General features: G+C 41.0%; 1 protein-coding gene across 1 annotated transcript; it reads right to left on the reverse strand.

Moving 5' to 3' along the window:
• Positions 1 to 1,822: 1,822 nt before the first annotated feature.
• Positions 1,823 to 44,606, reverse strand: LOC308102683 (uncharacterized protein C14orf132; the record flags this gene model as incomplete). Its single annotated transcript, XM_080452513.1, has 2 exons — positions 1,823 to 2,053; positions 44,580 to 44,606. 2 exons carry the CDS (start codon positions 44,604 to 44,606, stop codon positions 1,823 to 1,825), a joined length of 258 nt encoding a protein of 85 aa, XP_080308639.1.
• Positions 44,607 to 72,089: the final 27,483 nt, after the last annotated feature.

Genomic DNA, 72,089 nt, shown 5'->3' on the forward strand with positions numbered 1-72,089 from the left:
ATTAGATTCTGAGATATCTTGTGTGCAAGTGGACATTTTGGCCTAATGGTGCTAGTGTAAAGACCATGGGGTCACCAACATCTGTAGGGTTCATTCTCCGGGTAACATAAAGGTGCGCAGGAAAGTCCATGGCAATACAGATGGTCGTTTTAAAGATTGTTTGGGACAAAAGTGTTGGACAGACAAACCAACTGAGCAACATTGCCATCCTTAAGCCCTGGCGCTGGTGGGGATAAACTCTTTCATTGTGGTGGATTGGATTTGCAAAACTGTCCATCTCTGCAATGGCGAGGTGATTTCCAAACTGTCAAAGGGCAACCACTTTTATGTCATACAAATAGAAGTATTGTTGTTATAACATAAACTAAATTCAAATAGATTCTGACCACAGAAAGGACCGTGTTATGTAGGATTTACACACTGTAAAAGACTCCGAGGGATGTGTGGAACGTTTAGGTAGGTCATTGAAGAAATCCCCACATTTGGAAGCAGATAAACACACATATTTGTATGTACAATTGGACGTTTTCAATATTCCAACTGTATTACCACAAGAACATTTTTGTGCATTTACTCCATATTTTTAGCCTCTTCCATGAGTCATTGTCAGAATTGGTTTATTATGTCTCATCGGAGACACCAACAGTGGCTTGTGGACTAGCCAAAAATGTCATGGTGGGAATTGTAGGGCAGGTTTCCATCATGCCGATCCTCTCTCAGCCACCTTAGGTTAGGTGTTCTTCAGTCTTGAATCACAAATTAATTCCCTGTCAGCGTGTCTTTCAGCAAAGCGTCCTTGAGCATGACACAGAACTCTTACTCAAAAATTTGCAACTCATTTGGAACAGAGTCAGCTAAATATGCAAATGTCAGATACTTAGTGTCCTGCAAAACAACCCAGTCCTTATGGTTGTCTCTCAGAAGGTGAAGGTGTACACTGTGATTTAAGTACAGCGACAGACTTCCCATATCAATCACTTTAATTTGCCCCGGTTAATAGCTGATTCTGAAAACATCAACTGCAAAGACATTTGTGTCAGGCAAAACATCCCTGTACATTATGGTTTATACACAGAGTTGATCGAACAAGACACTGGACTCAGCTAATAAGTGTACCAACACATAAATGCAGAGCAATAGACCTGTGTCCTGCACAAGGTCCCCGTTCTCATAGTCCCCCTCCAAAGTTAACATAGTGAACCCTAGCATCCCTATTCTGGGTCGAACATTCAGCGAAAATAGCCAATATACAAGCTGAAAGCGACACGCCGTGAGCTTGTATGCTCTCGGCTATTTTCGGCGAAGAAATTTAGTCCTGGGGGACCCCAGTCAACTAAGTATTTACAGTAGGGTCTATGCGATTAACAAATAAATAAATAAATAAATAAGAACCCCCCCCGCATAAAATAACAAAAAAATACATTTTAGTTAACAAAAATAAAAGCAAGACTTTGCAAAACTAACTGAAACTTTATTGTGTGATTACAACCTAAATAAAACGAAAATCTAATATCCTTAAAGGGATAGTTCACCCCAAAATGACTTTTTTCCTATCAATTAGTCACCCCATGGAAGCTTGAATTCATGGATATTTAGCTTTTGTCGCATTCCTAAGTCAATAATTTGATGACCGTCAGCGGTTCCGCTGACGGTCATCAAACAGCTGCCTAACGGCCCGCTGGTCAACAAATCATTGGCTTAGGAATGCGACAAAAACAAAAAAATATCCATGAATTCAAGTCTCCATGGGGTGACTAATCGATAGAAAAATAGTAATTTTTTGGGTGAACTATCCCTTTAATGCCATGCCGACGACCAGCCCTCAGAATGTGAATGCATACACCACGCCCACAACCACTATGTTGCCGATGGTGGCGGTGATGGCGATCCAAAGCCAGATGGCGTCTCGAGACATGGGCTGGGGCTCCTCCTGCTGGCCGTGAATGGCCATGGACGCGGCGTGCACGCTGGCCGAGGAGTTGAACAGGGAGTGGTCGGTGCTGTAGTCATCGTTGGGGGACGAGTCCATGAAGGCCCCCGTCATCACCGGAATCTGAGGAGAGACCATGACAGTGACTACTACAGACTTGTACAAGTGAAAACATTTTCTTAACCACTTAAAGGAGTAGTTCACCCAAAAAATTACTTATTTTCTATCAATTACACACCCCATGAAGCCTTGAATTCAATGTGATTTAAAAAAAAATAAAAAATTCTGAGACAATAATTTGATGACCGGGTGTATTTCCGGTAGGAGACTCAAAGAGACTCCTTTGAGTCTCCTACCAGATACATTAGCATCTTTCCGCCTTTATCAAATTATTCGCTTAGGAATGGGTCAAAAACAAAATCAATGCTTCATTGATAGAAAATGTGGGTGAACTACTCCCTTAAGCCCTAATATACTTTGTACAATAAGTATAAAAAATACCAGCAACAAGTTCACAACGCATCACGTTTTTCGATGCGTTGATCCCAGGGGGTCAGGCCTATACATGTAGCTTTGTCGGTCCCCTTTTGCTATCGTTTTCGTCCATATATGGACGAAAAAGTTTTCTTACATGTCCCTCTTTTTGATTGGCCAAGCTTAGCGTGACGTAGTTTAGAAACCATTCAGATTTCCGGCCATTCAGATTTCAACCACTAGGGGTCTGGCAGTACCAGGCAGGTCCCCTGGTTCCCTTGTTTTTGGGCGGTGAAACCGCCCCTATAAGTGAGATTTGGAAAAATGTACAAATATCTTGGGCAGTGAAACCGGCCCTAAAAGTGAGGTTTGGAAATTTGTACAATTATCCTGCGCTGTGATTGGCCAATCACAATCTATTCAGGACTGTGATTGGCCAGTGTCACATGACACATGTGCATAGCCCTATATAAGCAACCATAACTTAAAAAAAACAAAATTATTGTTTTTTTTAAGTTATGGTTTTGTCCATCATAAAGTGTGTTTTACAAAAGATAAATGTATTTATCTTTTGTACATGATTGATCGACTCCATTCAGTATTGTGATTAGCTAGCAAGACACATGCTGACACTAAGTGGCTCTTTCAGATCAAAGCATATTGGTTGACTCCATTCAGTATTGTGGTTAGCTAGGAAGACACCGCCCACTTCACACAGGGTGTGATTTTTTTTTACCATGAATGGACTTCATGGATTACATGCATGTCCTTACATTACAGAAAATATTAACAAAATGCAAAAACCAATCAAAAATGAGTAGACAGTGAAAATGACCCCAGAAGTGTTTTAAAGTTAAAATTCCCCTTTAAAGGAGTTAATTTCTAATTATTGATTTTAACTTGTGATATCGTCAAACATATAACATGTCCACATTTCCCAATAGAAATGCATTACTTATTTAATTCAGTCTGACTAGAGGCAGAGATTAAACATATCCCCACCAGCGATAACAAATGAATGACCTTATAAAACAATAGTTTCGGTCCTTACTTTACGAGCATGAGCTGAGCATGTGTCAGTTTTACTGCACCAAAGAAATTGTTTCAAAATGTCAGATTTTTTTTCTGATTACACTTTAGGCAAGATATAGGCCATGCAGTTGTTAAATATTGATACATTTTACATTTACATGTTTTCTATATTCATTGTTCATAACCTTTCATGCTTTTTCAAAGCAACTTCCTTGTTTGTGCATGCAGTTGGGGATTACTCTTCTTGTAGAAATGATTCTTGTAGTGACATTGTTATTATTATTTTTTTTTATTTTTTATTGAGATTATGTCTATGATTTTGTTTTTACAGTTTTATGCGGATATGTCTATAAAACGGTACATCGGGGGGATATGTTTTATGCCTGCTTCTGGTTAGACTGAATTAAATTCATGCATTTCATTTTGGGAAATGTAGATATGTCTGATATGATTGATATTTATGTTTGATAATAATATCACAATTTAACAATTTAATAAAACAAAAACAGTTTTTTTAAACCACATTAACACTGGCATCCCTATTTTGGGCAATTTGTTTAAAAAGAAAGTCTAAATTGATCAAAAATAAATATGAAATGCAAAAACGGTGATCTACAAGCTCAGAATTCAGCTATTTTCGCTATTTGAACAAGGCAAAGCGACAGCACATCAACAAAACAGTGAGCTAAAAGCTGACTGTTTTGCTAATATGTGAAAATAGAAGCTCCAGCTGACCTCATTAAGGAAAGTGTTGAGAACAGCATCAGAATTTCACACCTCACAAACAGTCAATAAAACCAGGAAGAGGAAGATTAACCTCATTATGCGATATCATTGGAACTAAAAACACAATTGTAAAAATGGACGTTAACAAAGGACATTAATAACCTTTTTTATTTTAAAGATCCTCTTTAAAAGTTATGAAAATCGATTCCAATGCCATGGCACCTCAGTCTCACTTCATTCTTCATTCATTCATTCTTCTTCTTGTTTTTTACTTTGTAAAATATCAATAATGAATTTGATTAGGAGGCATGCATGACTCTGTGGGCTGTTGCGCTGAAGAACAGTGTGTGAATTATGTTTGAACCAAACCCCAGTCTACTTCATTACCCAGTAATAGATTGCTCCAAGTGGGAAACATTAGAATGAAATGAACAGCGCAGACATCAAGGTCTTTCATTAACCATATGGGAAATGTAGATATGTCTGATATGATTGATATTTATGTTTGATAATAATATCACAATTTAACAATTTAATAAAACAAAAACAGTTTTTTTTTAAACCACATTAACACTGGCATCCCTATTTTGGGCAATTTGTTTAAAAAGAAAGTCTAAATTGATCAAAAATAAATATGAAATGCAAAAACAGTGATCTACAAGCTCAGAATTCAGCTATTTTCGCTATTTGAACAAGGCAAAGCGACAGCACATCAACAAAACAGTGAGCTAAAAGCTGACTGTTTTGCTAATATGTGAAAATAGAAGCTCCAGCTGACCTCATTAAGGAAAGTGTTGAGAACAGCATCAGAATTTCACACCTCACAAACAGTCAATAAAACCAGGAAGAGGAAGATTAACCTCATTATGCGATATCATTGGAACTAAAAACACAATTGTAAAAATGGACGTTAACAAAGGACATTAATAACCTTTTTTATTTTAAAGATCCTCTTTAAAAGTTATGAAAATCGATTCCAATGCCATGGCACCTCAGTCTCACTTCATTCTTCATTCATTCATTCTTCTTCTTGTTTTTTACTTTGTAAAATATCAATAATGAATTTGATTAGGAGGCATGCATGACTCTGTGGGCTGTTGCGCTGAAGAACAGTGTGTGAATTATGTTTGAACCAAACCCCAGTCTACTTCATTACCCAGTAATAGATTGCTCCAAGTGGGAAACATTAGAATGAAATGAACAGCGCAGACATCAAGGTCTTTCATTAACCATTAAATGAACCAAACAATCTCAGTCGATCCATAATGCAAACCACACACATTGGTTACAGACATGATAGAGAATAAACTAGTGCCGTGGCTTTCAAAGTGAGTGCCACTGGGGGGGGGGGGGGTTGTGTGTGTGTGTGTGTGTGTGGGGGGGGGGGGTCGAGCAATTGGAAAGGGAGGACAATCATTATTTCAATTCAAATTCAATTCATAAGATCTACAAGCTCACAAATGTTGTGCATTGTGAGCTTGTAGCTATTTTCACTATTTAAATTGTTTTTAGGCCATTTTGAGGTAGGGGGGGCTGCCATTAAAACTTTTTAATTGCATTTGAAGACAGGTTTGCAGGATTTTTTTTCTTTCAGGGCCTTGGCTTGTAAAACGTTGGGAACACCCGGCCAATTATATCACAGCATGCCGTGCACACAGAACACAGTACACACACAGCACACAGTGTGCAGGGGGACTTTTGCTATGCAGGTCAGATGAGACGTTTTGTCTTTGATAAGGAATCATTCATGAGTAACCTCTATTTGTTGAAAATACTTTCCATCAAACTGCGTTCGCTTGGCTGTTTATTGCATAATACAGCGCGCGAGCGCACACACACACACACACACACACACGCACACACGCACACACACGCATGCACGCACTCATACAGGAGAACAGGACCTCCTTTGCGACCTCCTGTTGCAATGCTAAATGGATCATGTAATATGCCTGTATAGGGGCTTGTTTCTGTTGCTGACATGTTTACCATACAGACTTACATTTTACCGTTAAATGTAGGTTAAATCACTGGTTCTCAAAGTGAGGTTTAGGGAAACTCCAGGGGCTCATGGGGGTTTTGAAAATGGGAGATCTACAAGCTCACAACATGTCACAATGCAATGTGTTGTGAGCTTGTAGATCAGCTATTTAAATAAAATAAAAGATTAAAAGGCACAATCTTTTCGGATGGAGGTCTGCAGCCAAATATGTATGAATTTTGGGGTCATTGACATAACAATGTCTGAGAACCACGGGGTTAAATGGAGTATACCGTATGGCGACAGCCCTATGAAGCGAAGGGGAAACAAACATTCCCTTCTGAACGAGAGATGGGGACGTGCATTCACGCTCAATCGCTCGCGCTACAGTTTCACTCCGGCTGGCCATTAAAAGCGCTGTGTTCTGTCCTGGGTAATAGAGGTGTCTGTCATGGCCAATAACAGCTTTCTGAAATGGCTTTTCTAGGCAGAACAAATGGATCTCACATATTGGCTCCCCCAGTGGGGCAAACCCCGGCAAAGTCACAGCTGAGCCAATAATTAAGTGGCATCAACAAGATCGCAAGGCCGATGGGTGGGGAGGATGTTTGTGTGTGTGTGTGTGTGTGTGTGTGTGTGTGTGGGGGGGGGGGGGGAAGTTCGACACAAATCTGGATAGACGACCTGAATTTATTAACTCTATTTCGTAAATTTTCTGTCCTTTTCTGTCCCTTTAACCAACTCTCCACTTCATCACTGTCAGCCGACTGACTATGCAAATGTAGTGGTAAATAGCTTGTTAGGGTGAACCGGTGGCTGTCTGATACATTAGTTTATTGGACGAGACATGATCCTAAATTAAAAAGTTGTCCTCGCCACATTCCTGTAAAAGCCTGATTGTTTCCACCATATGTGCAGTGTTATGACACCTATTGTGCCGGTCTTGCAACGATCCCTTCTCTTAATTAAGTCCTCGGTTAAAGCTGCAATCCGTAATGTTTTAGGTCCATTGCCTGTCCCATCGGAGAGAGGTACTGTAATCGTGTACCTGATTGGCCCGGAAGTACATTTAGATCGGTGGTATTATATACAGAGTTACAATGACTTTGCACAATGCAGCTCTGTAAAAATCCTGATTTGACCTGTATCATGCTGAGTGTGACCCTCGCCATGCCTCAGTTGTCTCACAGCTTAAAGCAGCTTTTCTGAGGTATAGGTTTCACAAGTGAAATCAAGGAACCGTATAAAACACACACACACACACATGCACACGCACACACACACACGCACACGCACACGCACACGCACACGCACACGCACACGCACAGTATAAACCCCAAGGGTTCAAAATCCATCTTCAACGGATTCGTATGGTCACTAAAGGACCAGGTACTCCCGATATCTTCTCTCTTTTATTACAGGCTTACAATGTCCCCCATGTCTACATATCAGTGTCTTCTAGCCCTCGCAGTCTGATGCACATGGGGACCGAGAGCACTTTACAGAGCAGCTGTCACAATGGGTGAGCGTCTGTATGTTGCTGTCGGCTGTTGCCTCCGCTAAGCCTGCAGTTGCATGCCAGTCATAGGCATTTTAAGTGCTCACAGTGTACTAAATGATCGTGTGTCCCATAGCCCGCGGTTTCCACACAAGGGGGAAATAATTCACCGTATTCCATTCCATAGACGTCTATCAGAAAACAAAGAGTTCAGAGCTGATGTTGGTTCAATGAGACTCAAATGAGCATTCACATGTTATTTTTCTTTGTCGTTCTAAAAGCACCATGTTTAGCGGCTAGATAGAATGTAGACCAGGGGTGGGCAACTTTGATGATGGAGAGGGCCACTATATTCCCACACTAACTCTAGAGGGCCACATTACATATATTGTCGGGCCATTCTATGTCACACAAAAGTAGCAAAAATAGCCGATCTACAAGCTCAAAACGCGCCGTGGTGCGGCGAGTTTTGAGCTTGTAGATCTGCTATTTTTTTATTGGAATTCAGATTTTTTTTTGGCTATTTTTTGATTGGAATCAGTAACAGCTGAAATCAATAATATATCAGTGTTCTGATATTAAAGGTAGGGTAAGTGATTTGCAATTATTCAAATAATTGCAAAATGGATCTATGTTCTGATAGTGCTCGTTACTATAGAGTGTCCTGTCCATATAAGGAGTCTCCATGTCTCTCCAGCTCTTTATAAAACAGAAAATGCATTTTCGTTTCAGTTTCAGTTTCATTTCCAATTTTATCCAATCAGGATAGAGAACTCAATCAGGATATAGATTAAACAAGTGACATTGGAAGTGATGACACTAAGAAATGAGCAGGCAAAATTAGAACTGGAACACTATAAAAAATAAAGCTTAACACATCCACTGCCAAGGGCTAATGTACTCACCAGTGCCAAGGTGTTTTTGTTGTTTTTTTGTTTTTTTCATGTCGCCATAGATCTTGTTAAAATCCTTAAGATTGAGCGCTACACGGTCTGTTTACATCCGCGAGATCTCCCTGTATCTCCCAGTGAAAACCACGTGTCAAACGGGGCATCCATGTTTGAGTTAGAGCGGATTACGTTAAACAGTGAAATGCGAGGAGAAAAAACTACAGGAAGAGAATTGAGTTTCAGTTTCGTCTGTAGAATGGGAGCGGGCGTGATCGTCAAAACCGGATCCCAAATAATTCTATTTCCTGTCATCAAACCGGAAACGGAAGTGGATCAAAAAAATTCCGAAAGTGCACCCGGACCGCGCATGCGCGAAAAGACCGCAGCCCGTAGGGCTACGGTCTCGGCGCTTAACAGTTGGATTTAACGGCCCGTAGGACTACGGTCTTGGCGGTTTTAAAAATGGGTACTTTCTCCTGATTGGCTGAGATTTTGACACCTACCAGAAAATGTATTTTCTGTTTATTAAAGAGCTGGAGAGACGGGGAGACTCTTGTTACTGAACAAACACTCTCTAGCAATGATTACTATCAGAATATAGTGCTTAAACCTTTTAAAAAAATACTTTTTGTTTTAACCCAAAAATATCACTTACCCTACCTTTAACCTGCGGGCCGCATTAAGTGAAGGTGGGGGCCACATGTGGCCCCCCGGTCGCCAGTTGCCCATGTATGATGTAGATTCTACATTGTAGAGAGTAATGCCTGATCTATACTTTTTGTACGACGGTATCACGTGCCAGAAATAGACAATTTACACCGTCGAACGATGGAGCATAAATTAGGCTTGCAGAGTGCAAGGGCAGACCTCTGGCATTCATGGAGGCAGGAGCTGCATGCTGCTTGGGTCGTTGTGTGGGATCAAGCCGGAAACATTCCAGTTATTCCGATCACATGATCTGCTTTCTCCAGACCAGACCTGACACTTTAACAACACCTCAAAGTGAATGAATAATATAACAAGCGTAATCTGAAAGAGCAACATGCTGCTTATGTATTCTACGGCACGCTCTCTCCAGAGGCAAAGCGACATTTAAAGCTGTGTGTTGTTGTGGTCCTCCTGGGTGCATTTACGTTTAATGGCTCGTCTCATGTTACTTGATGCAGCCTGCTCTCTGTTATATCGTAAACTGTTTCAATGTAACCTGTATAACCCAAATTCCGACCGAACGTTAAAACGTTTATTCTGCAACTGCAGCACGTTCACAGTATGGCTAACAGGAAGAGACTATAATTCCCATTGGTGTTTCTCCCTATACGCTGTAGTCATGCTAAACCAAAACACACATCATCTCCTCCCATGTTACAATGGATGTACTATGGAACAAACACTGAGGCATTAAGGCGGTTACACCGGCGAATATGCGAATATACGCAAAATTCGGACTCGTTCCGAATAATTAAAATACGCTTTTTTCGCTCCGCGAAACTGGTGTGGAAGCTTGCATTGACTTTATAAGGTTTAAAAAAAAACGTATTATTCGCATGAAAATAATCGCCCCGGTGTGTAAGGACCTTTAGGCCTACTCTTGGGACACAGCGTTCATGATTTGTGGCATTCTTTGCAAAACGGGCCCGTCCCACAAACTTTTAAAGCCTTAATACATGTTAATACTGGCTTAATACATGTTCATCACAATACTACATGATTTGCATGAGTTGTGGTCAAAAAGTGTCAGAGTACTAGCAAAATTGTGTTTTGCTGAAATCCTACTGTTCTAGCGCCACCATGAAGCCGATTTGAAAAATGTGGGGCAGATGATCGTCCTTGGTCTACTGGGAGTGTGTGTGCAAAAGTTCCATTCCATTTGGTCCAGCGGTGCTCGAGATTAGCTGCTCACAGACAGCCGAGACGGAATCACAGAACCAAAAACCAAAAACATAAGTGCACATGCCCAGCCATTCAGGCCTGGCGAGGATAATAATCTGCAAGCTCAAAACGCGACACAATCTTTGTGTTTTTTTCAATAGCCTATCACCTGTAGGGAAGGAGAACCATGTGACAACTTCAAGCCAGAATGCTCTGTAGCCGTGCTCAGCCCATTATAGCAGGATGATTTCCCATGGTAACATGAACTGGAAGCCTTAACAGTCACATTTGTCATCCCATCCACATGCACTCGATGTCCCATACACCTGAAAAGCTTTGTCTGAAGGAAAATGTGGACGGTGCCTCGTGAATTTCCGTACATTTTGTGCGATACAAGTGATTCATATAGGGCTGTGTGCACTGGCAATAATTTGCTGATATGATACGTTTCATGTCACATGGGTTATTACGATTCAATATATTGCAATTACTGTAATCAAGGCGATAATTAATTACAGTGATCTGCATTGTTAATAAAGTATTAAATAGCTATATATTTTGATAGTAATCATTGCTATAGTGTTTGTGTTTGTTTCTCGTCTCTCCAGCTCTTTAGTAAGCATCAAATAAATGTTCAGGTTTTATCCAAGCAGAAGAGACAAACGGTTCTAATTTTATCTGCTCGTTTTTTTTGTTGTTGTTTTTTTCAGTTGCAATTCAACTTGTTTACCCACTATCCTGTATGAGTTCTCTCTCCTGATTGGATAAATTCTGCATTCCGACTTGAAACAGTTTTTCTGTTTCAAAGAGCTGGAGAGAACCCTGAGCAAACTCTTAAGGAATGATTACTCTATGATTACTATCAGAATATAGAGCTTTAACTTTTTAACAAGAAACTTTTTAAACCAAAAGATATACATTTCTTACAGTACATTCCCTTTAATCACAGTCTCAGTTAACATCCAACACCCGAGCACTATTGTGTGTGTGTGTGTGTGTGTGTGTGTGTGTGTGTGTGTGTGTGTGTGTGTGTGTGTGTGTGTGTGTGTGTGTGTGTGTGTGTGTGTGTGTGTGTGTGTGTGTGTGTGTGTGTGTGTGTGTGTGTGTGTGTGTGTGTGTGTACTCATTATCTGCACAGTATTTACAGCAGCAGGCAATCTTTCCTCTGAAGACTCACAATTTTTCTCATTATGCTTATCTGTGTGAACATGTCTTTTATGTTTGTTTTTTACACTCTCTTTTATTTGCAGTCCAAGCTTCTGTCTAGCTGTTTTTATGCCTGCATATGGCCTTTGTTCCCATAGTTATGACAGTCCATATGTTAGTGTCCGGATATACTACAGATTGGTTTACTACTGAAAATTGGTGCGCTGTAGCATTTTGCTGATGGGCTCCTTTCGATGCCATTTCCAAAGACCTTTTTCACGACAGCCATATTGATATAAATAGTTACGTAATGATGCTAATCATTAAGGCTCTGTTCCATTAAATGTCGCAGAGTCTTTCCAGTGAGCCAACATGCACAATAGCAGCACCACACATAAGCCCCCAGGACAGCGGAGGGTTACTGAAGCAACCGTGTCCTGGTGGTAAATCTGTTATTGCAAGACTTCATGTTCTGAACCTGCGTCAAATCTTCCGCATTTGGGAACCAAAATGTGGTGCCCAACTGGTGGAAGTAGAGTGTACTTCCATGGCTTCATGCGCTGGTGAGCAGCAAACATTGAAATTAATATTACGCTTTTAAAAAGTAATTTTTATCATGAACTGTTTTAAAACTGTATATTTTGATATTTGTTGCTGATGTCATCAGTATGCCCATATGGGCATGCCCCCTTTTGTGCCCATATATGGAGCTGACTAGGACGCAGTAACACAGCGTTACTTGGATTAATGATTGTAATACTGTTTTGGCAATTGTACCAAGTTACTACTCGTTACCGGAGAAAGTAATCATATCACAGTAATGTGTTACTGCCCAAAAGTGTCATTTAACACATCTTTAAACACACTGGTGTGCAGCTAACTTGCGTAATATTGCATCATACGGCATGGTGACCGACTCACCCCTTTCCTGTATGCATCTGTAAAATAGGAGGCTTGGGTGAAAAATGGTTATCCTGTGCACAATTTTATATGTTTTACTGCCTGGCTTTGTTGGCTGCAGTGGATTGTGCATACGTTAAAGGCCTTTGGACCTAGCACTCGGTGCCGCGGTATGAGCTCGTATATCTGCTATTTTTTAATAGCCCAACGAAATCTAAAAATGACACACAGATGCGTTCCCGGTCTTAAAGGGTTAAAGTAGGATGGTTGTTTTGTTTTATACCGTTTTTTTTTTATTATTCTGTAAAGCACTTTGAGTCATAAAAAAAAAGACATCACTGAAAATGAAGAAACTTTATGAAGAAGGAAAAAAATCAGCTACTGTAGCTATTTCCAAATCAAATACTTCCAGCCAGCTCTATAGCCTTACATCACTTTTCTCTGTATCACGATCCCCTAGAGAGTCTGGGAACTCCGTAGCAATTATACGCCTATCACCGGGGCCTGTCTGCCTCTGAAATAATGCAAACAATGTTTCTCTTTGAACTTTCTCTTATCATCGGTGTCGGGCAGGAACCTTGAATGCCCAAAACTGTGTTCCAGCTCATCCAATGTAGTTATTATTTAGTCACAAGCTCGTGTTAATACTTTTCATTGTATTTAAGAGACCCAGAGACAGACACAAACACTTTCAACCTCCTCATTCCTATTTTGGGCATGTCATTATAACCCGAACTAGCGTAAATAGCTGATGAACTGAATGGGATTTACACAGGACAAAGCAAAGTAGCCCAAATAAATATGTCAAGGTTGGTGGGGGGTGTGCAAATATTCTATTTGTTTTTTTTCTCCTTGTCTGTCAAATAATTGATTTAAAAATACTGTTGGTTTGAAAAGCACTGAATGGTTTAGGGCAGGGGTCTTCAACAGGGGGTCCGGGACCCCTAGGGGGTCCTCAGAGTTACTTCAGGGGGTCCGCCAAATCTTTGTGTGATATGATTCTTTTTTTACCTCAACCACTTGAACCCTAGCATCCCTTTTCTGAGGAGAATAGCAGATCTACAAGCTCACCTCGCGCTGCGAGGCGTTGTGAGCTTGTAGATCGGCTATTTTTGGCAAAGAGGTATAGATGTAGAGGGGAAAAAAGAGCAGACCACGTAAACAAAAAAAGTTGAATCTGAAACACAATTTTATACAATATAGAGGGGGTCCCTGCTTCATCTCTCTCAGCTAGGGGGTCCTTGGCCTGAAAACGTTGAAGACCCCTGGTTCAGGGCAAGGGCACGGAGGACAATTTAGAGCTGGAGTTTTGCTATATTAGCCCCCCGGGTTTGGGGGGATTTGCGCCCGATGATATAGCAAATATCTGACGATTTGTTTGATATATAAAGGGGTTCTTTAAAAACCAAAGCAGAAGGCTACAGCAGCAAGCTTTTCAGTTCTGATTTAGAGCACACAGTGCAACAGAGCCATAATAACATTTTTCTGCACTTTAAAGCAATCAATCCTTCAGCAATTACAAATGATGGTAGGAGGCTTATTTGTGTGCACAAGGCACACATTTTACCAACTATTATAGCCTACAGCACCACCAAATAACAACACAACAAGGCTTTTGTTTAAAAATCAAACACATCTATATTAATCAGACCACTTGACTGTATGAATGATTACCTGTTCAACATAAGAAGCTCTGTCTGTCTGTCTGTCTGTCTGTCTGTCTGTCTGTCTGTCTGTCTGTCTGTCTGTCTGTCTGTCTGTCTGTCTGTCTGTCTGTCTGTCTGTCTGTCTACAATTCGGATCACAATTCTACTGTATCAGAGCTATGTTGTTGTCGTGCACATCTACTGTAGTTACTGGTGCAAGACAAAATAAGAAAATACTTCAGCCAGCTGGCCACAGGCCGAAGTTCCATGGCCAAAACGTTATTGAACAGTAGACTTTTTTTTTTTCTTCCTACAGAATCAGATGTCTGTGATATCTGCGATGTCTTCGAAAGGTTTTATTTTGTCATCTTCTTCTCAAAAGTGGGGGGGGGGGGAAACATCCCCCCTCCCCAATGGAACTGGGTAGGTCAGAACACCCCCCTTCTGCGTCCCTGGTTTAGGGCAAAAATGGATCTGATCTTGTGATCTTGAACCGTCTGCCTCTCTGGTCGTCAGGGACAGGTCAGCATTCTGAAGCCAGAACTAAGCGCAGAGAAGCAGCGTTCACTTTTTATGCACCACATATCTTGAATAAGCTCACAGAAAAATGCAGGTCTGTTACAACTCTCAGTATTTTTCATTCAAAGCCTGGCCTGTTTGCTGCTGGATTTTAATGAGGCTGTTTTTTCCCCCCTAAGCATTTCTTGTGCACTGAAAATGTATTCTCTCATTTTCAGATTATTTTATGTGTAATGACATAATGCTGCTCCATGGGGAGGATACAAGTGCAGGTAAAACAGTGTATTATATTAAATCTAGATTATTTTTTAAAAACTGAGATACAAAATCTTTGTGCAGTCAAGGGGGAAAAACGGACTTCGGCAACAGAACTCGGAGTAAAGTATGGACCGAGGCGGGAGTGAAGGCTAATCTATGCTCACACGAAGGAAAAGGAATCAATACTGCATGAGGATGGACTGAAACAGGAGGAGATATGAAGGTGGGGAAGACAGACTGTGATTGGAGGATTATCCACAGCCGTGGATACGGATAGCACGTCGCCAACATGAGTTAACACTGCCGCAATAACTATTAACACTACTGCTATCACCACTTCCACTTCCACTACTGAGAGTGGGGAAAGAAATAAAAATGAAATAATGGACACTAAATCACTTACTCCATTTAACTCTTTAAGACCGGGAATGCATCTGTGTGTCATTTTTAGATTTCTTTGGCTATTAAAAAATAGCAGATATACAAGCTCATAGCGCTGCACAGAGTGCCGCGCTATGAGCTTGTATATCTGCTATTTAAAAAAATATATATTTGAATTTGAATATTTGAATATTTTTTTTGCTGACATTTGTAACTCAAATCTTTGCTTCTTTTTTTTGTTCCTGGAACTAAATATTTCACAAATGTTCGCTTTAAAAAATATATAATCCAAGATTTTGCCACGAATGTTCACTATTTAAAAAAAATAGCAGATCTACAAGCTTTTAGCTATATGAGCTTGTATATCTGCTATTTTTGAATAGCCAAAGAAGTCTAAAAATTACACACAGATGCGTTCCCGGTCTTAATGGGTTAAACGGAAGATTCCACTTCACAACTTTGATAACGACTAAAAACAGCCCCCACGGCTACTGCTGCGAACAACAGTAAAACAATTAATGAAGATTTATTGATACTAACATCAAGTCACTATACTCCACTCTCTCCGCTCTCTATGCGCAGTAGTAGCTGAGCAACTTGGCAGATTGTAAATCATATGAGAGCAAAAACCCCACAGTGACTGCTCACTGTGGCTCCTGCTGTAAGGGGTGTGTTTCATGCCGCTCTGAACCTCTTCACAGGGAACAGCCTAAGCTTTCATGTGAACACACCCTCAGCCAACCTTTCAGTCCAGCAGGACCGCAAAACCACAGAGGTTAAAGAAGAATAAAGACTGCAGCATACTCCAAACGAAGCCAAACTTTTTTTCCGGCTTTGACAGGTCAATATAAGAACCAAATTACATCATTGCAGACCAAACAAACTAACTAACGCAGTTCTTGCATCTCCGAGATTTTCCAAGCCGCAGAGACATTAATGTGAACATAATGTGTGACCGGTCAGACACTCAACAAGTTATTTACTGTATATTGTTTGCTTTCCGCAATAATATGCCAGCAAGGTGCTGCGGACATGTCTTGAAGAAACGTTGTCTGAGGATGTTGGGAGATGCAAACACCTCTATAATCCTTCTCTGACGTTGATGTAAACAAACAGATGTAAACAAACAGCGGAGATCCATGGTAGAAGAAATCTCTGACTGTTCCAGCACTATATACAGTGGGGGTGGGTCAAACGTTCAGAACTCACAGCAGAGCCGCAGCTGAGTATAAGATACTTATAAAAGTTCCACTTCGTTTGGAGTATGCTGCCTGCCAGCTTAAAACGTTCTCACATTCAGCGCCACTAGGATGGGTTCCTGTGATTTTTTTTTTTTTTTAATCTATGTCAACAGCCTTCTCATATGCACAAGGGGTAATTGGTTTAGCAATCAGGAGCAAGCACAAAGGCTGGGTATAGCCTAGAGGTTAACAGACCGTACTGCTGAGAGACAAGGGTTTGATCCCTGTCAAAGCCAATAATGTGTCCAGCAGCATCCAATGTGTTCCGTTGGTGGTAAATATATAAACACACAAATGTTATGTAGGCTATACATTCAGAATCTTCTCTTCTTTGTAATAGCAGAATGAGCTTCATTTCCTGGATAAGAAAGCAACCTGCAGTATGGCGTGCAAGGCCCAAAACAACAGCACCCTCATAATAGATGTTCACGTTGCAAACTGAATGCAAAAACAACAGTATTTTGTGGCAATTTAGCTCTTGAAAACAATTTCTGGTAAACAGACATTGACACTGTTGGTTTATTCTTTGACTAGAGCAGACACATAATGGATTATTCTGACACGGTTTGGAAACACTGATCCATGAAGTGCTATTTGAGGGAAATAGACTGGCGTGCGACATGATTGAACATTCACCTTTCATTTGGTCCTTGGCTCAAGTGGACGGATAAAGATTGGGTAATGGAACAGACTTGGCACTAAGGAGACAGTGCAGTCACATATATAACACAGAATGACATCCTTTCACTGCAGACTGAACGTTTGAACTCACACTGCATGAGCCTGATAACAGCTTGTCTGTTGTATAACTGGACTCTTTGTTGCAACTAGTGTCGCAAATGTAACAAATATTAGTGCATTTTGAGTTACTGTACTTTCCACATTGATATGCAAACAACCAACCAAACCAAAGGTCCTGTTCTAATGTATCTTTGGAGAGTCTCTTTTTAAAGAGAGACTTGGGAAGAGAGGTATTAAAGAATAATTCCTCTTATTAAATACACTTATGCTGACTCTGTTAAAACGTATCTATTGATAAGAGGGAAGCTGAACTAAGATTGCTTGATGTACAGTGTATAATAATGAATAGTTAATAGCCTAAGAGTAAAGACCACAAGAAACTTGACCCTTTTTCTGTTTGCATAATCATAAACCTGCATCTCAATGAATGCAAAAAATATAATACACACCAGGGAAGTGTATTATGTTAAGTCCTGGTTCACAAAGTCATTTTTGGGGGAAAGGGTATGTATAATAAGTTGTGCTTGATAAGAGCATCAGAGCGTTGGATATAAGCCTAAAAAAGAAGAATCTACAGTATGTAAATTTAGGTGGTGACTTACTGCAGCCACTTCTTTAAACAGATAAAGACAGCACAAATCCTCACTGTTAATTAAAATGTACTTCCCTGAAGTCCTGCAGGGCTCTATGCCCCCCAATTATTTTCCCTCTACAACAAATGTCTACAACAAAATAGCCGATCTACAATTGTGAACTTTGTAGCTGCTAAATTAACAAAGGACTTTTCAGTGTACTTTGTCATGGCCTTCACCATCTCCCTCTCAGCTTTCGGCACTGCGTATGCTCTTGGCACAAAGAAGCCCTCTTCTAATCTATTCAGTAGACCCGTCTTACTGCTGCTCGGGAGAGATATTTCACACAGAGCTGGAGGCGTCCGGGGCGACGGGGTGTGCTCTCTGCACTCCTCATGTCTGCCCCGAGCCTCTGTCTCGTCCCACAAGCGGCCGATCAGACAAATGACCTTTGACGAGGCCCGGCTGGGCTCTGCGGGTCATGCACCCGATGTACCAGTCTGAGAAGGCCAGTGGGTAAGACCAGCTCACTGCTCTCTACACTGGGAAATCCTGAGTGTACGAATGAAAATGTTCCCAAATAGCCTTGGCATGTGTAGTTAATTTATACACCATTGTACGGCGGTGTTGCGCAACGAAAATTAACTTCTGCGCCGCATGTTTATTGATAGTTGAAGGTTGTGTCCGAAATCCTTCACTCATTCACTACTCCCTATATGGTGAGTAGTAGACACAGACAATGTCCTACGGATCTTGGTTGAGTCACAATGTGTGGCCTGGTTTAATGACATGATCAGAGTGGCAGAAGTTCCTCTGACTCTCTGCATGTCAATAGGTCACAGAGACCTAATGACATTAGGTGTGACAAATGTTTTGAAAAATGGGGGGATGCTTACACTGGGGTGGGGGGTCCTACTTGTGAGCTTAACGGTGCTAAAGGTGTTACCTGTCCGTCCCAGATTGGATTTGGTCTCTTTGCTCCAATTTAAGGGATTATCTGAACTGCGCTGTAGATGGCTGTCTCTATCTCCAGTGTCCTTTCTTATGGTGGCCCCCTTCTTGTCTCTTGTCGTCTCCATGCTCTATACTTTTACTCTGTCTCCTCCGCGAACGGGCCTTTTGCGTGTTGTTGAAGGCAAGGGGCCGGGGGAGGCGGGGCTGGTGACGCCTCTAGTTACTGCGTCACATCCTGGACTAGTTTTGTATTTTACATTTTTAATTTCTCTAAATAAAGAAAACATTATGAGAAACAGTTGCGTGCATTAGCGCAAGATGAGGATCAAGGAAACATTGAGTCTAAATGTCCAGTTTGCTAATTCACTATTACTACGACTACTTTTGTATTTTACATTTTTAATTTCTCTAAATAAAGAAAACATTGAGTCTAAATGTCCAGTTTGCTAATTCACAATTATTATAGTATTTCTCTAAATATTATAAACTTTCAAATATCATTTATGAAAAGGCTACAGTGAAGTCTGACTGACGTTTTTTCTTTTTTTACTCTCTTGGTGTGGGGATTATCTGGCACATGTATGTATCTGTTATGAAAGAAGAGAAATTGAAACGGCTATAGTCCATGGGAAACCATAAACCTACATCTAAATGAGTTGCCATATTTACATTTCCTTACAAATCTTTATAAAGCTATACATTTCAGGGATGCATAGTAACATTGAAACTCCACAAGATATTCCTCTACACTTATTTAGTGAGAACATTGCTCCTCCTAGAATTACTCCTGCACTTTCATAAGCAGAACAAACTGCAACTGGGGGTCCAAGTAAGTTAATTGGACAAATTAACTGAGATAAGATTATCTATTTTCAGCTGATCTACAAGTTCAAAACACTACAAAGCTACTTTTGCACAGCACCTTTATTACAATTGAAATTCATATAAAATAAAAATAATCCCCAAAACCTGCTTCTTGAACTCACCAATTTGTGAACCTGTGGCCTGATGCCATGACGTGAATTCTCCTCCGGGGGTCAACAAAGGTCTATTTTGGGTTGATGGTCCACATAGCAAAGTGTTGATATTTAATTAGAAAGGCAGAGAATATTTGTCATTGTGCTTCAATTCCAAAGGTGCTTTTATTTTCAAACAAGCAGCAATCTTTTGCAGTCACTTTTGGGACAATTAGCAGCATTTCTTCGCAAGTTAAAAGTTAGTGCAAGAATCACACAAAAATATCAAACTTGTACAAAATACATCACTGCAAACAGATATATACACATGTTTTTGTTTTAAAAGTGCTCAAATACATCACTGCAAACAGATATATACACACATGTTTTTGTTTTAAAAGTGCTCACTTCTTTGGATGGGAGCAATTGCTCTCCACAGCAATCTTTTGCAGTCACTTTTGGGACAATTAGCAGCATTTCCCCTATACTTAATAACACTTTTGGGACAATTGCAACAAATGTTGCATACATGCAAGTGCAAACTTAATTTAGCTTTTTAGCATATAAAAACTGTACATACAAATAGCACACATGCAAGTTAAAAGTTAGTGCAAACATGCAACAATCACACAAAAGTATCAAACTTGTACAAAATACATCACTGCAAACAGATATATACACATGTTTTTGTTTTAAAAGTGCTCAAATACATCACTGCAAACAGATATATACACGCATGTTTTTGTTTTAAAAGTGCTCACTTCTTTGGATGGGAGCAATTGCTCTCCACAGAATCAGCTAGTCTGTGGTGTGCCAACCTAGGTGTGCTCATGCCATAAGAGTGATCAAGTGATAGTAGTGCGTCAATACCACTACTTTGTGGCATTGACCCACCGCCCGGCAGACGCCTCTTGGACCTGGATGGGTCTTTTCGGCGGTTAGGCGTTCCTGGCTGACATTGAATCATTTTGTCTGATCGCGTCGCTGCTCGTCAGATTGCCCTTGCTCTTACGGTCGTGCTTGAGGTGTACCCACAAATGGAGAGAATGGCAGAGTTCTCCATTAATGGGTTACTTACAGCTGTAAACCGCTTGGTAAGTGTAGTTATAGTGTGATTGGAGAGCGTGGCATTATTTTTTAAGGTGATGTGCATGGTGGTGATGGCGTTGCTCAGGAGGTCCATGAGGATGCAACGGTCTGGTGCGTCTGTTAAAACAGGTACAACTTTGCTTAGAATTAAATGTACACAAAATAATGTTCTATAATGAAGTATTTGTATATACAGCTAGTTTATTATTCTTACCCTCTTCATCATGCAGCACAGGGTGGTCAGGACTGGACGCAAGCGGAGTACCTGCACTTGGAGCAGACTCGAGCGGGGTGGAGTGTTCATGGTGGCTTGGTTGAAGAGGTTGATTAAAGTCTGCAGATGGTGGACACAACAGTACTCCTGTTATTACAATGCTACCACCCACCCATAGGGTGAATTATTGTTATTATTGTTCATATTCCCTTCTTTTCCGTTGTTTCCCTTCTTTTCCAATGCCACGCTCTCCAAGCGTGCCCTTGATGTCCTTCTGTTGCCTGCTGTAGCTGATTGCTCACGTACATTGTGCTGACATTTGTAATTCCTCTGAAAATATGCATGTACAGATATGTATGTTAATCAACATTATATTTTTTCTACAAGCTGACGCTATGTGCTGTCAGCTTGTAGATTGGCTATTTTTCGGCAGAGAGATGTGTAGATGGGGAAAAAAAGAGCAGTTGGCTCTTTTTTGGCAGAGACATGTGTAGATGTGAAAAAAAAGAGTATGGTTCATTACCCTAAGGATATGTTTTGTGCCAGTCGCGAGTGCGTGGCCTAAGACCCTCCATGTGACGGCGGTCTCCTTTGTCTCCAGAACCCACTGATTAATGAGTTCTTCAGTATTAAATGGAAGTCGCAAAGTAGCACAAAATGCGCTGTGGTCCATGTCTGACGTTTGCTCCTCAAAGGAGACGACATGATAGTCATACCCAGGGGGAAGCCAGGTCTATGAAATACAAATGGAAGCGATATTGAAGCTAACTTGTGTTATGATAAGTAACATAAGCAAACAATAGCAAATAGCAAACAATAATTTGAGTAAGTTGAATAACTACAGCAGTGTTATGACTGACCTTTAAGACAGGATAAGCAGAAAGATCACCACAGTTCTCATCACCACAACTTGTTGCACGCTCTGACATGCTGTGAAGAGAAAGAGACAACTCATACAAACGTTCGGCTGTACACATTAACGCCTTGAGTTAAAGAGTTGAGTTGGAGTTTCTTACCGTTTGTTTGTTTTCTCCGCCCGTTGACAGAAAAAAGTACCAAAATACGTGTTTCTCCGTCGCGATACATTGTTTGTTTGGAGCGAGGCAACTCGGCTAAGAAGCCGCCATGACCGGAAGGGGCGTGGCCTCCCAGCCCCCCCCGGCCCCGCCCCCCCCCGGCCCCTTGCCTTCAACAACACGCAAAAGGCCCGTTCGCGTCTCCTCCACTCCATGTCTTTGCACTTAAAAACGTTGTAAAACCCCCCCCCCCCCAAAAAAACATGTACATATTAAGTAATAATGCGTTGCTTACTGTTGCTTGTGTCTGTGGACAGTATTCAGAAAGCACTGGGCTTTTTAGGACAGCTGTGCATGTGTGTGTGTGTGTGTGTGTGTGTGTGTGTGTGTGTGTGTGTGTGTGTGTGTGTGTGTGTGTGTGTGTGTGTGTGTGTGTGTGTGTGTGTGTGTGTGTGTGTGTGTGTGTGTGTGTGTGTGTGTGTGTGTGTGTGTGTGTGTGTGTGTACTGTATTCATAAAACCATGTTTAGACATGGAAATGATCATAATCTCTATGTCCATATCAGACTAGATGTATGTTAGAGCCGTTTCACACTCAGGTCCCGGGTGCGCACTCCAGACCGCTTGGCTAGTGTGAATGTAGCGAATCGACCCACGAAACGGGTAACCGTTCCGTTCCCGAAACCACCTCCGGAGGCAGTTTCGGATCCGGATCATGCGTTTTCGGGTACGGTACGCTGCAATGTGAAAGCAAGCGTACCATTAGACGGAAGTGGCCCGCTATTTGGAATAGGTGACGGTATATAAACTCGACAAAAACAGCCAACAAAAACACTGCTCTTCTAGCCGGTGCTACTGAATGAATGAAAACGCCCCAGAATGCATTGCGCACTTAAAGGGATACTCCACTTTCAAATAAAATAAACATTAAAAATATATATTTTAAAAAAATGAAAGAAGTTATGGCAAAATCACGGCCCCCTCACACATTAGAGTGTGTTAAGGTGGGCTGGTGCATATTACTCTTAAGGTGGAACATAACAATTGAAATAATAATCAACTTATATTATGGGAGCCTTTCTAACAATTTTACTCATTCAATTCTGAACCGATTCTTAAAATTTTAAATTCTCTATTAGCTGTGAAGGGCCTTCTTTCATGTCTATCAGTCATGAAACATTGGCGGGTCTCCATCGCGCATTTCAGGTGCGCGAGCAGCGCATATAGTATATCTTGTGGGTATCTTGTGGAGTTTCAGCTACTATGCATCCCAGAAATATATAGCTTATAAGGCTTTGTAATTTGAAATTTGTAAGTAAATATGGTAACTCATTTAGATGTAGGCCTACGTAGGTTTATAGTTTCCCAAGGACTATAGCCGTTTCACTCATGATGCAATTTCTCTTTCATAACAGATACATACATGTGCCAGATAATCCCCACACCAAGAGAGTCAAAAAAGAAAAGACGTTGGATTGATGTACTTTATTTAGACATGAGACATGAGAAACAGTACATGGAAGTACAATTCACAATACAAGGTTTCAGTCATTCAGTCGGACTTCACTGTATAGGCTACTATAGTTGCCTTTTCATAAATGATATATTTTTGTACTTAAGCTGTCGTGAAAGTTTATAATATTTAGAGAAATTTAAAGTTTCAAATACAAAAGTATTAGTAGTTGTGAAGGTTAGCAAATTGGACATTTAGACTGAATGTTTCCTGTATCCTCATCTTGCGCTAATGCACACAAGTGTTTCACCAGGTTTTATTTGTGTTGTTTCTCATAAGCGTACATCCGTTGTCCGTCAACAACACAGAAGTCTGTGGCTTGACTTCTGTGCGCTCACTGTGTTGAGCGCTCAGTGCGTTCTCCCCGCTTCGGGGCGAGGCTCCCCAAAGACTGTGCACTTACATAGATCGCCTCCCCTCCCCAGCATAGCTCTCCAGCCGCAACCCTATATTTCTGCGTGACGACCACAAACATTGTCGCATACTTGATGACGTCTGTGTCCACAGAAGAAACACTATGTGCATGCCGCCACCTATAGGATCGGGGGTATACATGCAAGTGTTCTTTGGTGCGATTGGATCTTGGGCAGTGTGAATGCTGGCCAGCCAAGCGTACTCGGGAACGCTTCGATTCAAACGGATCCAGTGAGAAACCGCCCTTAATTTCCTGCTGGCTATGTTAGGCACTGGAGGATCGGTAGCCCTGAAACATGACTGTCATACCATGACAGTCATGGTACCGAGTCCCCCTGGTCTAAAGTTGTGTTCGATTTTTTCACATTGCCATCTCTCACATAAACATAAACGTTCAGATTTCAAATATAAAGTGCTTACCACCGAGCCACGGATGTTACAAGGCGATGCGGACCGCGATGAGTACCCGTATCTCCCGTATTGTTCAATAAAAAGCATTTTAATCCCATCGCCGGCCATTTTTTTTTTTTTTTTTTTTTTTTTTTTTGTAATGTATCAGAGTGCAATACACCTCCCAACCATTAGTGTCGCATGGTTGAAAGTATCGGAGACAATTTTGAGAAAATGGCCGGCGATGGGATTAAAATGCTTTTTATTGAACAATACGGGAGATACGGGTACTCGTCGCGGTCCGCATCGCCTTGTAATATCCGTGGCTCGGTGGTAAGCACTTTATATTTGAAATCTGAACGTTTATGTTTATGTGAGAGATGGCAATGTGAAAAAATCGAACACAACTTTAGACCAGGGGGACTCGGCACCATGACGCTTGTATACAAGCGTCATGTGAACCATGGCTAGAGGATCGGCAGCACACATCCTCCTAGCTGCAGAGCTGTGAGCTCCCATTGTGATCATTTGACATGGCATTTTATCAGTTACAGGTGTGAGGAATTAAGCTGATATCCAAACCCAACGTCTGTGGCAAATTTGCGAACATTAAAGGAGGAGTTCACCCAAAAAATTACTTATTTTCTATCAAATGCACACCCTGTGAAGCCTTGAATCCATGGATTCTTTTTTGTTTTTGTGGCATTCCTAAGCCAATAATTTGATTCTCGTCTCCTACCGGCTAATGTATCCGGTAGGAGACACAAAGTAGATTATTTGTGTCTCCTACCGGAAATACACACGGTCATCAAATTATTGTTTTAGGAATGCCACAAAAACAAAAATAAATCCATGAAATCAAGGCTTCATGGGGTGTGTAATTGATAGAAAATAAGTAATATTTTGGGTGAACTCCTCCTTTAACTCAACCATGGCTGTTCATGTGTTATCGGGAGAGGCTGTCAACCGTGCGCTTCCAAGAGAATGAGTTTTCAGAGACAGGAATTATTTTTTTGCTCATGATGATGAGTGGCGCCTTAGAAGTATAGCTTTTATTTCCCAAGAAACTTTTTTGTTAGATGTGTCCTGATGCGCTGTAGCCCTGCCATATCTGTATCTGTCCAAGTACTCTCCACTCTAGGATTCCATGTTATGAGGATTTTCTAGAGAGAACTCAGTGATAGCCAGGTCTGGTGTTCCAGCCACCTCTTAAAAAATTCTTAAGCCCTACAGGCCTATAGTTCGTTTACCAGGGGTCTATACTAAGCCTGCTCCTTTTTTCTACACCAATTCTAAAGCAGGGCTTGTAGGTCTGCTTGTACTAGACGGGTACTAACCCTTTGCCCCCAGAATAAATGCTAGAGTTCAAGTGGTTAACGTCATCTTAAAACAATAAAGTCTGCACACTGGCTCATGCTCCAAAGTAAAAAAATTATTGGTTCCTTTGCAGTATTGGACGTGATGAAAAGCCGGTAAGGCTCGAAGCGGCACATCCAGTGTGCAGACTTTATTGTTTTTTTTTGTGACCTCTGCCCAGCAACTGTTTTTTTAGGGAGTGGATGTACGTTTTTTGATTGATTGATTGAATACTGTATTAACAGTTTGCAAAAAGTACAGATGTACAGTTGAACAATAATGCTAAAAGGATTACACAAAAAGTCCTGAGGGCTTGTATCCATTGTGGTCCTGCATGCGTATTCAATTCATCAAGACATATAAAGACATACAATACTATACAAGAAATCGTCAATACTAGGAGCAGTAAAAGTAGATTTACAGAAAAACTGTGGGGGGTGCTTTATTGTCATCCGGGCTATTCTATTATGTTGTCAGCTAGGTTTTCCATATACAGCCGACGAGCAGGTACACATAACAGTGGACTTTGTGCTCACATTTAATTTCCCTGGAGTTAATAGATGCAGTTGACTTTCTTAAGTTGTTGATTTTTTGTGCCTTTATTAAAGATAGGATAGTAGGCTGACGGGAGAGAGATGGGGAGTGACACGCAGCCAAGGCCGTCGGGATTGGGACGTGCTGTCAGGCTGCAACATAGCCTAGGTGCCCAGACCGCTACGCCAGCGATCTGGGCCTTTTGTTTAGTTTTTTTTTATTCAAATTGAATAAACACTCTTACTCATGTGTGCTATTTTTCCAGAGGCAAAGGTGATCGTAAACTGTGTGTGCGAACAAAATGTATGTCATAAATCAAAGGGTGCGTAAGACAGAGCTGTGCTTATTAAAGTGATTTAGAAATCATTTTTAGATATGTATTTGGCCGCGAACCCCCATCTCAAAATGTTTGGTTCCAGGGATCCCCATGAAGCAAAGATTTGAGTTACAAATCTTCGCTTTTAAAATGTATATATTCAAAGATTTGCAACAGATCTATCGGTGCCGCGCTATGAGCTTGTATATCTGCTATTTTTGAAAAGGCAAAGAAATCTTGAAATGTCACAGATGTGTTCCCGGATTGAATGGGTTAAACTGGAGAAGGTATTTGCCTGTACACCAAATCTCTTCTACAAGCTCATAAGTTGCGAACTTGTAGGTACTGTATGCTACTGTATTTTCCACCCTAGAACAGTGAAGCCAAAGTCTTTCCTTCTCCATGAAGTCACACAAGCCTGAAAAAACCTGACAACTCTGCCAGCTCAAATTAAAATTGCTCTGGTCTGGTGATGCCAGTCTATAAGTCACGACCCAATTCACCAGAAAACACAATGTTCTCCTACCAAAGTTGCTCTGAGTCGTGACGCTGTGAATCCACTGCTGGTTGAACAAAATGCTCATCCATCTTGAAGTGATATTTGCCTCAGAGACTTGACGTGATTCATGATGCAGCCGCAGTTAGACAACAAGGGAGAAATGTCTAGGAACAAAGACGAACTTATCCCCTAGTTGATTAACTTTACATTCAGATGTATTTGATTAATGGTTTAAAATGCATCATATATAGTCCTACATTAGAGATTAACATAAAACTCACATCATCGAGGGGATGAGCCATGGCTGAAATGCTCAGTGTGTATTTATGCATAATGATAATTAATGAATGAACAACAGCATGATTCTGCTTTTTTTTTTAAAATAATTTTCTATATCTACAGCACATACTAATCATAAATATAATGTAATCAATTATTCATATTTAAATTAAATCTCAGTGAATACTGGAACAGACTCTGCATGTTAATGAGCAAGGTATATTTAAATATAAACTTGATTTGAAGACATTAAAGAAGAAAGATATTGCACACGCTGTAAATCACAGTGCTACTGTATGTGCATTGCATATACATTTATTTGAAATAAATTATAATAACTCACCACTTTAATTAACCACGTAAACAACAGCATCCGTTTTTTTGTGAGGAAACCTTTCGCAGAAAACAGCAGATCTACAACGCGTCACATTGCAACGCGTCGTAAGCTTGTAGATCGGCTATTTTCAGGGATAAGATATTTGTAGATATTTGATAGCAAAAACAGAAAAGACACTAGTATAGAGTCCCGAGGGACTCCGCTCAACAAAGCATGGGGTTTAAGTGGTTAACGAGCATTGATTCTCTTCTTTTAACCCTTTAAGACCTGAAGCCGATTCAAAAAATGTCTTATCCCAGTTAAAAAAAAAACATGTTGCTATATCAGTGGTTCTCATATTGTCAAGGACCCCCAAAATTATATGTATTTGGCCGTGGACCCCCCCATCTCAAAATATTTGGTTCCAGGGACCCCCCAGAAGCAAAAATTTGAGTTAGAAATGTTTGCTTTAAAATCATATATATATTTACAGATTTGCACACATTTTCACAACTTTTCAAAAATAGCAGATCTACAAGCTCGTAGCGCGGCACTCGGTGCCGTGCTACGAGCTTGTAGATCTGCTATTTTTTAATAGCCAAAGTATGAAATAATGCTGTGTTTAGATCAAATCTAAAAGTCACACAGATGCGTTCCCGGTCTTAATGGGTTAAAGTGGCAAATGTGTGCTTTGAATGAACACTAAATTCAGTCAATGTCTATTATTTCATCTTAAGTAATGCCTGGCTGGTTTTCAAGAAAGAAACTGTGCCCACACACAGTGACTAAGAGACTAATCATATTGACAATGTGATTGAGAACGCCATTTTGAGAACCTTTACGTATAAAATACGTTTTGCCAGATATTGGTATCAGCTGATGAAAGTAAATACAATCAGCCGGTATATCAATAATCTTTATATTGGTGCATCCCTAGATACACAAAATGTAACTTAAAATTCAACTATGTTATATTAAATATAGCTGTGATGGGCATATCCATACTGTAGATATTGGTACATATGTCAGTTTTTATTATTTATCATACAGTTACTGCCTGCTTACGGTTTGAGAAAATGCTGTGCTGCTTTCTTTTTTACTTTAGAAATATAACATCATTTTAAAGAAGTCATTTTAGATCGTGGCCTAAGTTGCCAATGTTATTTTCACTAAAGGGGGATGACAACACAGGCTCTATAACAGCGTGGCTTCCATGTGGATCTCAGATTTTATGTGGCCAATCTATGACATCAGTACTATATGCCAATCATCTATGACGTCAGTAGTATGATGTCACTCATCTATGACGTCAGTAGTATGATGTCACTCATCTATGACGTCAGTAGTATGATGTCACTCATCTATGACGTCAGTAGTATGATGTCACTCATCTATGAGGTCAGTAGTATGATGTCACTCATCTATGACGTCTGTGCTTATGACATCAGTCATCTCCATATTTGGACAAAGTTCCAGCCCAAGCCAACCACCATTGACTTCCAGTATAAAAGTAAAATAATACTAATACATAGATTGAATCTTGTCCTAACCAGTGGTGTAAAGTAACTAAGTACATGTACTGTACGTAAGTACAACTTTGAGGAATTTTTACTTTACTGGAGTATTTTCAACTTTCAGTACTTTTACTTCTACTCCACTACGTCTTAGAGGCAAATATTTGTGCAAATATTACATAGTACTTTTTCCATCACTGGTCCTAACCAGATTTACAGCTAACTGTGGAAACACACCAGACTTTTTTCGCACACACGCGCATATACGCACACACGCACACACGCACTTTTAGATCCAGTCCTATTTTAAAGCCTGCGTATGCGGGACTCGCGTATCCGCGCGCCTGGTGTAGCCGCTATCATTGATATCAATTGGATCTAAACAAACGCGCTCTACGCGCCACGCATACGCGCTCTTTGAAAAGTCTGGTGTAGATCGGCCGTAAGAACGATGGTTTCCACCGGGTGTGGTAGCGTGCTATAGCGTCGCATTGTAGCTGCGATGCGGCAGCCACACCTCACTGCAGCCACTGTTCCCCAAAAATATGCACCTGGTCACTTTTTCGACAGTGAGAAAAGATTTCAAATTGACATCATCCACCGGTCAGCTTTTTCCAGGCTCAGACATTAAGACACTTTTTTGTAATCCGCCACTGCAGGGAGTTACTTCTTTGGCCTGAAGTGCACAAGAAAATTTGGCACTGATCGGTCCAGCGGTTTGCTCGATTAGCAACAGACAGACAGACACACACACACACACACACACACACACACACACACACACACACACACACACACACACACACACACACACACACACACACACACGTCATAAAAGACAAGACATAGAATCTAATAAGGACATGGCCTCCCTGTCCTATCTGTAAGTATTGGCAGTAAGTTACTACTCTGTGTGTGCAGTTTGTGAAATAAGCTGCACAAATCACAATGCAATGTACAGCAGGGGTCTTCAACCGGGTGTCTGGGACCCCTAGGGGGCCCTCAGAGTTACTACAGGGGGTCCATGAAATAGCAGAAAATAGCAGATCTACAAACTCACAACGCCTCGCGCTAGATCTGCCATTTTTGGAGAGTTGGTGTTGAGGGAAAAAGAGAAGACCAAGTACAGAGCCAACTATCGAGTTGACTAAATATTGAGCGTTTAAAAGGTCTGAAAATGCGCATTTGCATGATCCAACATATTAATAGAAAAGATAATGTGTGTCAAACAAGTCTATAAAGTATGTATAAAGTATATAAATATGAAATCTATGAACATTTGAAAAATCACAATGCTAAACAATATGTAGTGGGGGTCCCTGCTTAATCTCTCTCTCAGTTAGGCCGGTCCTTGGCCTGAAAAACGTTGAAGACCTCTGCCATACAGGATGGCTGCTTGTGTGCTAGTGTGGTGAAAGTCTATTATGTCTCATTTGGCCAAATAGAAATAGTGATCTTACTAAAATGAACAAAAGTGCCCACAGAGCCAGTGAGGGCTCGAAACTTTCATTGTTACGTAATGTGATGAAATGTGTGGAATTAATTAGGTGCATCGACAGTGTTGAGAGCCTCATTCGAACGTTTTTGCCATAATCTGGAAACAAACGCCAACCACCCATTTTATATTTTAGAGTACTTTTATATCAATCAAGTTACAGGCTCACCTACTCCGCTCTCTCTGTACGACCGTGTGTGTGTGTGTGTGTGTGTGTGTGTGTGTGTGTGTGTGTGTGTGTGTGTGTGTGTGTGTGTGTGTGTGTGTGTGTGTGTGTGTGTGTGTGTGTGTGTGTGTGCGTGCGTGCGTGCGTGCGTGCGTGCGTGCGTGCGTGCGTGCGTGCGTGCGTGTGTGTGTGTGTGCGTCTGTGTGTCTGTCTGCATGTGTGAGAGAGATAGAGAAGGATATGGTCCTCTAGCTAATGCCTATGACTCACTCACTTGTTCTGACCCCCCCCCCCCCCACCCTCCTTACCCCCAACACACAGAGATTTTCATTCCTTTTCTGTCTCTGTTCCATCCTTTTTATTCTTAAAAGCCCCATAAGCATCTTGAGTGTGTAGCATCATTCACCCCTCCATGCATAGATATGACACGAACTCATGGCTTCCAGGACCTATGTACTACATTATCACAGATGCCGCTGTCATATAGGCTCGGTAATGTTTTACCCGTCTAACAGCATCTTTCTTGTTTTGGAAACGTCTCCTGGAGAATGAAATCACTTGCAGTGCAGTAGCTCTGTCTCTGTGGGTCTTTTTTGCCCTTGTGCTGTTGCTGTGCATCGTAACCATGAAGGTTCATTTTGCTGGGGGAGATGTGGGGTGGGGGGGGGGAAATCTGTGTCTCTGCTTTTGATACCCCCCCAGGGTCATTCATTGTTATGGCCAGTGGGGGATGTTTTATCCCTGCTTGAACTCGTCAGACTGAATTAAATACATGCATTTCCTTTTGGGAAATGTACACTGTCTGGTATTGTTGTGATTTATTTCATTTCATGTTGATCTAAAAAAGAAGTTCATAAATAGTATTAAAACAGTTAAAAAGAGATTTGCACTATTTACGGTGTAAGACTTAAAGATGTTATTTGAGAGACGTTATTATTATCATTCACTGCATATTGTATTTGTTATGGATTTCTTGGATTTCCTTTTGGATTTTTCTATTTGGAATATGACGAAACGTTTTATTGTGAAAGAGTTAATGGTAGGGTAAGTGATATGTTTTGGTTAAAACAAAAAGTATTTTGTTAAAAGGTTAAAATACTATATTCTGATAGTAATCATTGCTATAGAGTGTTTTTTCAGTAACAGATGTATCCCTGTCTCTCCAGCTCTTTAATAAACAGAAAATACATTTTTCGGTAGGTGTCAAAATCTCAGCCAATCAGGAGAAAGTACCAATTTTTAAGCTTAATTTGTAAAGTGTTCCAGTTCCAAATTTGTCTGCTCATTTCTTAGTGTCATCACTCCCAATTTCACTTGTTTAATCTGTATCCTGATTGAGTTCTCTGTCCTGGTTGGATAAAATTGGAAATGAAACTGAAAAAAAAAAATGCATTTTCTGTTTAAAAAAGAGGTGGAGAGACAAGGAGACTCCTAATACTGAACAAACACTCGATAGCAATGAGTACTATCAGAATATAGAGCTATTTAACACTTATTTTAACCAAAGCAAATCACTTACCCTAACTTTCACCGGAAGTGAAAATGCAGACTCACTCTGCCTGAGGTCACAACCTAAAAGGATCGCCGCCCGGTACATATTTGTTTTAATCTTTTGCTACAGAGACAACAACAATGCACGTAAAATAGTGAACCAAGCCAAATGTTTTGTACTGTTCACCTGTTTGTATTTTTCAACAGCAAGAAGTCAGTAAACTTTGCTTACATTACTTTTGGTGTCGTTGTTTTTCTCGTCTTTTTAAGAACTTTCACTGCAGGTATATGTTTGATATTCATGTTTGATAACATCACAAGTTAACAATTAAAAACTAGATATATGTAAACCACATTAACCCTGGCGTCCCTATTTTGTCAAAATGTGTCAGCATGTGTCAACATGTTTCACAATGTGGCAAGTTGTGAGCTTGATGATCAGATATTTTTGCTATGTGTTGTACGAAGAGGTGTACTGAAGGGCTTTTACTATTTAAATCCCTGACTGTAACATAGGGTTGCTGACAAAAAGCTAGCAGAATGTACATAAGCTTTGTGAAGTTGATGAAAAGTCAATATGCATTTTATCAAAGCTGCAATCCAAATGTTTTCTTATATCTGGGATTCGAACTCAGATCTCCTGCATGAATAGCCACATTTCTACCACTCTTTCCAGGTGGAATCCCCACTTGCCCAGGGGAGATATTTTGCTATTGTGAGCATCAGGCGGTACTACTTGTCAAGTAGGTGTCCTACCTGACACCAAGGTCTGGATTTCTCAGTGGAAGAGTAGAGAGACCACCTCCAACCACTGCAAAATCATTTTAGTTATATCTATTTAGCATACTACTGTACCATATACTTGGTTTAAAATAAAATGTTATTAATTCTAATAGTTTTCAGATTGCAGCAGGACCTGGCTATGGAAAGGTACTATACCAAAACTAGAAGTGTGCGTGTTGACTGTGCTTGTAGATCGGCTATTTTTGGCTAAGAGATTTGGTGTAGAGGGGGAAAAGGAGGGAGTATAGACCCCTGGGGGACACTGGATCAAGTATATGGTTTAAGTGGGTAATGGGACTTCAGGAATAAATAAATAACTAGAAAAAGTGCTCCTCGGAGCACAGGTCTACGCCAGGTCAGGTAGGTGGGTGTGGACCAGCAATGTTCTGAATTCGCCATTCAGGATGGAATGTGAAAAATCGGACGGATCCGTCTTGATCACTTGACTATAGAGATCATGTGTACCGGTTTGCGTGATGAATCAAGTTTTGTAAAAATAGGCCTCCTGGTGGCGCTATAATAGGGCAATGTTGAAAGGGTGGCATTTGTTCCTCAACGTATGTGAATGTGAGTGCAAAGTTTCACGGCAATCGGACACTGCGTTCATGATTTGCGGCATTTAGTTCAATACGGGCCATTCCTGCAAACTTTAGATGTCAATCGTAGCCAATCAGGATGGAATATGAAAAATCAAACAGATCCGTCTTGATCTCATGACTATAGAGATCATGTGTAACGATTTATGTTAAAGGGCAAGACCACTTTGGTAGAGGTTTGGGTTGTGTAGTTACCTTGCCATGATGTAACTCCAAAGGTGGGCAAGAAATAAAAAATAATTGCTCCATTGATTAGAAATTTCTAATTCAAAATATGCTCCTCATTGACTTACATTGTACGGTAAAACAGCTCTCAAAGTCTCTTAGCACAGAAACGAACGCAAACAAAGTTGATTCAGACAATATAGAACATCACCAAACCCAGTACTGTTTTTTTTTTAAATAAAAATGTCAACTTCCTTTTGATTCTGCCATTTTTGATAAGTAGAAAACCTGGACTGGATCCACGGATCCGGATCCAGATCTTCAAATAGTAAAATCAACAGGAAGTTGACATTTTTATTAAAAATATTGCCTGAATCAGCTATGTTTGGGTTCATTTATGTGCTAAAAGAGTGACTTTGAGAGCTGTTTTACCGTACAATGTAAGTCAATGAGGAGCATTTTTTTAATTATCAATTTCTAATCAATGGAACAATTATTTTTGATTCTTGTCCACCTTTGGAGTTACATCATGGCAAGGTAACTACACAACCCAAACCTCTACCAAAGTGGTCTTACCCTTTACATTTGGATACAATCTGAAGGAGTAATATCCAAAAATATGTTTTACATAAGTCGGCCTCCTGGTGGTGCTATAAAAGGCAGATGTGAAAAATGCAGGGCAAAGGTTTTTCCTTGACCTGTTGGGAGTGCGCATACAAAGTTGTAAACAGATCGGTGCAGTTACGGGTAAAAACATGAATCGTCATGTTATAGTGCCACCATGAGGCTGATTTGAAAAATTTGAAGTGGCATTTATTCCTCGGCCTAGTGGGAATGTACGTGCAAAATGTCATGCTGTGTTCATGATTTGAGGTATTTTGTTCAACACGGAGCACTTCTGCAAACTTTGGAAGCCATTTTGAGTCAATCAGGATGGAATATGAAAAATCTGAAAAAAACTCTTTCGTTTAATGACTATAGAGATACTGTGTACCGATTTGCGTGACGTTTGGACAAATTCTGTAGGAGTACTGTCAAAAAATTAGTTTTGCAAAAAGCGGCCTCCTGGTGGCGCTATAACAGGCCCATGTGAAAAAGTTGGGCAGAGGTTCTGAATTGGCATCCAGGGAGTGTGTGTGCACAGTTTCGCTGCGATCAAGCCAACGGTGCCGGAGATTAGCTGTTCACAGACGGACACACACACACACGGACGGACGGACGGACGGACGGACGGACGGACAGGGGGCAAAACATACTCTCTCGCCATGCCTTTCGGCCTGGCGGAGACAATAACTAAACGTTATTGATGATGATGATGATGATGATTTTTATATGAATCCCACACCCCAGGGCCATAGTGATTTTTTAGTACAATTATCTGATACTGTACCACTGCATTGTAAAATTAGCTGAACAAAAGTTTTCAAGTCACAGTCATTGCTGCAAAAGTAATTACATTTAACCTTTTTTTGTATTATTAATATCTGATAAGAGTATTCAATTTGAAGGGGGGAGGGTATTCCAGAGGGAGCAGACACTATTAATTTTCAAGACCTTGCCGAGGGCACCGAAATCAGAACCCAATGCTGGGCGATTGTTGTCAACACTAGCTAATTACTGTATCCTCGTCCTCATGCTCGTGGGCTAAACCAGAAGTAAATGAGCTCGCAGTATATAATTAGATTAATTGAATGCCTGAACGTGGGTGCCGAGAATACAGAGTTGGAGAGATTATCGACAGGATTGTGACAAGGTCTATGGGCAATTAAACTAGAGAGATGTGCCCAGTCTAGCGTGTCCGAAGTGATAGAGCCCTTTCTAATACCTTTCTCAAAAGTGTGGGAGACTTTGTTACTGTCTTTATAGAATGGTTGACCTGAACAGATACTATTTTCAGTAACACATCCTCCATTGCATTCATACAGAGACAGACAGACAGACAGACAGACAGACAGACAGACAGACAGACAGACAGACAGACAGACAGACAGACAGACAGACCACTGGTTCTCAAACTTAAACATGTCAAGGTCGCCCCTTAACTCTGACAGTACACAAATGGAACCAAGTGGACCCGTTTGTATACTGTCAGAGTTACAGACTTGTAAGGGTCAATTTAGACCCCTCTAAAGGACCCTGAAATCCACTTTGAGAACCACTGAGATAGATAGATAGATAGATAGATAGATAGATAGATACGGTAGATACGGTAGATACGGTAGCTAGATAGATAGATAGATAGATTTAGATAGATAATATGTTTATTACATACCAATAGCCGTATTTATTCACAAAGACGGTGAACTTATTTGATCAACACTTGAATAAATAGATTAGCATTACTGTCAACGAGGTACTGACCTGACAAATGTCATGGTTAATCCCAAAGGGATTTCCCCATATTCTTATGGCTTTTCTGCTCTAGTGGGCAGGACAGTACAGAGAGACAGGAAAGAGATACAGAGATGGAAGAGTCTGATTCAAACACAGATACACTTTCCTGCCTCGTTTGCAATTACAACTACATGTCTTCTACTGTCACTGAGCAACGCCACTGGGATTTCCCCATATTTTTAGGCTTTTCAGATCTATTGGACAGGACAGTGTAGTATAGAGACAGGAAAGCGATAGAGAGCTGGAAAGAGCCGGATTCAAACACAGATATATACTTTCTTGCCTCGTTTGCAATTATAACTACAGTCTTCTGTCATTGAGCGACGTACTCCACAGTGGTTTCCCAGTATTTTTTAGGGCCTTTCAGCTCTATTGGACAGGATAGTGTGAGTCAGGGAAGAAGGGGTGGACAGATGGGAAGAGCCCGTTTCAAACAGATATACTATACTATACTTTCTTGCCTCGTTTGCAATTATCGCTACAGTTTTCTACTGTCACTAACTCCACTGTACAGCATACATTTACATAATCATCTGCAGATATTTCTTTTACGACTTGAAGTTGATTTAAAGGCACTAAAGTAAGTAAAGGTTGAAACAAAAAGTTTATTATGAAAAAGTTAAAGCCCTATTCTGATATCACTCCTATAGAGTGTTTATTCAGTAACAGGGGTCTCCCCGTGTCGCCAGCTCTTTAATAATCATAAAATACATTTTCAGGAGGGTTACACATGTCATCCAATCAGGAGAGAGAACCCTACAAAGAATGTATCCGCTTGTTGCTCCAGTTCCAATTGTGTCTGTTTCATCGCTTCCAATTTCACTTGTTTGTGTTGTATCCTGTAGTTCTCTGTCCTGATCGGATGAAATTGGTATTTCCGACCTGAACATTTATTTTCTGTTTACTTACTGTAGGAGCTGGTGAGACCCCTGTGCAATGATTGCTATGGGAATATGGAGTTATTTAACACTTATTTATCTTTGACACACTATCGCATTGTCATCTTCCTTGGTCCCTGTTCATGTAGCCTCTCTCTGTCACTGACTCGCACGCACGCACGCACGCACGCACGCACGCACGCACGCACGCACGCACGCACGCACGCACGCACGCACGCACGCACGCACGCACGCACGCACGCACGCACGCACGCACGCACGCGCACACACACACACACACAAGTTTGCATTCTGAAAACCATGTCAAGTGTGCATTACAGCATTCTAATTTTTCACAGAACATTCCATATCCTGTAAATAATTACGCAATCACAGAATCGCAGGTTGCTGGTATAGAAATAACGTCTGTAGACTAATAATACTGCTCTTCCGGGCTCAATAGAGTACCTGAGTAACTCCTTATGAGGGTAGGTATCAGTGGTGGAAAGTAACTAGGTACATGTACTTAAGTAAAAAAAAAATTACTTTTTACTTTACTAGAGTATTTCCAATTTGCAATACTTTTACTTCTACTCCACTACATCTCAGAGGCAAATATTGTACTAGTTACTTTGCAGATATAAATGACTATATTATAAAACACACATTAACCACTTTAGCCCTATTTTATACATAAGCTATTTGAAAATAGCCGATCTACAAGCTCACAACGCGTCGCACTGCGACGCGTTGTGAACTTGTAGATCTGCTATTTTCAAACATTTTAGTACTTTTACTTTTGGTACTTTAAGTATATTTTGATGCCAATACTTTTGTACTTTTACTCAAGTAACATTTTGAACACAGGTCTTTTACTTTTAACAGAGTATTTTTATATTGTGGTATTGCTAGTTTTACTTAAGTGAAATATCTGAGTACTTCTTCCACCACTGTCTGGTAGGTATCCCTTGCAAAAGCTCTCTTCTGCGTCATTTCATATCACACTGTGCTACTTTCCAGCGCCCACACCTACACCCTTCCCGTCTCAGAGAGTATGGTGTCATTATTTCACAGGAGACTCTCAGAGACACCAGTTGCCGAAGATGACATTGCATGGGACAAACTGTTCTTTCCATGAACTGACTGACGGTAAATAAATCCAGGTGAAGACCAGTAATCCAGTGGTTCTCAAAGTGGAGTCTGGGGACCCCCCCAGGGGTCCCTGAGGGGGTTCCAGGTGGTCCCTAGAATAATATGCTAAAGGAGTAGTTCACCCCAAAAGATATTTATTTTCTATCAATTTGTTTTTGACGCATTCAAGACAATAATTTGATGACTGGCGGATATTTTTTTAAAACATCAGAAACCTTCTCTAGGTTCAAAGAAGATTTGATACGCCCGAGACTTGGATTGCACAAAAAGTAACAACAACAACCCTGAATCTTAATACTAGGGCAGCATTGCCAAAACTATATGAAAAACAAGTGTCCTATTTTAATGTCCCTAGAGCAAGAGCATACAGCTTAACTCAAGTTTAGCATCTCATTGCAGCTAAAAGATACACCATTTCTCACTGGGAAAAGACAAATTGCTCTCGTCACAGAAAAGAGAATGCAATTTAATTAGCAAAGGAGGGGCCGTCACGTCCCCTAATGTGAGATAGATCGGAAAGTTCAGAAAGCAATAACGGAAGCCTTGATTGCAATTATGTGCGAAAGAAATACCCCTCAACTTTAAGCATCCTTCATCGTCTGTCAGGAGCAGTAAGTGCAGACGTTAATTTTAATGAGAGTTCCAAAATGAAGGATGCGATTAAAGAGAGACAGAAGTAATTTGGCGCCACCGTCGGCACTCATTATACGTTGGAAGGACAGCCAAGTCTAGCAGAGATGATAACACATTATTATTCCTGCCTCATGTCTTGTCTCTCTGTTCCCAACAACAATACCTTTGAAATCGTACAAATTCAATGGTTCTATTGGTAGTAGAGGCTGACTGATACATCAGTTTGGCTGACAGTATATCGGCAATTATGCAGCTGATGTGTCCTGGTCTTTAACCACTTTTAACATGGAACATGGAAAAATTTCAGACATTTTCGAAGAGTTTCAAAAATAGTTGATCTACAAGCTCTCAATGTGTCGCATCGGAACGCATTGTGAGCTGGAATCAGGATTAAATCGGGATGAGCTTGAAATGCGAGCAAACATCGGGACCAAAAATCGGCATCAGTGGGGCTCTGGTGCAAATGGAATCAAATGGACCTGAAAGAGTTATTGGTCCATTTGATTTGGTTCCATTTGTAGACTCTCAGAGTGAAATGGTTAAATCAACACCAAGGATTTTACTGCGATGAGTTGCATATTGACTGTTCACTCTGCCGTCTCCCTTCTGTCTCTGTCCCCTGACCATATTTACGGGCCGGCCATTTTGCTCGTACTTCACATTTGGACAAAATGGCCGCCATGTGAATATGGTCGATTGTGCCATTAAAACAGACAAGAGTACGGCGCATTTCCCCATGCATTTTCTTTTCTGGGCTGGCAAGAAGAGGCTGCATTCCTCCTCTTAATATTGAAAGAGCTGCCTCTGGTCTGTCAGAACTGTGACGGCCGTGGGCACGGAGCATGGCGAGAGGTGGCGGACCAATAGCAGGCAGGCAGAGGGTGCAGTAGCGAAACACAGAGTAGTGTGATGACGCCAAGTGAAGCAATGTCAAGTAGCAACTGTCTGGCTGTACTGGAATCATCTCATCCTGAGACATACTCATGTCTGAGTGCGTGCTGCCTCGTACGCTCACTCACGTGCGCTGTGCACGCACACGCGCACGTATGTATGCATGCTCGAGCAGACACCCTTTGTATCTTTCTTTACTTACTTGTACTGCCATTTTGAATGTAAACTAAATGAAAGCTCTTTCCTGTCAAGCATGGCATGGCAAGAGAGATTGAGAGAGAGAGAGAGAGAGAGAGAGAGAGAGAGAGAGAGAGAGAGAGAGAGAGAGCAAGAGAAAGAAAACAAGTTTTGAAGTTGAAAACCAAAGTTATGTCAAAAGGTCCTACATGCCCACAAAACGCAAGATGACACGCTGACTTTGAACATATTGGATTACAGAGTCAAAAACATAGCTTAAGACAGTACATCATGATTACATAAACAAGGTGCTTAAAATGCAGGAGAGAGAGGTGTGAGTGTGTCATTCAAAGTGCAGTAGTGCACTGGTTCTCAAAGTGAGGTCTGAGGACCCTCAGTGGTCCTTGAAAGGAGTACTTCACCCAATAAATGACTTTATTTCTATCGTTTACCCCCAGTGATGTCTTTGAGTCAAGTAGAATTTTTGTTTGAAAAACATTCCTTAACCCTGATGAAGAATCCAAAGATTGAGAACAAAAATCTGTCCAAAACACAGCTCATATTACGATTTAGATTCTCTTCTGCCAAAGTCCGCTCAAAAGCATTTCCAAAATATCACCACAGAAGACAAAAATAAACTTTTAAAAAACTTCCGGTTCAAACCGTGACGTGCACGAGCGAAGTAGTACGCATATGGGCGTGCCCGTCGGGTTCGAACCGGAGCTCATTCACATAAACCCGAGCACCCCTGGGCGCATGTGTCTTTTGTGCATGATCCGGTTTAGCCCGGAAGTGTTTAAAAAGTTGATTTACTTCTTCTATGGTCATATTTTGGGAAGGCACTGCAGCGGATTACAGCAGAAAACACTTTGAAGCCCTACATGAGCGGTGTTTTAGAGTTTTTGGACGTTTTGCTGTTGTTAAAAGGTTAAAGGTCTCTGATTAATTCAATTCATCAACTTTTTTCTTCAGTTTTGGATCCTTCATTCACCGTTAAGGAATGTTTTGAAAAGACGAAATGAAGTAAAGAAGTACTCCTTGAAGGGGTCCCAGGTGGTCCCCCAGCAAAATGAGGAACAGTTTAACACTTATAAAAGCCCTTTAAATTTTACAATTTTTTTTCCCTCACGTGTCGCTTGACAAATGATTGACCAATCTTCCCTTATTACAGTCATTTAGCAGTCATTTAGGAGACGCTTTTATCCAAAGCGACTTACAATAAGTGCATTCAACATAGGTAGGGAACGAAACTATTAATCACCAGAAGTCTGAAGTGCATTCTTTTCTAAAACAAGCCACTAAGAGTATACCTAGCGCTAAGGTAAAAGTGCAATATATCAGCTACCTACTTTCTTAAACAGATGAGACAAATAGGAAAATCAAATGTGCAAGAGCTAAAACAAATAAGTGTATCGAATAAACAAGATTCAATAAAACAAGAGCTCTTACAACAACAACAAACCTCATGGGGGGCACACATATTTTTAAATGGAAGTCTGTGGCAATTTACTTACAATTTGGGGGTTCTTGACATGAACATTTGAGAACCACTGAGCTAGTGTATATTACTTACACATGTACTTATACCACAGACCTGAACTTATGGACATCCAATTGCATTAGTTTCATGCCACTGGGCAGTTGTAGGGATCTATTATGTCATGGATGCATCATCTGCCTCTCTCTCTCGCCTCTTGTCTTTCCAAAGTCTGAGTCAGTCAGGAAGGGCTAAGCTACGTCTGTCTGTCTGTCTGTCTGTCTGTCTGTCTGTCTGTCTGTCTGACAAGTTCCACAATATATTTACTTTTGTACATTTTAATGTAAATGTAATGATGATAATAATAATGAAAAATAATGCACCAGCAAATCCCTATAGAGTTTGGATGTTTATAATTATTTCCTCTAGATTGTCTTTATAATGCAATGCTTGTGACGCTGATTATTAAACGCCTTTCTCCCCCGAGGGAATAATAACACTGTCTGTCTGTCTGTCTGTCTGTCTGTCTGTCTGTCTGTCTGTCTGTCTGTCTGTCTGTCTGTCTGTCTGTCTGTCTGTCTGTCTGTCTGTCTGTCTGTCTGTCTGTCTGTCTGTGTCTTTCTGTCAGTCAATCCATTTGTATGGCAGATTGTCTATCAGTCATGCTGTCACACTGATATTGAAACGCATTTGGGATGGTGAGATGGGAGGGATATTCGTGAAATCATGATATACGACTCACGTATCCCATAGTTTATTATCTTAAGAAAGGTATTGTGAGAAACGCATTGATGCATTCCTTGTCAAATTATGTCATCCCCTTGGGCATTACGGGGAATGCAAATTGATGTATAGCCACTCTGGGCTTTGGATATGAAATTTTTATAAGCACAGCTGAGCAGTATTCTCAGCTGAGACCTGAGTGATGGACAGCCTCTAGTACAGAAGTGCCCATTCACACAGTGGCTAATGAAAAGTGACAGTCATAGGTCAGCATTTGCATTTAGTGCAGAGTTCAAACAGTGGTGATACAAGTGTCAACCCCAGGCAACAGCCATTCAATTTACTCTCATCTAGGGCTGAAACTATCCATTATTTTCTTAGCGATTATTCTATCAATTACTTTTTCGTTTAATCGAATAATTGAAAATCATCATAATTTGTTATAATCAAGTGCATTTATTACTGTGATTAACCACTTGAGCCCTATTTAATACTTTATTGTACAACAGTATTGCATAAAAATTGCTAAACTATACGATCTACAAGCTCACAACTATATAAAAAATTATTTAAATAGAAAAGCAAGAAGAAAACAAATATTTTGATTAAGATCGATTATAGATTATTTTTTATAATTGATTACTTATTTTAACTATCACTGTTATCTCTATATCTCACGTTCACTATTTCCATGTCAGTTTATTTCTTTCTCTATGTTGCTGTTGCTGTCACCATCTGTTTTTCTGTTTGTCACTCCTGTCCATGTATTGATTAATTTATGCTCTGTATCCTATGGTGTTGTGCCAAAAATAGCAGATATACAAGCTGTATAGGCTATAAATCGGGCTTAACAGTCTATTGCTATGTCTCCTCTCTTTGTCACTCTTTATTATTTATCTCTCTCTCTCTCTCTCTCTCTCTCTCTCCCTCGTGCACGTGCACACACACACACACACACACACACACACACACACACACACACGCACGCACGCACGCACGCACGCACGCACGCGCGCAGGCACTCACACACACACACACACACACACCACACAGTCACTCACAGTGTGCACGCGTGCGTGGGTGCATCACTCAGTGTGTGTGCTGTGCCTGCATGCTTGCATGCGTGCGTGCGTGCGTGTGCGCGCGTGTGCGTGTGTGTGTGTGTGTGTGTGTGTGTGTGTGTGTGTGTGTGTGTGTGTGTGTGTGTGTGTGTGTGTGTGTGTGTGTGTGTGTGCGCGCGCGCGCATAGTGTGAAACACTTCGCCTCTGATTCTCTCAATCTCTCTGTCTTGCTCTCACTCCTCACCTCTATATCTGTCTCTTGCAGTTGCGTCTCTTTCACAATATCATTGCTGATTATGCGTTCTGGGGGAACAGCTCTATCATATGGATATGGATATGATAATGAGGGCTATGAATTTGTCTTCTGAAAGACAAGTCAATCATCGAAAACAAACGCTGTCACTTTGACGCAATTGAAGACGTGTTGTCTAACTTGTCTTCAATTGAAGACTCATATACGATCGCGTTATTATATAGCCTAATAATTAGGCTATTAGGCCTATAGATAGACCTACACGAATCGGTTACATGGTAGAAATAGGATAAAACAAAACAACCACAAAGCAAAGGAGAAGACTTCCATAGGCTATGTTATAGGTTTTCCATGCAGATCGAGCTGGTCTGGAACTCAAATATGACGAATATACCACCACTTATCAACGGATAGTTGCTTATTAACTTTATGACCATTCTAATTGCATAGGCTACACAAGTAGGCTACAGATCACATCTTCGCTCATTTCAAAAACGGACTATAGCCTATACGAATTCCTGCTATATAGCCTATAATCAGACATATGCGCGCATATTTTGCCATTTATTACAAAACCCTAAACAAACAGCAATGATTAATGTGGAGCTTTGACTAACAAACGAAGAGAATGCAAGTTAGTAGACTATATTATGTTTAGCCTACTTGAGCAAATAACAATTTAGGGTCACCAATGTTACCATTATAAAGTTAAATTAGCCTTTTCTGATTTGATTTATTGATTGAATACTTTATTAACAGTTTGCCAAAAAAAAGCACAGAGGTATATGTTTCATGTTAAAAAGGATAAACCCAAGAAAGCACTATGTGGCTTGTTTCCATTGGGTTGCTGCATTCAATTCATATAATAAAAAAAAACATTCAATCAATAATTTCCTTTTCACAATAAGTTTCACAAGGATAGGGTAACTTCACAGTCATGCAGTGTGCCATATATACAGATGTGATGTGTGACTCTGCAAATATTTGCCTCTGCAAACATTTTGGTCAATGACCTCGACAGTATAGTCTACTACGACATGACTTTTAAAACACCCTATCAAATGTTTTAAGGCCACTTACTTGCGCTGCCATGAACGAGAGATCCATGCTGATTGGGTTATGAAGACAGTCTACCCTGGAATAATAGTGTCGATCAGTGTCGTCCTGGTCGCGGAGAGGACGTTAGTCTGCGGTCAGAAACAGCATCCTGGCTGCGCGTCGCCTTGCACTGGTATAAATAGGTTACCACCGTATCTTCTAGACTTCACCAGGACTATCTAGACTTCACCAGGAGGCTGCGAGGCTGAGAGCGCAACAGCATCAGAGAGAGAGAGAGAGAGAGAGAGAGAGAGAGAGAGAGAGAGAGAGAGAGAGAGAGAGAGAGAGAGAGAGAGAGAGAGAGAGAGAGAGAGAGAGAGAGAGAGAGAGAGAGAGCACCACGGAGGAGAGAGAGAGGTGAGAGATGGAGGGGGGAGAGAGACGGAGAGAGAGAGAGAGAGAGAGAGAGAGAGAGAGAGAGAGAGAGAGAGAGAGAGAGAGAAAGAGAGAGAGAGAGAGAGAGAGAGAGAGAGAGAGAGAGAGAGAGAGAGAGAGAGAGAGAGAGAGAGAGATTAGTGTCGTATTTACTCCATAAGTGAATAGTCTTCTAATGTATGACAGGCATACTGGCATGTAGAGCAGTAGTGTAACTAAGGTGCATTTAACTCAAGTACTGTACTTAAAGTAAAGTTGTTTTGAGCTATGTTTACTGGAGTATTTCCAATTTTCAGTAGGCTACTTTTACTTCTACTCAGAGGCAAATATTATACTTTTACTCCACTAGGCTACAGTTATTTTGAAAGCTTAAGTTACTTTTTGTTATACAAAACATATATTAACCACTTCAGCCTTATATACATTTCCGCCATTTGAAAATAGCCGATCTACAAGCTCACAATGCGTCACATGTGCTATTTAAAAAATATTTGCATACATTTTAATCCATTTTATACATTTGATAAATTGTGAAATAGACATTCTGCATAATGAGTACTTTCTAAGTTAAAGGGATATTTCACTTTCAAAATCACTTTGGGTCATTTTATCGTCTACTCAGGCTTTTGTGAGCCCTCCAGACCGTTTTTAAGTTGCTTGATTTAGTATTTAGATATTTGATAATCATTTTATCAGACACGCCCCCTTCCTATACAAACCCATTATAACTTCAAACTCCATTTTTAACCTGTTAGATTCATCAAAAACACCCGTCCTTGGTTCTGCTGACTCACCCTGCCCTCCTAATACGTGAGGGGCCGTGTTTTTTTGATTACTTTTTTCATTTATTTTATTTAATTCTTTTATGGTATGTAATTTTTTTTCATTTTCCAAAAAAATATAAAAAATAAATGAAAAAAATTATCGAAGAAACACGGCCCCATCGCGTATTAGGAGGGCAGGGTGAGTCACCAGAACCAAGGATGGGTGTTTTTGATGAATCTAACATGTTAAAAATGGAGTTTGAAGTTATAATGGGTTTGTATAGGAAGGGGGCGTGTCTGATAAAAGGAATATCAAATATCTAAATACTGAATCAAGCAACTTAAAAATGGTCTGGGGGCTCACAAAAGCCTGAGTAGACGATAAAATGACCAAAAGTTTTTTTGAAAGTGAAATATCCCTTTAAGTACATTTTGACGCCAATACTTTTCTAAGTACATTTTGCATTGGACATTTTGCATTGGACTTTTACCTGTAACAGAGTGTTTCTACATTGAGAGAGAGAGAGATTAGTGTTGTATTTACTCCATAAGTGAATAGTCTTCTAACGTATGACCCCCAACAGGCATGTAGAGCAGCCTATAGGCTACTGATGTATGTATATTGAAATGTGAGGCAAGGATCGAGTAGCTACTTTGAAAATATGACTGCTATATTTAATGAAGGTAGGTAGGCCTATTTCACCAAGTAATTCATCATGTCCTGTAGAGTGCTGTTCCAGCGCCGCTGTTAAACGCAAGACAACTGTATGATTAATGACTGTTTGATGAAGGAGTAAATGTTTAATGTGTCCATTCCAGTCTATTTCCAGACACCATCCAATGATTTTCTTTCTCTACCCCTCTGACGCACAGTATAACAAACGCATGACATACACACACACGCACACGCGCACGCACACGCATACACACACACACACACACACACACACACACACACACACACACACACACACACACACACACACACACACACACACACACACACACACACACACACACACACACGCACACACACCCCAATCCTCATCAACATGCTTAAAAGTATTCATAATACATTCTGTAGGCTTTGGAGGTTCTTAAAATTGTCAGAGAACTATAAGAGTACAGTAGCAAACTTTTTATTTATTTATTTATATTGTATTAACATACTCTCACACACAAATCTATGGATTTCTATGGATTTACCCACTTAAACTTTACCCACTTAAACTCTATACTTTGTTGACCCATGGGGTCTGTAGGCCTACTGCAAAAATAGCCGAGCTACAAGCTCACAATGCATCGCATCACGACATGTTGTGAGCTTGTAGATGTGTTATTTTCTGCAAATGTTTGCCTATATTTCCCACAAATGTTCCCCTAATATGACAGGCCCTGCAGGGATAATAGGGCTCATGTGGCTAAGAGCGGCAGGGTGGCCTAGAGGTTAGAACATCTTTGTGTAATCCCCACAATGGCTAATGTGTGCTCATCATTAGCCATGTCTCTAAGCAAGACCTCCAACCAGCTCACTCACTGTACGTAACTCTGGGTAAAACCATCAGCTAAGCTAGAGAGGTGCATGTGCTCAGTGGAGCACATATCTCCCCCAGAGTGTGGCCAGTCAATGACATCAAGTCAAGTCAAGTCACCTTTAAATACACAGCGCTCGTATGCCTCTCTGCCAACCAGTCACCGTTTCAATTACACACTGTCCAGACTCATATAGTATTATGTAGTGAATGAAGACTTTGAAGGATTTTAATGAACTTCTTTTGTGAGATCACTGTGATCTTGACCTTTGACCCTTTACCACCTACTTCTTCTAATCAGTTCATCCTTGAGTCCAAGTGGACGTTTGCTGCCAAATGCTGTGACATTCCCTCAAGGCGTTCCTGAGATATCGTGTTCACAAGGTTGGAACGGGACGGTCGGATGGACAACCCAAAAACATATTGCCTCCGGGCATGGCGGTCCACCGGTGGAGTCATAACAATAGGACTTAACCTGAAGTGCTTTCCATTCAAGGTCGAAACACAACAATAAAGCATCGAGGTACTTATTATTTCCCTGACCTCCTGGCAGTGTGCACAAGAAATTTGGCGCTGCTCAGTCCAGCCCCGGACAAACATCACACATAATCTCCCTCGCCTTGCCTTCGGCCTGGCAGAGATAATTATAGTAGGGACTACTGGCTAAATTATGCAGAAATAAACAAGCACAGATGCTCTCTGAGACATCTATATTGTACTGTACTCTATGTCCAAATTACATTTTTTGTCATGATCAGTACAGTCAGACAGACGAACACTTTCATCAGGATCCACACATTTATTGCAATGATATTGCATTCAATGTACTTTTCAAATAATATATGTATATAGGGTTAAAGTGGTTAAACTTGATGCTATATTAAAGTTAGGGTAAGTCATTTGCAATTATTCAAATAATTGCAAAATGGGCCTTTGTTCTGTGAGTGCTCGTTACTATAGAGTGTCCTGTCCATATAAGGAGTCTCCCATGTCTCTCCAGCTCTTTATTAAACAGAAAATGCATTTTCAGTGCTCTCTCCTTATTGGCTCAAAATGTGTCACCTACCTGAAAATGTACTATATTCTGTTTACTAAAGAGCTGGAGAGACCCCTGTGACCGAACAAACGCTCTGTAGCAATGATTACTATCAGAATATAGTACTTTAACCTTTATAACAAAAAACTAAAAATATCACTTACCCTACCGTTAACTCATTTTGCTGGGTACCCCCTGGAACACCGTCAAGGATCCCTGGGGGTCCCCGGACCCCTCTTTGAGAACCACTGTAATTACAACATCCATTGGGGCATAGCCCAAATGCCCACTGAAGACTGCCTGGAAGATTTGTTTTGCATGCAAGGATTAATTTGCCAGAACAATTGCAGGGACACCACATCTCTTAAGCTCATCAATATTTCACATTCCTCTTTTTATTCTCAGGCTCTGGATTCTTTGGTTTAAAAAAAAAAAAGGAATCCTGCTGAGTTACAAACAATCCCCCAACAGGTATAGAAACTTTTGAAGGAGAACTAACCAGGGAAAATGGCATTGATGGATCTCAACATCTTCATTGTGTCACCAGGGGGGCTGGTTGAAGCATGGACCTCTTGAGTTGTTGGTGCTCTGTGATGCTTTTCAGCCATTAGCTATAGTCAGGGTAAAGTAGAGGTTCATCTTGGAGGAAATTTTGATTACCTTTTTTTCAGACTTTAATGCCCTTAAGATACTGATGTGCCGTGGCAGACCTGTCACTCTTGGTTCAATAAAACCCTAAAGTCCAGTTTATAGACGACATACACAGAAATTACTTTTTACATGCGCAAGGCATCTTTATTGACAAACAAGGGAGATTCCCTCTATACTACGTGAATAACAGAACAGCAAATTAATGATATTAAAACAATACGACCTGATATATCACGAAGGCAAATCGCTCCACATCTAAGTCTGCATGCAAACAAGCGTTCGGTTGAGCGCCTGGAGAATTCTGAAGTTCTTATCTATTACATTCAGTATATCAACGCTGTGGCTATCAAGGCCTGTCTTCTGACTGCACTCTATAAAGTAAAGGTTGACGGCCCAAGGTTCCACAATGGACCATCAAGCCCTCCTTGGGTACGAATTTAGTACCCACAACAACACAAGATTAAAATCTAAACAGTACTTTATAGAAATTCACTTAAGTCTTTCGAACCTCCCCACCGGGGCGCAGTCCCAGGCTAGACCCCTTTCCACTTGAGGTCTACACCCAGGTCACCCTGGATAGAGAGTTCAAGTCTCCTGCTTCCCGGCGTCTTCTTTTCAAAGCCCACCGATCACAGGAGCATCACTCGCTTAGTAACTGTAGCACTCCGGCGGTCGCTTTCAGCTTGTGATGGCCTGACTGTACATTGAGCCGAACGCAGCGACCACACCCGCCTCCTGTCGGGGAGCACGCCATGGAATTAATGCTTTTTGCGATCCGACCGGCGGGTGACCCAGTCGATAGCGATCCCTTACCCGTAGGCGTGGTTGGCGCCCCAGGCAGGAAACCGACGGTCTTGTCCTGGCCCCGCTTGGCTACGGGAACCAGAATATTAACCGTTTTCACCCGCCTTGCCTGTAACCGGTGAGTAACGCACTCCCGTCCGGTTAGGTGTGGACTGTCATCCACGCACCATGTGCTGCCAACCCTAGGAGAGAGCGGCAGTCGGCACACCGACTAGACGGAAAACACAGCTAGGATGTTGATTCATCCTTGACAGAACACGGGGGCCCTTCAGTCTCTCCCCAGCACTATATATGCGTCTTTAACGTGCTCTGGGAGCCTTGCAACCCCGCTGCCGCCTGTTATGGACAAGGATTGGGGAGCCTACCCCCTAACCTCATCCATTAGCATAACATATTTCATGTTTAAAAAAGAATCAGGTCCCATTATTCTCTTTTTGAGTCATGTGAGCCGAGGAAAACCCTTTTCTTTGAAGGGGAAACTCTGAACTAGGCTGGGGCAGTCCCAAACCTACCATCTGGACATGAGCTCTTATTGGGGACAATTACATCATTTGATTCCATATTGCATTGCTAAACTTAGGGTCCCTCAGTGGGGCATTCCCACTGAGTTTTCCTTTACAAGCAACTATTCTAACATGTGTAATATATATATATTTAAAAAAAAAAAAAAAATCATTTATCTTGTTCTCTGTGTGCATTTTTGGTTTCTTCTCCAATTCCTCTGGTTGAGGTGGTCACTTTTCCGAGCCCGGAGGAGGAGGTTCCGACAGAGCCCAAGACTAGCGCCCCCCCCCCCCCAACCCATCCAGCGCCATTAACGAATGTACTTGGCACTGAATGAGCTAAGAGACGGAGGTCCCACTCCCGAGCCCCCGGGTCCGTACCCTCCTGGGGCCTGAGACCGGAGCCCCCCGTATTATACACAGGGGCCCCAACCCCCAAGCGCCAGTCAGATCCGTACCCTCCTTGAGGTCAAAGGTCGGGCGTACATATCGTGCAGGGGTGTTCTTCGTCAAGTTCAGCATGGGGGCCCAGGTGGCAATATAATGTTTCTGTGGTGTGTATTGGGATAGCCCATATTTAATGTGCCTAAAGCTGCCAGGGAGGTCGCTACGATCAAATTACGTCCCCCAACATTACTATCAAAATCAAAATCAAACTTATTATGTATTCTGGGGTCGTTCAGTGGCCTTGGGCAGCATAGATGTCGGGCCGTGTAAAAATCTCTCTGTTTGGTCTCTCAATACTACATCTGTCTCTAAAGAATCACTCTGATTAAACCCCATGAAACAATGGTATGTTCCTGTCTGGCTGAGAGTGATATGGGTACTAGTCAAATTTATTGTGTAGTCACCCTCCTTGATATAAAAAAATAATTGTGTAGTACATATTGTCTAGTGGCAAGTCTTTCACTTAGGTCTTTGGCCCGTATTATGCTTTGGACTTTAATTATACTATCTCGACTATCGACTGTATTTGTACTATTATACTATCTAATTTGTGGCGTGCTTGTGTATGAGAGTGTGTGCGTGTCACTGTCTCTCCTTCCTTACACTTAAGTGTCTCTGTATTGGTCACTCTGCCATAAGTCTAAGCATATCCATTTAACAAAAATTAACGGCAACATTACAACACTTCAACATGAAAGTTTCTACAAGTCACTTAACATTATACTATGTATCTCAATATCAATCACTTAAGTCTTTCGAACCTCCCCACCGGGGCGCAGTCCCAGGCTAGACCCCTTTCCACTTGAGGTCTACACCCAGGTCACCCTGGATAGAGAGTTCAAGTCTCCTGCTTCCCGGCGTCTTCTTTTCAAAGCCCACCGATCACAGGAGCATCACTCGCTTAGTAACTGTAGCACTCCGGCGGTCGCTTTCAGCTTGTGATGGCCTGACTGTACATTGAGCCGAACGCAGCGACCACACCCGCCTCCTGTCGGGGAGCACGCCATGGAATTAATGCTTTTTGCGATCCGACCGGCGGGTGACCCAGTCGATAGCGATCCCTTACCCGTAGGCGTGGTTGGCGCCCCAGGCAGGAAACCGACGGTCTTGTCCTGGCCCCGCTTGGCTACGGGAACCAGAATATTAACCGTTTTCACCCGCCTTGCCTGTAACCGGTGAGTCACGCGCTCCCGTCCGGTTAGGTGTGGACTGTCATCCACGCACCATGTGCTGCCAACCCTAGGAGAGAGCGGCAGTCGGCACACCGACTAGACGGAGACACAGCTAGGATGTTGATTCATCCTTGACAGAACACGGGGGCCCTTCAGTCTCTCCCCAGCACTATATATAGTCTTTAACGTGCTCTGGGAGCCTTGCGACCCCGCTGCCGCCTGTTTAGCACAAGGGATTGGGGAGCCTACCCCCTAACCTCATGCTATTATATTATTTCCCTCCTTGACCTGACACCCGGCAGGGCACACAGCGTAGGAATGTGCAGAGGCCAGGGTGCCACCCTCCTTTACCTTGACTAAATGTAAAATGGTTCAAAGACTCATCTATAATTATTCAATCAAATTGATATTGGGTTGCACTTAAAGTTAATAAGTTAGTTAATTTTCATTCCACTTTTTTTGACATACACAACAACACATACCGTGCACAACTTGTAATTGGAAACACAACAAAACAACTTTCCTGTGCTTTATGCACAGGTCAATTGACATTATTCTCGGGCTGTACAAAATTGTACAATTCTCTTCTGCCACTTATGACCTGTTTCAGAGAAATGGAAAGTTAACGACAGCAAAATTGTATACGTCTCTCCTGCAAGCAGTCGACCTGTTTTAGAGAAATGGAAGGTTAACGACAGCATACACAACCTTAATCACACCTTAGTCAATCAGTGGTCACATGGTAATTGAAATAAACGTTAGGTCAATGATGAGCAAGATACTTGGATACATTTTACACCGCATGGTTGCTGATGTAAAGTATGACCTCTTTTGAAGGTATTGTAGTTTTCAGCCAGTCCACCGCAACTGGCAACAAACTGCAAAGCAAATGTCAGCAATGTATTTAATCACTTGACCACTTAAGTCTTTCTTGCCAATCTATCAATTCTAGCGCTGCATCCTCCAATGACTGAGAACCTTGGAGTACCCAGTTCTTCCAACCCTCTACTCTGCACCCAAAACCCAGCATGTTCTCATAATGTACACCAACCGCACTGACCATTTACATAACAGGGAGATATTCGGAGCCGCGCATACAAACACATAGTTTCGCTTTCGGTTAAACAGAACAAAATAGCATGACAGAAGCCACCACGTACACAACCCCGAAGTGTGCACCCTTCAGAGGCCGTGGACCGTGCAGCTCCGTCTGTAGTCATAAATGTTCTGCCAAGCATCACCCAACGTGCTCGTGAGTCTCTTGACAAAACCACTTAACTCAACTGCAACAGAAATCAACTACCTTCCAATTCACGTAACAATTTTAGATCACTTATGATATTTTGGTATCTTGTAAGCACCTAAATGTCCCCAGTAGGTATGATATCTATTGTTTAGGTTATAAACTTATCTTGCTATGGTTCACCCTGTCCACCCTGCCACAGTGTGATCAATTTATCACTGCAAAAATCCATACTCTGCCATTCATGTAACATAAAAATAATGAACACTTAACTCTGCCCTATTTTAGCTATAGCCAGACCATAATTCTCATTTCAATACAGCCTTTACTTAATTAATTTCACAACTCTGAGGTTCCCTTGTGCACTTCAATCTCGTTCATCTGTGCCTGTCTTGTTGACACAGCCACTGAATTGGGTGAAACAGCTGAACTGTAAACATCTTGATAAGAAAGGACCACTACTGCACAGTGTCGATATGGAAAAATTAGAGCTGCTCGCCACTAAAATCAAACTTAATGTCCTCCCTTAATTTTTCCTTACATGTATTGTCTTTATTGAAAAATTATAATATGTTCACCCTCTGTAATTGTTTTAGTCATATTCAGTGGTGTTATGTAACTAAGTACATTTACTTAAGTACTGTACTTAAGTACACTTTTGAGGATTTTTTTTACTTTACTGGAGTATTTCCCATTATCTGTACTTTTACTTCTACTCCACTACATCTCAGAGGCAAATATTGTACTTTTACTCCACTACAATTATTTGAAAACTTTAGTTACTTTGCAGATATGAATTATTACATTATAAAATATACATTAACCACTTTAGCCCTATTTTATACCTAGGCTATTTGAAAATAGCCGATCTACGCGTCGCATCGTGACGCGTTGTAGATCTGATATTTTCAAACATTTTAGTACTTTTACTTTTGGTACTTTAAGTACATTTTGATACCAATACTTTTGTACTTTTATTCAAGTAAATTATGAATTCCGGACTTTTACTTGTAACAGAGTACTTCTACATTGCAGTATTGATACTTTTACTTAAGTAACACATTTGAGTACTTTTTCCACCACTGGTCATATTGTTGTGTAAGTTCATAACAGAACGAATTATGTTTTAGATAACGATACGACCAAACACTAATAGCTCTGGTGTGTGTGTCTCCCTCGCTATTGTATCTATAAACATAAATCGTGTTGTGTCCTCTCCAGATCGATAGAAATGTATGTGTTTGCACATGTCGAGGCCACAACAACAGAGAGTGGGCAAGAGGTCAACCCCAGCTGCGTATAATCCCACTTGCTGAAGAGACGAGAGGTCATGTGTCCGTGACCATAGCATAGTAGTGAACTAGTGTAAAGTCTCTGAAACATTCAAAGTCTGAGTAACCCAAGCTTCCCCAAGGCTTGGTGTCTGTTCCCCGTAGGTGTCATCAGACGTGAGTCTCATACACGTCGCAGCTTGTATCTATTGCTGGCCCTCTACGTCATGTCCAGAACGATGGTTTATGTTGTGGTGTTTCATTTGTAGCGCACACAGTACAGTTCGATGTCCCATCAGGTCATAGCTGGAAGTGAACCTCTGCCACTCATGCTGTAAGTTAGCGTCGAATGTGGAATCAATACATTTCTAACTTCTGTGAAGGTCCATTTTGGGAATATGTCACTTATTAATGTATGGATTACCTACAGGCACTGTGTCTGTGGCACTTGAATGTATTTTGATACTGCAGTCTGTGTGGCAAATCTCGCTATGGTGCATGTGATGTCAGTAAGGCCTCTGTTCTGCTCTTGGCCTTCGTGTGCGCGTGCAAGCCATGTTTGGTCTATAACAACTAATGTTTTATGATCACTGCACTCCAAAATGTCACTCTCCACTACAGTATGTGTTATGCAGCTTGGCCGTGCTAATGAAACAAGGAATTAAGAGTTCACACTACAAGCGTTTGGGCTTTCTGCCCACTTACATTCTTAAAATTATTATTGTTATTGTCATTGTCATTAACATTATCATTATTATTATTATTATTATTTGAAACCAGCACTCTACTAACTTATTCACGGCTTCTGCTGGCTGGTCCTCCTTGTTATACAAGCATATTAGACTTACTGATATTCATTTCAGTGTCTACAACACTCTGACTCTATGCGTGTTTACATTAAAAATGGCACCTTTATACTTTGCCTCTACTTTTATATTATTGCCACGTATGCTAACTCTTGTTTTATATATATCCTGCAGAATTTTCTGAAGAAACTAATTTATTTGAACAACATATTCCTCACTTCGTCTGACCTCGCTTTTCTCTTTTTTTTTTTTTTTTTTTTTTAATAACTGACTCCATGTTTCTAATTTACAGGTTAAATGTCCTAGTTATCAATGTCCCTAATTTATTTGTATTATTTTTTCCCTGGCATATTTTCAGACTGTTCATACCTGTAACAAAAATAGCAGATCTACAAGCTTGTAGAAGTATTAAGGATACAACCTGGTTTGGTCACAGTACATTATTTCTGCATTTATTTTATTATTCTATAGAGAATTTAGTTGATCTAAAATTGGGTCACTAATTTTGACCAGATTTATTTCCACTGTCCAATGCTAAATTTTTTATACTTGTCTATCATAAACAACCCCCAACTAAAATGTATAGATTGTGGGCCCTCAGCTACCACTGGAATTCTGCTTGTCAAAACAAGCCTTTGTTTTCCTATTCAGGGGCTGTGTTGTGGGACTCTTATCAGAGTGGGGGTGCACTCCTGTAGGCAGCTGGTAATGGGTGAAGGTCACAGCGCCTTCCTTCCCCCCCATTCTTTCAACTGTCTATTTTAACAGATTTAAAGAAGAAGCTATTTCTCTCCCTCAGTGCATGGCTCAACAGCCTTTTGTAATTCCTGAACTGTATTTATCTGCTTTTTTTTTTTTTTTTTTTAAACTCTGAAAGTACTGGCGTACCTGACGTTGGATAACTGCAGTATGAAAATTCTCAGGGGTATAAGCTTCAATATAACTCAAATATTTTAATTCAGCAAAAAAAACAGTAGTAGGTGTCTTGGATGCACCTTACGTGAATGTGGGGTATTACTGAGTTTCTTTCTCTCTCTCCCTCCCCCTGGAAAATATTCCCCTAGTCTCTCAGTCCTCAGGCCTTCACACCGTTCACTCAGAAGTAAATCAACGTGCCCCACTGAGTCAGACTCAAAATGGTACGCAGCCATGCACCTGTGAATGCACCACAGTAACCAGAATCAGTAGTACTCTACAAGGCCACCCCAAGCAGAACGATATGATTTGTGTTCAACCCAATTACATATATGGACCCAGGAACGGCAACGATCGAGGGGCACATATGAAATATTTTGAACCACGACCCTAATGTATAAAATGGGTGCGCCTGTCATTCATACGCTCACAATTCCTAATGCATTCACCTCTAACACTTACCCCAAAGTGGGACACACATACAGCTGCAGCAGTCACACGGTCAGTTACCACTTGTCAGGCGTTCAGTGTAAAAACCAGTTGGGGATGTGTCCGGTGGCGTAACGAACATATACAGAACGGACCAGCAGTCTGTGTGCAGCACACCTCCTGCTTACAGTAGATACAAACATGTACACTTAACAATGACACAATATCACTTTGTTACATACAAGACAAAACAAACAAACAAACAAACGGTCGCAGTGTATATTTTTTTCAAGACTTCACTGTAAGTCTAAACCTTCACTCGGTCGCAGTGTATATTTTTTTCAAGACTTCACTGTAAGTCTAAACCTTCACTCGGTCGCAGTGTATATTTTTTTCAAGACTTCACTGTAAGTCTAAACCTTCACTCGGTCGCAGTGTATATTTTTTTCAAGACTTCACTGTAAGTCTAAACCTTCACTCGGTCGCAGTGTATATTTTTTTCAAGACTTCACTGTAAGTCTAAACCTTCACTCGGTCGCAGTGTATATTTTTTTCAAGACTTCACTGTAAGTCTAAACCTTCACTCGGTCGCAGTGTATATTTTTTTCAAGACTTCACTGTAAGTCTAAACCTTCACTCGGTCGCAGTGTATATTTTTTTCAAGACTTCACTGTAAGTCTAAACCTTCACTCGGTCGCATCCCTAGGCTGCAGAGCCAGCCGTTCACGTCACCTCGCTCGGATGCTGGAGCTAAACATAGGCTATACGCTATCTTTTCCTTTGAACCCGGCGTAACTTCGGGGCCGTTGCTGGGAGGATAATCGGTCCACCCAGCCAACCTAACGGGACATCATGGGGTAAAGGGAGTTCAGAGCCTAGCTTAATACACAAAGGTCATTCAATTTGCTGTTCAGTGGTGACTTCACATGCAAAGAATCATTTTTACACATTATCTTTAACAATTGACCTAAATTTGATATAATACAATTCACATATAGCACCGTGTGTACCCTTCCTGGGGCCCCTAGGAATTGTAGCACATAGTGTATGGGCGAATTGTTGTTTGAATCCTATGGATCCAACGGTCGTCTGGACTGGACAGGGTCACGGTCGGGGTCACCAGCTGATGTGCCGTGGCAGACCTGTCACTCTTGGTTCAATAAAACCCTAAAGTCCAGTTTATAGACGACATACACAGAAATTACTTTTTACATGCGCAAGGCATCTTTATTGACAAACAAGGGAGATTCCCTCTATACTACGTGAATAACAGAACAGCAAATTAATGATATTAAAACAATACGACCTGATATATCACGAAGGCAAATCGCTCCACATCTAAGTCTGCATGCAAACAAGCGTTCGGTTGAGCGCCTGGAGAATTCTGAAGTTCTTATCTATTACATTCAGTATATCAACGCTGTGGCTATCAAGGCCTGTCTTCTGACTGCACTCTATAAAGTAAAGGTTGACGGCCCAAGGTTCCACAATGGACCATCAATACTTAAGTGTTGTCTGTGGTTTAAAGATACTGTGGTTCAGGAGAAATAGATCTTATGAGACACGGCAAAATCCTTAATGTTATCTTAACCACATTCAACCTGCATGGCGTTCCCTACTTTGGGCATGTCATGGGGAAGGAAAGCATTGCATTCGTCTTAAAACGAAGTTTATGGGCCTTAACTGCTTAACTCTGAGAAAATTGACCCAAGTGAACCCATTAGGACTAAAGTTGTACACTCTCAGAGTTAAGTACACACTGAGGACTTTACTGTGGTCTAATGTTTCCACAATTTTTTTCTAGAGCTGTTATGCATCAGAGAACTGCCTCGCATCTTACACAAAGAATCCTCTTCAGTCCGTCTTTTATTCCTGTTCCAATGACTTCCTGACTGTCTGGTTAGTACTGTAAATAACCTATTTTCTGTGATATTGGCATCTCAGCAACTGTCCCTCGTAAACACGGCTAATCTTTAAAGCAACGGAGACTGTTTCTGGGTCAGTCTATTTGGACAGTTCAACACACACACTTTTATTCATCCAGGGATTGTCTATATTGATTCATTTTAACGACTACACACATTCCTGCTGTTCACACTGGCAGTTGGCACCTGCACCGGAGCAGCACCTTAATGGAAGTTGTTGAGTTGTTGGAGTTAGCTGAGCTAGCGATGGTTCTCTAACCACTTAAACCCTCTAGTCTTAGTGAAACGGACCTGAGTTGCAACTGCACTTGCTTTTTTCCGTCTTCAAATCTCTTCACCGATCAACTACTGTAGCTCCCAACGTGTCGCGTTGCCATGCGTTGGGAGCTTGTAGATCGGCTATTTTTGGCAAATGTTCCCCCTCAGAATAGGGCGTTGGGCGTCTGTCCTTCCTCATCTGGCTGTGCCTTGGATTTCGCTTTGCAACATCATGCTCCCCAGACGATATGGCCCCTGCTGATTTTAGTGACGCCATTTTTCTCTATAGTGCCACCATTAGGTCAATACCACTTGCACACAACATATCTCAAAGTCGAACTGGTTGCCATGAAACGTGCTGAATGCATTCATGCTCCCTGGAGGATCAACCCTACTGAATTTGGTCACCCTTTGGCCTTTCCTCTAGCTTCTCTCTTAGGCCAAAATGACCACTTTATAGTTTCTCACAAGTTATATGTCAAAATCTACTGGGTTGATTGCCATGAGTCTTGCTGAGCACATTGTGGCGGCAATGGCTCAGGAGGTGTAGCGGCCGCTTGGGAATTGGAAGGCTCCCGGTTAAATCCCTGGCTCTTGCTGGCTTAGTGTGAAAGTGTCCTTGAGCAAGACACTTAACCGATAACTGATCCCGGTGAGATTGTTGGTGCCTGGTTTCCTCTGCCGTCTGTGTGTGAGTGGGTGGTTGAGTAAAGGTGGGTGGGTAAAGGTGCTATACATATAAATGCAACATGTACTATTTTTATACTCCCTGGAGGATAAATCCTCCTTCCTTCTAGCCCTTAGGCCAAAAGACACTTTGTAGCCTTTTATTTTCCCCCCGTTTTTTTTAAAAGCATGGTACTTCCCTTTAAATATTCTGCTGTAATATTCATTCAGTGATATATAATATACTGCCTCCTAATTCTGGCACTAAAAATAATATTTTAATCATTTAAATCCATTCTTATTTCAAGGATGGCAATGTGATCAGTTCAAAGCACTTTGGCTCGGGTGGGTGTACCCAGAGGGCCTTTCAGGCAAGTATACATTTCAGAGAGAAAGTGAGAAGCGAGTCAAGAAATGAATGAAATAAGATGATTGACGGTGCAAGACTGTCGCCCATAGATTAATTCCTGTTATCACTTAATCCTTAGATACTTCTTCTGCCATTGTGTTTCCTGTGTGATTGTCTAGTCTACCATGTCCCAATGTCACCTGTCCCTCATTACCCCTGAATTATACTTAGTTGTGTGGCGGTGTCTCACACCGGAAATAGCCGCTCTACGACGTGTCGCAGAGCGTTGTGAGCTTGTGGATCGGCTATCGTCAGTGTGAGACATGATGTGCAAACCAAGAATAAATCAGGCTTTATCCTTCCTTCCCTAATCCCTATAGTGTATGTGTTCCTCTCTCTCAGAGCCAGTTCGTCTTTGTACCCAGTGTCAAGCCTTCCAGCCTTTTTCCTTGCCTAGTTCTCAAGAGGGCTATTGCATTGCATTGTCAGATAGCATTGGGCTACTGCTGTAGCTTGCTTTAGAACTGTTCAACTTAATCCGAGTTTAATGTGCAGCTGTGCGTTTTCTGTACCACTTAAGCCCTCCCAGTATAGGCTAGCCTACTTCGTCGTGCGACAAATAGCAAAAATGGCTGATCTACAAGCTTACACTGTGTCACAAAGCCTTGCAGTTGTAAGCTTGTAGATCTGCTATTTTCACTGTTTAATTTGATTTATTTTTTAGAAATTGTTTGTATTAAAAAAAAGAAAATCTTTGAAGAATGTCACCTATAATGAAATGCCCAAAATAGGGATGGCAGGTTGAAAGTAAAGTTAAACGTGATTTATCTGTAAAAACTAACCCTAACCCTAACCCTAACTCTAACCCCTAACCCTAACCCTAACCCTAACCCTTTTTTTCGCCCGGTGTAGCCCGGTGTAGCGCCCGGTGTAGCGCCCACTATAGTCTTCCTTGACCAATTGCAGCTGAGAATGGAAGACCTATTGCTATACACCAAGGCCATAGTCACTGCTTTAGCCAGAACACTGATGCCTGATACGACGACACATTCTCAATGCATCTATTAAACCTTGGTGTCTGGCTGTCTGGGTCTGCTGCTTGCTTACAGAGGAATACTTAACCTTGCTGTCTGAGCCGGCAGCCTGCTTACAGAGGGATAGCTGTTTAATAACTGCACCGAGGGTCTAATAAAGTCACAGCACAAATGATCAGCCTTGTTTCATTCCCTGCTAGGACACTGCGTTCAGACATATCAGCATACAGTCATATATGAATAGAACTGAAGTAAGATGAACAAGAATAATAATCAATCGGTAACAATTGCTATGCGTACCATTACCATATCTATAATGCATTATAAACCTACTTATAATGCATAATCAGCTTATAACATATGAAAACCAAAAATGTGTAATCGTATTATATGTTAGTTATATCAAAACATGTCTGACATTTGTGACAAACTAAATCACTTGCACATCGGTAAAGAATTCAGAAAGTTATGATTTTAATTGTGGAGAGACCTCCTGCCTCAATAGAAGTACATAGGGCCTAGATGCATTAGGAAGCAGGACTTGCCATAATAACAAATGCATCTACGGGCTAAACCACTGGCTCTGAGGATAGCAATCAGGTTGAAGAGATCTCGGTCCCTGTTATGGACAACAGGGACCGCAATGGATTTAAAGGGATATTTCACTTTCAAAAAAACTTTTGGTGATTTTATCGTCTACTCAGGCTTTTGTGAGCCCCGCAGACAGTTTTTAAGTTGCTTGATTCAATATTTAGATATTAGATATTCATTTTATCAGACACGCCCCCTTCCTATACAAACCCATTGTAACTTCAAACTCCATTTTTAACATGTTAGATTCATCAAAAACACCCGTCCTTGGTTCTGGTGACTCATACCGCCCCCCTAATACGCGAGGGGGCCGTGTTTTTTCAATAACATTTTTTCATTTATTTTTAATATTTTTTTTGGAAAATGAAAAGAATAAAATACAATAAAAAAAAATGAAAATCTCGGAAAAACACGGCCCCCTCACGTATTAGGAGGGCAGGGTGAGTCACCAGAACCAAGGACGGGTGTTTTTGATGAATCTAACATGTTTAAAATGGAGTTTGAAGTTACAATGGGTTTGTATAAGAAGGGGGCGTGTCTGGTAAAATGAATATCAAATATCTAAATACTGAATCGAGCAACTTAAAAACTGTCTGGGGGGCTCACAAAGGCTTGAGTAGATGATAAAATCACCAAAAGTTTTTTTTTCGGAAAGGATGCCCTTTCTAAAAAAGGCTTAGCACTGAAGTCCAACCCAAACCATTCCCTAACCCTTTTTTCGCCCGGTGTAGCCCGGTGTAGCGCCCGGTGTAGCGCCCACTATAGTCTTCCTTGACCAATTGCAGCTGAGAATGGAAGACCTATTGCTATACACCAAGGCCATAGTCACTGCTTTAGCCAGAACACTGATGCCTGATACGACGACACATTCTCAATGCATCTATTAAACCTTGGTGTCTGGCTGTCTGGGTCTGCTGCTTGCTTACAGAGGAATACTTAACCTTGCTGTCTGAGCCGGCAGCCTGCTTACAGAGGGATAGCTGTTTAATAACTGCACCGAGGGTCTAATAAAGTCACAGCACAAATGATCAGCCTTGTTTCATTCCCTGCTAGGACACTGCGTTCAGACATATCAGCATACAGTCATATATGAATAGAACTGAAGTAAGATGAACAAGAATAATAATCAATCGGTAACAATTGCTATGCGTACCATTACCATATCTATAATGCATTATAAACCTACTTATAATGCATAATCAGCTTATAACATATGAAAACCAAAAATGTGTAATCGTATTATATGTTAGTTATATCAAAACATGTCTGACATTTGTGACAAACTAAACCACTTGCACATCGGTAAAGAATTCAGAAAGTTATGATTTTAATTGTGGAGAGACCTCCTGCCTCAATAGAAGTACATAGGGCCTAGATGCATTAGGAAGCAGGACTTGCCATAATAACAAATGCATCTACGGGCTAAACCACTGGCTCTGAGGATAGCAATCAGGTTGAAGAGATCTCGGTCCCTGTTATGGACAACAGGGACCGCAATGGATTTAAAGGGATATTTCACTTTCAAAAAAACTTTTGGTGATTTTATCGTCTACTCAGGCTTTTGTGAGCCCCGCAGACAGTTTTTAAGTTGCTTGATTCAATATTTAGATATTAGATATTCATTTTATCAGACACGCCCCCTTCCTATACAAACCCATTGTAACTTCAAACTCCATTTTTAACATGTTAGATTCATCAAAAACACCCGTCCTTGGTTCTGGTGACTCATACCGCCCCCCTAATACGCGAGGGGGCCGTGTTTTTTCAATAACATTTTTTCATTTATTTTTAATATTTTTTTTGGAAAATGAAAAGAATAAAATACAATAAAAAAAAATGAAAATCTCGGAAAAACACGGCCCCCTCACGTATTAGGAGGGCAGGGTGAGTCACCAGAACCAAGGACGGGTGTTTTTGATGAATCTAACATGTTTAAAATGGAGTTTGAAGTTACAATGGGTTTGTATAAGAAGGGGGCGTGTCTGGTAAAATGAATATCAAATATCTAAATACTGAATCGAGCAACTTAAAAACTGTCTGGGGGGCTCACAAAGGCTTGAGTAGATGATAAAATCACCAAAAGTTTTTTTTTCGGAAAGGATGCCCTTTCTAAAAAAGGCTTAGCACTGAAGTCCAACCCAAACCATTCCCTAACCCTTTTTTCGCCCGGTGTAGCCCGGTGTAGCGCCCGGTGTAGCGCCCACTATAGTCTTCCTTGACCAATTGCAGCTGAGAATGGAAGACCTATTGCTATACACCAAGGCCATAGTCACTGCTTTAGCCAGAACACTGATGCCTGATACGACGACACATTCTCAATGCATCTATTAAACCTTGGTGTCTGGCTGTCTGGGTCTGCTGCTTGCTTACAGAGGAATACTTAACCTTGCTGTCTGAGCCGGCAGCCTGCTTACAGAGGGATAGCTGTTTAATAACTGCACCGAGGGTCTAATAAAGTCACAGCACAAATGATCAGCCTTGTTTCATTCCCTGCTAGGACACTGCGTTCAGACATATCAGCATACAGTCATATATGAATAGAACTGAAGTAAGATGAACAAGAATAATAATCAATCGGTAACAATTGCTATGCGTACCATTACCATATCTATAATGCATTATAAACCTACTTATAATGCATAATCAGCTTATAACATATGAAAACCAAAAATGTGTAATCGTATTATATGTTAGTTATATCAAAACATGTCTGACATTTGTGACAAACTAAACCACTTGCACATCGGTAAAGAATTCAGAAAGTTATGATTTTAATTGTGGAGAGACCTCCTGCCTCAATAGAAGTACATAGGGCCTAGATGCATTAGGAAGCAGGACTTGCCATAATAACAAATGCATCTACGGGCTAAACCACTGGCTCTGAGGATAGCAATCAGGTTGAAGAGATCTCGGTCCCTGTTATGGACAACAGGGACCGCAATGGATTTAAAGGGATATTTCACTTTCAAAAAAACTTTTGGTGATTTTATCGTCTACTCAGGCTTTTGTGAGCCCCGCAGACAGTTTTTAAGTTGCTTGATTCAATATTTAGATATTAGATATTCATTTTATCAGACACGCCCCCTTCCTATACAAACCCATTGTAACTTCAAACTCCATTTTTAACATGTTAGATTCATCAAAAACACCCGTCCTTGGTTCTGGTGACTCATACCGCCCCCCTAATACGCGAGGGGGCCGTGTTTTTTCAATAACATTTTTTCATTTATTTTTAATATTTTTTTTGGAAAATGAAAAGAATAAAATACAATAAAAAAAAATGAAAATCTCGGAAAAACACGGCCCCCTCACGTATTAGGAGGGCAGGGTGAGTCACCAGAACCAAGGACGGGTGTTTTTGATGAATCTAACATGTTTAAAATGGAGTTTGAAGTTACAATGGGTTTGTATAAGAAGGGGGCGTGTCTGGTAAAATGAATATCAAATATCTAAATACTGAATCGAGCAACTTAAAAACTGTCTGGGGGGCTCACAAAGGCTTGAGTAGATGATAAAATCACCAAAAGTTTTTTTGAAAGTGAAATATGCCTTTAAGTCAGACTTTTTGCACTATCCTGATAATTTAATTGTACAGGAACAGCTGTTCCCAAGTGCAGGAACTCAAAGCAGACGCAGGCCAGGAGATGAGGATCACATTAACTTGACTTTACTATGGACAATACTATGGATTAACAACAATAAATGAACTCAAACATAACACTTAACACTAGCAACAAAGGAACCTGACACAACTTATGACCCAGTACTACACACCAACTGAAACACAGTAGCCTCAGGAGCTCATCACCCAACCAGGCTCAGCTGGTCCTCACAGTCACAGGTGATGGCACTCAGGGCAATCAGAGCAGAGCAAGGGAGGGGCAGAGGCACACTTAGCCTGGGATCAATACCATTTTCGGGTTTCTGATCCGGTCGGAGCGGAAATAACTGTAAGTTACGTCATCAGGTGGCCGGAACCGACGACGGCGCCGTGCATCTCCAAAATGATTCCATGATGATGTTTAGTTTGGTATAATCGTTTAGTTTCTTTTGGTATAATAATGGTTTGGTATGTCCATTTACTATTCTATCTAAAATCTAATGCAGGGTAATTCAACTCTAAAACTGCTGTTAAGGAAATGACTGAGCCGTAGCCTCCTGGTGTTTTCATGGTGTTTCTTAGCTCCAATCGGAACCTCACCCTCTGCTGTATAGCTCCGAGATGAGGTTCCACTGCGTAGGGTGCCGGTGAACGGTGGCCAATATTGTTGATTCTTACCTTTTTCCGCACATCGTATCTAAAAAATAAATTACAAGTTAACCGACGGGTTGAAACAAGCCTTTAAATCACTTTTTTGTCATCCTCTGGCCAGTCAACCCCTGTCCGCATGCGCAGTACTGCTCCTGTTAAGGTTGCATTGGGAAAACATGGCACAGGCTGACTAAAAAAGCGATTTAAACGCTTGTTTCAACCCGTCACTCAAATTTTCTTTACCGCAAAAATGTAAAACATCTGAGAGCAGGGGGGACGACCTTTACTTTTTGGATACGATGTGCGGAAAAAGATAAGAATCAACAATATTGGCCACCATTTGCCAGTGTCACATTCTGCCGGCACCCTACCAAGCGGACCTCATCTCGGAGGTGGAGCTATATAGCGGAGGGAGAGGTTCCAGGCGGGTCCAGGTGTTTCTATGCAGGGGTCCAGTCCAGTGGTTCCCAAACAGTGTGCCGAGCCACACTGGTGTGCCATCAGACAAGTCCAGGTATGCCTTGGGATTTTGTGACAACCTAATTCAATCAGTTAATATACACAACTATACAAAAAGTCAAAAAATAAAGAAATAAATAAAAGTTTAACTTTTTAACTTATTACCACTTATTAAAATAACCAAAGAAACTTTGCCTGGATAATGCTGATTTGTTTTGTCTTTGTCTTACATTATGCTATCCCGTGAGACCATGAGACATCTGAAACTATGTTGTACTGAGCCATGCAACCCAGTTTTTCTCAGCACACAAAACAACTTCAACCACTGCCCTTTTTATAATTTGGAACAATCTAAGTGCCATCTGATTGCCACCTCCTGCATCCCAAAACAGTCTCACATACATATCTCAATAGACCTCAAAGTAGAACAGCCCCGAAGAGTTTATTTTCATTAAAGTGATGTTTCGACCAACTGTCAAGGAACTTTGCATCGAAAGCGTACCATCTCCAATTTGACAGTAAAACCTAATTAAATCACAACCCCTGTGGTCATACTGTCTGTTAAAACTCAGTATGAGAAACCCAACTCTGCCAACTGGAAAGACAATTACTGAGGTCTTATTTAACCACATTAACCCTGGCGTCCCGATTTTGGGCATGTCATTATAGGTGGAAATTAAAATTCCAAAGATTTGAGAGAATACTGAAAATGACAGATATGTAAGGCAAGCTGTAGATTGGCTAATGGAAACCTATAGCCTCCCTATTCTGGACATGTCATAATAGGCAGAAATTTGGCAAACATCGGGCAAAAATAGATCTACAAACTCACATGACGCAATGCAAGGTGTTTTGAGCTTGTAGATCAGCTATTTTCGGCACCAGTTTTCACGGTTAAGATGATTGAACTTGAGAGAGACAAGTCTCCCTAGTTGCAGTTCTCATTGCATGTTGGGTCACACAATGAAATTGTTCCATGGGTCAGAGTTTGTTATCACCAAATGGATGGGACATTTAACTATGGTCGGGCGGCAATAGCTGAATGGGTAGAGAGCCTGCCTGGGAAGAAGGTCCCATCTTCGAGCCCTGACAATATGTCAAGGTGTCCCCAAGCAAGACAATTCTAATTATTATTGTTGTGTGTGTGGTCAATCACAGAAAAGTATTTAAACGTGTCAATTAATCTAAGTGCCAAAACTTTAAACCACTCACTGTTTTTGGCAAGTCCAACCCAAGATGATTTAAATACATTAATTAAGAAGTAGTGAGCTATTAATAGGTACTTCAGTTCCTTAAGATACAACAAGATGATATAATAAGATTTATAATTGGGTGCTTGTCATTCCTCACCCCCTTGGGTCCATTTTGATGCGTGTGGTTTTGAACTTATTTTCATTAAATTAAGTTTGCTTTTGGAGCAATAGAACAAGAGACCAAGCTTAATGTGTTGATTCACCGTTATGAGAGGTAAACAGAAAAGTGTTTGGAAGCACTCACTGAGGAGGGTAGCACTTAGATAGTAGATCGTAGATTTACACACTTTATTTACTTATTTATATTTATTTATTTAAAAATGTCATAGGCACCAGAAATGTATTTAAGTTGTTCTGTTTCAAAATGTAATGACAACAGGGCTACAAAAGGGGTCACCAAAAATATTACTAAAATGAATCTTACACAGATCCCTTTAAAATACAATCAGATGATATAAGATTTATTATGAGCTAAATTGGCCTTATTCACTCCCTTGTGTACTCGTTTTATTTCCATTAAATGGACTGGAGCATAACAGGAGACCAAGGTTAATGTGTTGATTCACCCTGTTATGAGAGGTAAACGGAAGCACTCCCCAAGGACAATAGCACTTTCTTTCTTTCTTTCTTTCTTTCTTTCTTTCTTTCTTTCTTTCTTTCTTTCTTGTCAAAGCCCCCCACCCCCCAAAAAATTATGAAATAATTTCAAAAATAGCATATCTACTCGTACAAGCTTACAACGCGTCGCCAGGCGTACTTCTTTTTGGGATGTGGTTTGTTGGAGACGATGCAGGTGAAGTCGAGGCTGTAGGAGATTGGGAATTCCCTCCAAGTGGGGTACCTTTCCCACTGAAGGGAACAAATTCCCTGATGCCCTGGAAGCCAGAACCTGAGGTCGTGTTGGGGCTCTTACCTTTTTCTGGAGATGATGCAGATGAAGTCGAGTCTGCAGGAGACTGGGAATTTCCTTCAAGTGGGGTTCCTTTCCCACTGAAGGGAAAGAAGTCCCTGACGAACTGTAAGCCAGAACCTGAGGTCGTGTTGGGGCTCATACTTTTTTCTGGAGACGATGCAGGTGAAGTCGAGGCTGTAGGAGACAGGGAATTTTCTCCAAGTGGGGTTTCTGTCCCACGAGGAGGAAAATCATCCCTGATATCCTGTAAGCCAGAACTTGTGGTCGTGTTAGAGCTCTTACTTTTTCCAGGAACTTTCTTCCCAGGGATCTTCTTGCCTTTGTTACCGCCTTTGTTACCGCCTTTGTTACCGCCTGCCTTATGTTTCTTCCCATATCCCTCTGGCTCCATCACCTTGGTGTAGGTACCTCCGCAGCTGCGTTGGTGGTCCTTCCACCAAGGGTCCGAGGCAGACGGTGCCTGGTTCTTGGCCCTTTTCACGTAGCCAAAGTAGGGATCGCGGTACTGGCAGGGCCCGTCACACCGCCACCAGTGTTTCCGGTAAACATCCACCTCATCATGAAAGGTGTGGTAGATAGTGATATTTACTCCACTGGCCTGGTTGATTCTTTTCCTGTGTTTGCAGAATTCCGGTCCATGGTCCTGTCTGTCTCGATTGTTCTGGGTCACAAACAGCAGTGCGTGGATCATTTCATGGAGGAGGGTCTCCACCAGGTCACGCCTGGGTCTGAGCTTCAGTAGGGGCTCACTGAGTTTGATGGAGCACAGTCCACCACGACCTTCATAAGCACAGATACCTGCGCACATTGTCATTTTGTAGCTCCATTTGACCACGACTCCACTGAGCTTCCCCCAGAAGAACATGTCATTGAACGCCAGGAACATGGCTTGGATGTCGGGGTTGGGGTCCAGCATCTCCCACGTCTCATCCACGATGGATAACGGCCTCTCCTGTTCTGTGTGTGTTGATGAGTGAGGTACAGGGACACTGCTGTGACCAGCTCTTGACTCCTCTGTGGGTTTCTCACCGGGGTTACTTTGACCGGAATCAGTCGACGACTGTAAGGCCGTCTTGCGTTCAGCGTCGAACTGCTCCTGAAGCTGGACGGCAAGGCGAAAATCATCATCCATGTTCAACAAAAGCAGAAATGTGGCCTTTGGGCGAGTTGTGTTGGTAATATGCAAAGTAGCCGTTAGCTAACTAGCTAGATGTAGGGGTGGTTTGGTGGTGTCTTTCAATGTTTCAATGTATGAAGTAATGTTTCAATGTATGAAGTAATGATGATGTAAGTCTGACCACATTTGGAGTTGGCTTGTCAGCTCAGTGTTTCTCAAATGGGGGTATATATGGAGTTACATTTGTGTCTTTATTAATCAAACAAAAGAAAAACATTTGAGAGAGAAAAAATATAAACAGAGCAAAGAATAGTTTTGAAAGAAAACGAATTAAAACAGCAAGCAAAAAATAATAATTTGTAAGCAAAGGAAATTATATAAACGGAACAAAAAATATTTTTAATTAAAACAAATTAAAAACGCAATCAAAAAAATATATTTGCAAGCAAAAAAATATAAGATTTGAAAGAAAATAAAAAAATAATTGAGAACAAAACTTTTAAAATTCAAGAGTAAAAAAATAAGGAAAAACGGTTTAAACTACATAAAACAAAATACTTAGTAAAATGTTTGGGTAATAAAATGTGTTGTGCTAAATAAAATGTTTTTAATGTTTTTTTTCCTCATTTGCGAATGAAAGTTGTTTTTTCTGATTGCAAAATGCCTTCTCTCTCAAAACCTATGTCTTTGGTCTCGATTTTTTTTTTCTCTCTCTTGGATTTGTTTGTGTGAGGGGTTAAAGTTCAGAAGGCGGGTCCTACGCTGATAGATGTAAGACACCTCTCCATTGGTCACTTGGAGTCTGAGTGACAGCTCCCCCTTCCTTATGTAGCTTGTTGAATGCAGGGATGGAGGTGTGTTACGGCCAGCATGGTTTTTTGATTATTATTATTATTAGCAGTTTGCAAAAAAAAACAAAAAAACATGAAAGTATAATGCAAGGTCAGCTAAGAGTATTTAAAACCTAAGAAAGATGACTTGTTTCCATTGGGGTCCTTTGTACTCAATTCATAGAGACATTTAATGACAGACAGTATATACACTACTATGCAAAACATCATAAAAACAAAAACAAAAAAAATATGTACAGTAAACAGTTTGAGTAAACAGATTGATGGAATACTTTATTAACAGTAGGATACAGAGGTACAATTGTACAATGATTGTTATAAGGATAACACAAAAAGGCTTGTTTCCATTGTGGTCCTCTGGGACTGAGGTCAGAGCTCCATTCCAGCTCTGGACGCTACACTATTCGTTACAATATTGAGCATTTTAGGCTATTAGCAATTCAGATGATCTGTATTTAAAATTGTTGTTTTGTTGTTACTGTTATAGTAGGCCAGTGGTTCCCAAACTTGGGATCGGGACCCTCAGAGGGGGTCCCCAGATTAGCTTAATGGGCAACATTGTTTTCTCTCTCAACAGTAAACAAACCAACCTATACAGTATAAGTGTATACAGGGTAACACATTTCTAAAGTGACAATTTAATGACTTTTAAGACCTTTTTAAGGCATTGTGCGCTTGTAGTTCGGCTATTTTCACAATATTTATCTGTGGAACCGAGTCAAACTAAATCTAATGCCTACAATTTCAAGTGCTTGTCAGGGTGGGTGGTCCCCAGTTCAAGTATGATTATTTTGGGGGGTCCCCAGTTCAAATATGATTATTTTAGGGATTCACAGCCTGAAGCACACTATCAGACGAAACGTTTCCAAAGCAGTCTATCTGGAATGGGCCTGGCCAATAGGCCAGTCACTTCAGCCTTGCCTTAATTAGAATAACGAATATAACATAAAATAATGTAGCTTTATTTTATAATTTCAAAGGGTTCCGAGGCTGTGAATCCCTAAAATAATCATATTTGAACTGGGGACCCCCCAAAATAATCATACTTGAAGTGGGGACCACCCACCCTGACCCAGGCATTAGATTTAGTTTGACTCGGTTCCACAGATAAATATTGTGAAAATAGCCGAACTACAAACGCACAATGCCTTAAAAAGGTCTTAAAAGTCATTAAATTGTCACTTTAGAAATGTGTTACCCTGTATACACTTATACTGTATAGGTTGGTTTGTTTACTGTTGAGAGAGAAAACAATGTTGCCCATTAAGCTAATCTGGGGACCCCCTCTGAGGGTCCCGATCCCAAGTTTGGGAACCACTGGCCTACTATAACAGTAACAACAATTTTAAATACAGATCACAAACTGTAAGTAGAACAGAAACCTAACATTAGGGAATCATCTGAATTGCTAATAGCCTAAAATGCTCAATATTGTAACGAATAGTGTAGCGTCCAGAGCTGGAATGGAGCTCTGACCTCAGTCCCAGAGGACCACAATGGAAACAAGCCTTTTTGTGTTATCCTTATAACAATCATTGTACAATTGTACCTCTGTATCCTACTGTTAATAAAGTATTCCATCAATCTGTTTACTCAAACTGTTTACTGTACATATTTTTTGTTTTTTAGTTTGTATGATGTTTTGCATAGTAGTGTATATCTGTCTGTCATTAAATGTCTCTATGAATTGAGTACAAAGGATCCAAGTCATCTTTCTTAGGTTTTAAATACTCTTAGCTGACCTTGCATTATACTTTCATGTTTTTTTGTTTTTTTTGCAAACTGCTAATAATAATAATAATCAAAAAACCATGCTGCCCGTAACACACCTCCATCCCTGCATTCAACAAGCTACATAAGGAAGGGGGAGCTGTCA

Source organism: Gymnoscopelus braueri (genome assembly GCF_963280865.1).
Source record: "Gymnoscopelus braueri genome assembly, chromosome: 16".
Lineage (NCBI taxonomy): Eukaryota > Metazoa > Chordata > Actinopteri > Myctophiformes > Myctophidae > Gymnoscopelus > Gymnoscopelus braueri.